The sequence below is a fragment of the Lactuca virosa genome, chromosome 7 (genome assembly GCF_052849685.1).
Source record: "Lactuca virosa cultivar CGN04683 chromosome 7, Lactuca_virosa_CGN04683_v6, whole genome shotgun sequence".
NCBI classification, from domain to species: Eukaryota; Viridiplantae; Streptophyta; class Magnoliopsida; order Asterales; family Asteraceae; genus Lactuca; species Lactuca virosa.
Genome location: NC_136432.1, coordinates 75,503,133 through 75,575,221, shown reverse-complemented (window position 1 = coordinate 75,575,221; position 72,089 = coordinate 75,503,133). Strand labels below are relative to the sequence as shown.

The 72,089-nt window shown below is 35.3% G+C and overlaps 1 protein-coding gene across 3 annotated transcripts; it reads left to right on the top strand.

Moving 5' to 3' along the window:
* The first annotated feature begins 43,542 nt into the window (after nucleotides 1-43,542).
* On the top strand, nucleotides 43,543-47,535 carry LOC145123362 (uncharacterized). Of its 3 annotated transcripts, none has more exons than XR_013715110.1 (7): nucleotides 43,543-43,971; nucleotides 44,728-45,243; nucleotides 45,330-45,440; nucleotides 45,567-45,689; nucleotides 45,755-45,802; nucleotides 46,215-46,641; nucleotides 46,750-47,535. XR_013715110.1 is itself a non-coding variant. In XM_079058572.1 (7 exons), the coding sequence occupies exons 1-7, from the start codon at nucleotides 43,722-43,724 to the stop codon at nucleotides 46,851-46,853; spliced, it is 1,317 nt and encodes a 438-aa protein (XP_078914698.1). In that variant the 5' UTR covers nucleotides 43,543-43,721; the 3' UTR covers nucleotides 46,854-47,535. The 3 variants fall into 3 exon arrangements, 2 of the variants coding, with proteins under 2 accessions (XP_078914698.1, XP_078914699.1); XM_079058572.1 differs by having other exon boundaries at nucleotides 46,215-46,379; XM_079058573.1 differs by lacking the exon at nucleotides 45,755-45,802 and having other exon boundaries at nucleotides 46,215-46,379.
* Nucleotides 47,536-72,089: the final 24,554 nt, after the last annotated feature.

Below are 72,089 nucleotides of genomic sequence, written 5' to 3'. Positions count from 1 at the left end.
ACACTTTTGCATCATAAATTTGTTGAAATGATAGTTTTAACCCAAAATTTATTTTGTTAACAGATTCAGCCCTTCCAGAATGGTATTTCTCGGTTAAAACCCTATTTTTCGCAAGTTTTACAGTTTTGGCCCAAAATCCAAAAACTTTACATTTTTGATCCTTTTTGGAAGTGAAAAACATTTTTGACCCTTGAAACAGTTTTATTACGCTTTTTATCCCCTGTTTTGAAGAAAGTTTCATTTCAGCCCCTTTAATTGTCATTTTTCGCAATTTTGGGCTTATTGGGCCAAAAAGCCCAAAATTAGCCCATTAATCTAAAAATTTACATTTCAAGTCCTTTGAAAATTTTAATATTCAGAAAAACAATTATGGAAACTGTTTTGACTCTTTTGGCCCTTAAGAAACCGTGACTTGGCAACTTTTAACCCTAGTTTTGTATATTTGACATTTTAAGCCCAAAAATGGGTTTTTATGTTGAAATATGTTTATCATAATCTTATAAGTTATTATTCTTGACTTGTTTAGTGTAAAATAACTTAGATTATGTTTGTTTCCTTTCTCATATCATAGATCTCGAGTATCACCCCTTTTTAGTTGCATGTTCATCACAAAAACACATAAAAACACACATACATGCATAAAATCACACATAGCATACACATACACATAGATCTACACATTTTCTTGTATTCTCCCCCATAAAACACATGAAAACCAAAAAGAGAGGGGTATGAAGCTCACCTTGAGTTGTGGTTTCGGTTTTGAAGAGAGAAATGAAGAAAGTTTCGATCCTAGCAAGTCTTCTTGGAAGATCTCGAATTTAGAGGCTTCTAAGATGCAAGATCACAAGTTTGAATAGATTTAGAATAGATTTTTGATGAAATGAAGTAGGTAGATCATGGATCCAAGTAATATCTTACCTTAGATGATGTATTTGTGGAATAATCTCCTTGAAAGCTTCCTAAATCTCGAAAATTTGGTGGAGAGTGGAGAGAGTTTCCTTGATAGAGTTTAAGTGAATTGTGTGTGTGTTTGTGTTGTGTTCGGCCGAGAGAAGAAAAGGGAGGAAGAGAGAGATCTTTGATGGGATAGTTGCATGGAAATATGAGATGAATGCATGGAAATCCAAGAGATAATGGTGAGTTGGCTATCCTAAAGTCAACTCCTTCCTTTCTTTTATGGTTTGGGCCGAGAATGGAGAGGGGAAGGAAAAATAATTGGGCCATGTATGCTTAAGCCCATATCATGCCTTAATTAGATGATTTTTGGTCCAACTTAAATCAAAGAATGATTTTTTATGACCTATTAGGGCTAAATTATATTGGTTGTGACCCAATAAGGCCCATTAAAGTTAACCTAGTTTATTTTAGGCTTATAAGGCCCAAAATATTAAGTTTCATGTATATGGGTCCAATTAGGGCCCATTTGAGAGTTCTATGTTCAAGATAGTTAAATTGGGAGCTTATTGGTCCATTAGGTCCAATAAGGAAATCCTAGTCCAAAATGGACTTAAACCGGGATTTCAAAGGTTTCCAATTCTTTGTTGACTATTTGTAGTGCTTGAATGAAGTATTTGATGAAGTTTTGTTGTTATTGAATAAGCATCATACATGCTTTCATATTGTTGATTCATAATTGATATAAGTGTTGTAGTTACAAGGCATCAAAATTCCTAGTTGTGACATCATCCCCCCGTTAGAGGGAATTTCGTCCCGAAATTCTTTTGAAAGCTAGATTTGAGAATGCGAGAATAGATGAGGGTACTTCTACTTCATTTGATCTTCGCGTTCCCATGTGAATCATAAGTATTTCCATAGGTTATGAATAAAGAAAAGTCATATTCTTTTAATAGTTTAAAGTCTTCCATAACTTGTCCTCAAGTTATGGAACTTGAAGAGTTTTTGGATTAAAACTACTTTAAACACATTAGTTATGGAAATTGAATAGTTTTGAATAGTTTCAAAACATGCCCTCAAGTTTTGGACTTTGAAAAGTTTTCTCTTATGAATACTTTAATTCCAAATTAAGCCCTTAGAATTTTAAAAGTTAAAATTCAACCCTTATACTTTATAATATTATAAGTTAATAATATATATATGTATAAGAGCAAGTCAGTCTTACCGTTAGTAGGCCTCATTCATGAAGCCGGTCTATAAGGGGGGTATAAGGTTACTGCCTATAAAATGGCAGTTTAATGGGTGTCCACTCTCACCCACCGCTTCCTTGACCGGTGGAGGGTCGTTAGCCGAACGGGTAGGACAAGGACTAGAATTCTCCCTTCATTAAAAGTATTAATGATAAATACTAAGTAACTAAACCTTTTATAAATACCCAATATTAGTTACTTAGGAAAATGTGAATAAGGTGCTAATCCATGAAATTACACTTTACACTTTGTTTAAGTCGGTTAGTGGAGCGTGTGTGGTTAACCGGCACACTAACTCGTATTTATCAAGGTAGGCAAAGGGTAACTTAATGTTTATCATAGTATCGATGGAGCGTGTGTGGTTAACCGGCACATCGATTGAGGGGTAAATATTAAGGGTACCAAGTATATTTGCATGGTTACTTCACACCTTGTTTTGTGATCCTTGGAATCCGAGTCACAAAACCTGAAGGGAACACTCGAGATTGAAACATGCCATTGAACAGTTCAATGAATCTCAAAAGAATCTAGGAGTTTCAAAAACCAATTAAAACCTAATAATACATTTCGTTTATCTTGGTGGAAATTGGTGAATCGCCATTCACCTACCTTCAAATATTTTATAGCTTGGATTACGGCATCCCTCTTCCGAGTTATAAAATAGTTTTAGGGTCCTAGCCTTAATATTTCATATTGGGTGTTATATTAAGGACTTTAGATCAACTATCTTGAATATCTCCCAAAAGATGGCTGGTTCAAACATCTATGATCTTCCCAAATCTCTTGGAACTTCACACTTCCTCCACCTCCTCCAATTATTATCCCTATCCCACAAGTTCAAGGTCACTCAAGCCCTGTTGGCAAGGCAAGGTCTAGGTGTGCTCACATCTTGGAGATGAAGTCACATACTGACAAGCTGGGAGAGTTGGGTGTCAAAGTCTTGAGAAAGGTGGATGTCCAATCACTTTCTAAGTTCCTTTGGGACTCCTATGAAACAGACTATGACATGACCCTTAATGATCTTATCTATTTGCTTGGTGCTGCTGAATCAGCAGCACTGGGAGAGCAAATTTGATTAGTAGATCAACTTCCCAAACTACCATGGACATTGATAATGGTAACATTGGATATCTAGAAAAACCTTCTCCTCCCAAGGAAAGGGATTGACCATAGTCAACTAGGTTGACCAAATGGTAAAGAGAAAAACTAAGTCTGTGATAGTCCCATGTACCATTACCAAAGGGTCCATATGTTAAATTGCCAAAGGAAGGGGCACTGATTGCGAAGCTGCCAAATTTTTACCTAAGGATGTTAAAGTCAATAAGTTTAACTCTACTTTAGGTAAAAACCACTATCTAACTCTGTTAAGTTTCTATTCTGAGATTCTTGATACATGATGTGACTGGGTCACATGTTGATGTTTTAAGAATCAAAGAAAAGTGAAGAAACTTAAAGAAAGAATATGTTGAATCTGATCGCGTAGATGGATTTCGATCGCATAGTTTGAAGATCGGATTATTGAGCTACTTCTTAGGAGTTATGATATATTGCTTAGGAATAGATAACAACAAAGTTTTCATGTGCTTTGCACTGTAAGGATAGTTTTTCCGCAAAGTTTTTAAAATAAAAGGAAAAAATTTTGATTTTATTTATTTTAAAATATCCTTACAGTGGCATTTGTGAAAAAAAAAAACTTTGTTGCTTATATGATTCCATTGATAGCAATATTGGAAATATGAATTTGATTCTTTCATTTGTGGTAGTGTCTAAATTTACCAAATAAGGAAAGATTCTCATCACCCAAGTTTCAGTTGGATAGAAACTTGGAATCATGCAAGTTGTATGATGAATGAGAATTTTCATCTTTGGAAAATTAAGACTAATTCCTTGTTCACATGTTTAAGTGAGTCAAGTAAAGGACTAAGGGATCGAGTACACATTCTTGTGCACTGGTCAAGTCCACCACAAAAAATCGATAAAGACTATTCGTCATAATTTACTAAAGCTCAGTAAATATGGTTATACTTACAAGCTTAAGTGTAATTCTGAGACATTGGAAAAGGTTTCAATGTATGGCAGAGCGAATAAGAAGAATCAAATTAGGCATAAGGATAAAATTTTCTCAAATCTGAAAAGATGGGAGAGTACTTTAGTATCATGATATATGATCATCTTAAAGATTAAGAGACCTTATCACAATTCATCCTCTAAGTGCATTCTGATAGCTAAGAAGAGGAGTTATGAATTGTTGAAGTGGTTAAATCAAGAAGATGATTCATACTTCATTCCAAAAACAATTCTTAGAGTTATACTCCAAGATTGTAACTTGAGTGATACATCTTAAAGTAGGTTTATTAACACTAGTCAAATGTAAGAGTAAAAGTTTTCTACTCTTGTACATTTGAAATTGGTAAGTTGTGATGTTTTGGACAAAACAAAGACCAACTAAGGCCAATTGTGTGAAGTGTTTGTCTTGATTAGAATCCACACTATCTCTTGGATGTTTGAAAAGGGAGTCTTATATGTCAAGAGGACAGTGGGAGTCTTAAAGGTCTTGAAAGTCTCAAGAACTAATCATGAATAAAACCTGAAGTTCTTCACTAGCACACGACTTGAGGTTTATAACCTATCGTGTTGACATATTCTAGTTAAAGTTGGCTTTGCATATGAGTTCTTAGAGTTCTCAATTCGTTGCATAACAACTTGGAAGCAATGGCAGGCCCTTGAGCTGCCAGGTGGCAAGAAAATAAGATTGAGTTCAGTCCATATAAGTTTAGATTTGTCATTATCCTTGTCTTGTGACTATGGTTTTGAAAATTCACATGGATAAGAACACATACACCATTAAATCTAAGTGTCATAAGGTTTCTCTCCGATTCATGAAAATTATGGTGAGGAAACACTTTCACTAAGTAGATTTTAACTAGATAGCAATTGTGATATTTGCATTCTCAAAGTCGTTAGTGGAGCGTGTGTGGTTAACCGGCACACTAACATGGACTTGTGAGAAGTGGCAAAGGTCTAAACAATTGAGAATATGATTACGACATCCCTTTTCATAGTTATTAAAATTGTTTAGACACACCTGTGAGCTATCTAAGATAAGGTGTATGATATTGATAAAGTTTTATCAAAGCAATCTAGTATCAGAAATCTGAACTTTGGTAAGAAAGTCAATAAAGTATGATAATTATGAGTACATGTCAAAGCTAGTGGGAGCATAAGTGTTATGCTAATAATCATCATGTTAGTGGGAGCAAATATTAATTATGATAAAGGTTGCAAGTTAGCAATGTTAATTATAGAAAACAAAATGTTTCAATTGGGAAAAAGTTGTTTTGCTATAATTAAGGGAGAGGAAATTATACTTCATCTCAAATCTATAAGCTTAGATCGTGAGATTTTAATCAAATTTAGTCAAGTATATATATGAATGATATGTTGGAATGGCTCAACATAAGAAAATTCTATATATGGGTCCATTATTTGCGTTCTAAAATTCGATTATGATTACGGCATCCCTTTTCATAATCTGAATTATGAGAACGTGGCAAATTGAAATGGAAATATTATAGCAAAAGACTGGTTTAGTCTTTATGTGAGACATCATGAATCGTGTCCGATATGCTTCGGATATAGGATCGATTACATGTGCTATATTCGTCCTTTCTAAAATTTTCCAAATGCATGGGGCATTAAGAAGGGAAAAGGTCTAGAACTGGATATGACTAAAAGGATTAAGCAATTGTCAAGGACAATCTAAGGTTTTACCGAGGATTGGTTGCTCAAGGACAGTTGGAAGTATAGTGTTAACTTTGGAAGGACCATATTGACCTAATTTGAAAAGAGGCAATTCTTGTTCAGAAGGGGTAGTCAAAATGGGAATATGGAGTTGTCTCCATAGGTGGAAGTTATCTATGTAAGATTAGGAAACTTAATGCAATAAGAATGTTCAAAGGCAATGAACTTTGAATATGAGACTTCGGTTCCATGGAGTTGATCTCCATTGGAATACTCTGTAATGTTGTTGACAAGTCTTTGTGACTTTGTGCGTAATCGTTACAAGAGGACCAATGCATATAAGTTTAGAATCGAACAGATTTCGGTAAAAGGCATGAGTTTGGAATTCTTGCATTGCCGCAAGGACTTGGGACTGTGAAATGAGAATCATTGGAGTTATATTCAATCGATCTATTTCACAAGGTAAAGATCATAGACGAACTTGGTATGCATACTTGGAGTATGGCATAACTAATGTTTAGACAAACATAGAGTGCATACTTGGTGTATGGCAAAGCTATTGTTTAGAAAAAAACATAGTGTACATGCTCGGAGCATGGGACAACTAGTGTTTTAATTCAAGAATAAAGTTGATAGCTGAAACAGTATGCAATGAATAATGTGTAATCATATGGTGATAAATAAAAGGTGTTTTATTTATATTCATAAGTTCTGAGACCATACTGGATTCAATTATTCTTGTGTTTCATTTTGCATGTTTTGACTTCCAGAATAACTAGGTCTTTCTTCCTGAATTACTAAGTTATTCAAACCATCCACAGTCGGTCATATGTTGGAAGTAGATATGAATCAAGACTGTCATGGGTTGGGCTTGTAGAGGTCTAAGATGTTGGACAAGGTGATGCTACAACACTCATGAGTGCTCATAAGTTCCGAGTATTGGATTCAACCCACGCTCATTGGAATCACTTCATGGATTTTATCACGAGTGATCATGAGATGATAATATCTTATATTCTTCAAACCTAGAGATATGAGTTGTTACTATGAATTGGTTGTACATTGATTGCACGAAAACGCATTGGTAACTCGATGTTATAAAACGTGCCTTTGTGTATGATTCAACAAGTAGTAGAACAAGCCATATGAGTCGAATTTTATCCATTCCTTTTACCTTCGGGATAAAAGCGATATCTGTGGGCCCCTCGATGATTTAATGATGATACATGTGAGTGTTTGGCCAAGCCAGGACTGATTTGATCTGTTCAATCAGTCAGTCATCATGAATCGGAAATCGGGAAACAACAGATGGACAGAGAGAATGATTTATAATCCATGTCTCAGTCCATATGATATCTAGAGTGGAGGAATATATGATCACTTATCTAATGGACAAGTCATTGACAAAGGTCAGAGATCATCGGCAAGGTCAGAGTTCGACAGAAGCTTTTGAGAGCTACGATTGCCAGTCGGTTCTTGAAGTCATACGCAATAATAGTTTTAGACTTATCTAAGTGGGAGACTGTTGGATTAATGTCTAAGTTCATAACTGTAATTGGTAAGACTTGACCCGACCCGACATGGTCCATTTGGGTTGCATGGCATCATGCATTTGGATAGACTATAATGAGAGAAATAACACTTAAGGTTGGTTAATATATTATAAGTTCTAATATATTAATAAGATTATTTAATTAGTTTTGATCAAGAATTAATCTAGTATTAATTAAGTGATCAAAAGAAGACTAATTACATATATGGGTTGATTGTGTAATCATCCATACTTATATAGTGGGCTAATGCTCCATGGATTGTCAAGTTGGGCTAAAACCCATAAGATGCTCCATGGATGCTCCATGGTGTATTTGTATCCATGGATCATGGAAATGAAAGGCCATGACAATTAGGGTTTACATGGTGTAACCCTAATTATATAATGATCTTATTCTTGGAGAAAATCGGCGACTATGTGTGAGAAAAAAAGGGCTACCCGATTTCATGAAGTGTGTATGTTCTCTCAAGTTATTCCAAGTGTATTTGGTGTTGTGTGAACCATTTGAGGTGTCACACTTGGGACACTAGGCACTCAAGCTTCATGAAGACATTCTACATCAACGAGGTATGTAATTCTAACTTGATATATTCATATGAATCAATGTTATTATGCTAGTTAGGATGAATACCTTGGAAAGTTCATATTTGCATGTGTATTAGAGAAAACATAGATCCAAGGTATTTAGGGTTGCATGTACACTTAGGAGTGTTAGAATGCTCAAAACCCAACAGTCTGTTCTAGCCCTTTTGGGGTTCCGAACTCCCGTTCCGTTCCCGGAATCCTTTCCATGGCCTAAACCCAGGCCTCACATCGACCATTACCTTCCCTGAAACCATGGTCTGTTCCCTGCCCCACTTGTCTATGACTTGCTCCAATCATGCCACACTCTCGGCTAACAACACCGATAAATCTAAATAGCTAAGCAACCCTGGATACTTGCTGTTTTACCGGAGAATTTTCCAATTCTCCTAACTTTCGCTGACAAACCGACATAATTCGATCGACCTTACTTGATAAAGTTTCCCCCTCTTCTCCAGGAAATAAATCCTTCCGGAGTGAGCAACCTCCACGGTCACTCTCCCGACATCGCACATCCTGAACTCCAAGGAAGTTCGAATCTTAACTGAACACTTCTCGCATCGCAGTTGCTATTCCAAGCAACGAGATCATATACCTAATCTTTTGACCAAGAATCCTCCTGGACGCTAACCAACTACAACTCCTAACTACTAAGATCCTCAATCATACTACGAATCATGCGAAAAAGGCGAACAGATTTACAATACCACATAATCGGCAAATAACAAAATATCAAAATGGAAACATACCCTCAGCTGCATCCGGCTCTGACCTGACCTCCTCTGCTGTAAGCTGGAAAGCGCGTCCCTGAGCCCTCGTAGGCTCCGCTCCACCCTGACCTCCACCCGTAATCCTCAAAGGGGCCGGTGTTGGAGCCTGCACCGGTCTAGCAACAAGTTGTGGACATTTGGCCCTCAAGTGTCCAACCTGATGACAATGGTAACAGATCCTCATATCCTGAGCCGGGACCGGCTGACGGTAATCCCTCGCATAATGCCCCTCTTTCCCACACTTGCGACATGCACCACCGGACCTACAAACTCCGGCATGACCCTTCCCACACTTCTTACAGGTGCGGCTGCTCTGACCTCCAACCCTAGAGTCAACGGTTTTGGACAGTTTCAGCGCCGGCTGCGAATGCACTGGGGCCTGCCTCTGCTCTCGCAACTGCAACTCCATCTCTAACTCCCGCCGCCTGGCGGCCTCCTGCAGCTCTAACAAGGTATCACACCTCTGCGTGGACACAAACTGCCTGATGTCCCTCTTGAGCATACTCAGATATCGGGACATCTGAGCCTGCTCCGAAGCAAACTCCGGGCAAAACATCGTCCTCTCGGTGAACATCCTGGTGATCTCCGTCACCGACTCTGAATCCTGCTTCAGCTCCAGGAACTCTTGAGCCAACCTCTCTCTCTCAACCCGTGGAACATAACGAGCGCTGAACATCTCCCAGAACTGATCCCAAGTAACCGCAGCCCATTGCGCATCCGAATAAGATCCCGTAGTCAACCTCCACCAATCCTTTGCCCCGAGCCTCAAAAGGTTCAGAGCACACCTCACCCTCTGATCAGCAGGGCATGAACACGTGAAGAAACAACCTTCCACGTCTGACAGCCATCTCATAGCAACGATCGGATCCTGAACTCCATCGAAAGTAGGGGGCTTCGTATTATCGAAGTCCCGATACTGAAAACCTCGACCGGTTCCTCCCCCTGCCGTTGTAGCTGCCGCGGCAGCCGCCTCCGCAAGAGCTGCATAGAGCTCATCAAAGTACTCAATCATGACGGTCTTGATCGACCCAAACATCTCTGGCAACTCAGCCCGGAACATAGCAGCAACCTCATCATGCAGGATCTGACGAATCCTGGCATCCAACTCATCCGTACTCATATGACCAATGACCTCGGGTGGTACTGATCCATCCTGACCACCCTCTCCTGATCCTGATCCCGAACTGGATCCTTCCCCGAGATGTCTCGTAATCGCCATACTGAAAATACGCCACAAGATATTAGGCATTCCTCATAATAACCCCGAGAACTAGCTCCCAACAAAACCCTAAGGGTCGTGACTTCCTGGATACGCGTATGGGTCTTGTGCTTTCAGTAGTACGGGCCCATACTACCTTCCACACCTACCCATATTTGTATCAAGTATCACCACAACACCCCTAACAATAGCATATACATACCGAACACTCGATCCCCACTCCTAAGGGAGCACCACTATCCCATAACCGACCTACCGGTCTCACGCAACCCTCCCATCCATGAAACTTCCACCAACCCTGCAGCACTAGTGTATGCTAGTCATACATAACGCTGGACCCTATAGACTTTCGAGTATCCAATCCTACCCTAAGCTCCCAATCATACAAGAACAGAACATAAGGCCAAATCGAACATTCTCAGGCTATAAGATCTTAATTATGTATAACCATGATGCATACACTAAATAACTACAGTAATGATGTCAATTTCATACAAAAGAAACCCTAGGCTAGCAGGCATCATATAATCAGGCAATCTTATCATGCAATTCCTGAAGATCCCTAGCCTAGTACTAGCATGTTGTTCTAACATATCACATAATCAAATAACTTGTATGGAATTTTGGGGTCTACTTACTGGCTTTGGCTGATCGTACCCTCTGCATCCTCCTTTACTTATTTCGAAAAAACCTTTTGAAAACCATTTTGAAAATCCCTCCTTCATTTGAGACTGGATTCACACGAATGTTCCTCCAATTCACTCAAACCAAGGCTCTGATACCAACTTATAACACCCATAAAATTTGAGCCAAATTAAAACATTTTATCTCATTCAAAAACCATTAGGTTCATACATCTTGTTTTCAAAATAGTTTAAACATCAGAGTATCCCCCAGAACCATATCACATAAATCATAAAACATGAGGAGCAGTACGATCACGCCTTCGCCTTGCCACGATCTCCAGAAGTACCTGAAACAATACACTGAACTATAAGCTCGAAAGTTTAGTGAGTTACCCCCAAAATACCAACCGCACATAAACATACTCATAACATATCACAAATAGAACAACCATGCACATCGGGTCTACTGTGTGACTGGTCCGCCCGCACCGGGCCTTCAGTCCCCCTGGTCCACCCTCCGAGTCTAGCCATGTACATCGAGTCTACAGTGTGATTGGTCTGCCCACACCGGGCCTTCAATCCACCTGGTCCAATCTCCGAGCCTCGGCACGTCTGGTCCGCCCTCTTGGGGCCTTCAGCCTATCCGGACCGCTCGCTGGGCCTTCGGAATATCCGGTCCGCCCTGGGTATGTTGGCCTACAGCACAAAGCAGGACCCGCCTCAACCTAACCCCCCCCCCCCCCGTCAAACAACCATGTGCACATACAACAATTAATCACATAACAAATCCTTAACCAGACAACAGTCTAACAGATCACATAGCATATCAACATCCTAACCAGGATTCCGACCTAACCGGTCACTAGCAAAACATTACCCTATATACCGGGTATCGACCTTAACCAGGTCACTAACATAGCATTACCCTAAATATCGGGTACCGACCTTAACCAGGTAAGGATACCCGGATTTCCATCCGATAAAGGGTCGGCCTTGGTGCCGTAGACCCTGTCGATATAGTAAGGATAACTCACCTGCAATTGCCGACTGAAGATATGAGACCAAGCTGCTCCGACCACCGACACGAACTCCACCACAGAACACTACCAAAGAACCAATTCCATAAATACCAAAATTACCAAAATACCCTTAGAAATCAAACTGGTCAACTCTTGGTCAAAGTCAAAGTCCTCAGTCAAAGTCAACCTTCCTGGTTGAATCTACTCGCCGAGTCAGCCCGTCGACTCGTCGAGTTCCTATACTCAGGAAACTTCCACAACATGACTCAACTCGCCGAGTCGCCCCAAGACTCGTCGAGTTCAACGATCTCGGAATTCCATCATGTCCAACTCACTGAGTCGCCAACCGACTCACTAAACCAAAGCTTTAACCAAAAGAGGTTGGGTTCTGCGACCAGACTCGCCGAGTCCAAGAACAGACTCGCCGAGTCCAAGGCAATCTTCAACAGACTTGCCGAGTTGTTCTTCCAACTCGCCGAGTCCATGCACATGTTCATACAACTCGTCGAGTACACCCATGTGACTCGCCAAGTCTCTTCAGTTCTCAGTCCATACAGAGGCTTTTCGAGCCATGCAGGGGCTCCAATCCATAGATCCACTCTTCTACAGCCTAACCCTCACATAAAGTTGCAAACTTTACGTGAAACCAAGGAGATATAGGCCCAAAACACACAAGGGCTTGGGTTTTAGACAAAGGGGCTTCACCAACAACTCAATGACTGAAACTTTATGACATTATGGACCATCACAAGCCTAGATCTGAAGTAGCAACCTCAGATCTAAGCCTCTAACTCGAAATAGCTCTTAATCATACCAAAAATGCCCCAAATCTCACATGATAATAGATCTAGATGCAAAAGAGTCCAAGCAACAGATTATTACCTCCAATATAAGCTCCAACTGAAGTAGATCCCGGATCTACACCCCTCCTTTGCAGCAAACCTCTTGATCTTCAAGCCTCTTTCCACCAAAATCACTTATCAAGGCTCCAAATTGCTTCCAAGGGTTCTCACTCACGATTTAGGGTTTCTGGATCTCAAAAGGGTAGCAAAGAGGCTGAGGGTGGGTTATAATGCGCTTTATATAGGGCACAACCCCCGGGATTAGGGTTTTCTCTCTTCAGCACCAACTCGTCGAGTCCAAGCCGCCGACTCGGCGAGTTGGCCACTTAAACCGCGACAAAATCCCGCTCCGACTCGGCGAGTAAGCGGACCTACTCGTCGAGTCCCTTTCCTAAATTTACACTTTTGGCCTTTCATTGAACATTAGAAATTTGGGGTGTTACATATGACTCAGTGTAGAGCTATCAATCCAACTCAAAATCTCAGAGACATTTAGGAACAGAGGAAAAGGAAGATCAAGCCACTTTACCACTTTGTTCCAAATTTCTTTTGCTACGTCACAAATAAGAAAAACATGACTACAATCTTCAATCTGAGAAGAACACATAGGGCATATCACAAAAGTCAAATCAATGCCCCTGTTAACCAAATTAACTCTGGTAGGGAGTCTATCAAGAATGGTTCTCCAAAGATGAATATTAAGTTTAATAGGAACAAGCTTACAACAGCGCGTCTCAGTCACACCTTCTAGCAAAATAATGTTATCAATATGGTTTCTAATGTTATTAATAGTAAAACCATCATCAGAATTAATTGCCCACTCCCAAGTATCTGGTCGATCAGTACACGAGACATGAGAAATAAGCTTAATCAAACACGAGATTTGGGAAGTCGTGACACCACCGTCCCTAATTTGACGATTCCAACTCCAACCCCAACCATTGTCCCTCCATCTATCAGCAACACAACAATCCTTCACCTCTTCCAAAGAATACAGTCTCGGAAACTGTAAAGAAAGGCTCTCTTCGCCAATCTAAATGTCATTCCAAAATCTAGTATTATTTCCATCACCAACTCGTCTAATAAAAAAAGAATGGGGAGCAATGTGAAGAGCATCAAGCTTATCATATAACTTCATAAGATTGGCCCACACCCCCCTCCCTTCGGCTTTGGAGAATTTTTCTCCAACCCACCATGAACACCATGAATATTGTGAATCACCTTCACCCAAAGCGCCTCTCCCTCATGATAAAAACGCCACCTCCATTTAACAAGCAACACCATATTAAAAGCTTTTAAACTTCCAATACCTAATCCACCTCTATCCTTGGAATTTAACACCAAGTTCCATTTTACCCATGAAATCTTTCTATTTGAATCGTTACCTCCCCAAAAGAACCAAGAGCGCATAGATGCTAAGACATTATTCACATACCTTGGAATTTTAAACATGGACATATAGTAAATACCAAGGCTATTAAGAACAGATTTAATTAACGTTAATCTACCTCCCACGGATAACAAATTTACTTTCCAAGTAGCCAATCGTTTTTCAAATTTTTGTATCACCGTTTGCCAGTTAACCTTATGATTCATATTTTAGGCTTGATCCATACTATCTATTCACCTTCCTCCATACCATGCTTGATCACTTGTGATCATCAGTTTGTTAAATAGTAAGCTAGACATATTTTAGGCTCTGTTTGATATGCTTCTTACCAGTCCAGTAAAAAGCTAAGGGCGTGTTTCATTTAATGTTGACCATAAGATGTTTTTGTCTCGGTTTGTTAAATAGTAAGCTAGACATATTTAGGTCCTGTTTGATATGCCTTTTAATGGTCCAGTAAAAAGTTGCTTGTTCGATTTGATGCTAACCATAAGATGTTTTTGTCTCGGTTTGTTAAATAATAAGCTAGACATATTTAAGCATTGTTTGATATGCCTCTTACCGGTTTAGTAAAAAACTAAGGGCCTGTTTGATTTGAGGCTGACCATAAGATGTTTTTGTCTCAGTTTGTTAAGTAGTAAGCTAGACATATTTGCGCCTTGTTTTTTGTTTGATATGCCTCTTACTGGTTCATTAAAAAGCTAAGGGCATGTTTGATTAGAATCTCTTACTAGGTCAGCAATAATAGCTTATTTGGTTCACCAAAAAATATAGTGGGAACAAATCCTTTGTGTGCCCTTATCCTAAAATACACATGCTCCATAACGCTTCTTCTTCCTTGTCGATAAATTCATGAACGAACGCAAGACTACAGCTCCATCGCTTCCTCCTCAACCGTCGGCCTCCTCCTCCACCGTCACCTTCCTCCATATATGTCGCAATTTCCATCGTTGTCGTCGGTCTCTTCCTCCTGCATCGCCCCTTCAGTTTCTTATCTCATATCCTCTCTATCTCTAGAAAACGATTTCTGATTAACGATCGATTTCCAAATTTATTGTTCAGAGGCTTGTCTTTGTTTATGGATGGTATCGATTTTTGTTTGGATTTCTGGTATGTTCAAAATACCATCATTATACAGATGTGGAGATAATCATGTCACTAATCTCATTGATTCGATTGTTTTTTGTGTTGGGTTATTGACCTTTTTCTTAATTACTTGCTTGTGTTTGAAGAAATGCTAACATTACACTAATACATGTCATAATCTCCTCAGATTACTTATTATTTTGTTTGATTATTGAGTTTTTGCATAAATTTTTAGTGGGTATGTGGAGAAATACCAACTCTCAGGGATACTTTGTATTGTTCCTGTAAAGAACTTCATTTTGTTCTATTGAATTTTAATAGTTTACAAGCACGTGGTAGATTGAAGGTTATGTAAACAAGGAAAGAAATTTCACTTATTTGTGTGTGCTGTGTGGTTCATGTTGCAAACTATTCACAACCTAAATTGATGATTTACGTTTTTATCTCATAAACATTTTATGTTGTCATACTCTTCTCATTGATTACGATTTAACTATTCACAACCTAAATTGATTATTTATATCTAACTATTCACAACCTAAATTGATGATTTATGTGTAATGTTTATTCAGGACATGGGTTTTCTTGCAGAGGATTTGTAGATGCCTGAAGGTGCTTGCATTTGATCTCGTGTCAACATATTAGTTGCTGATACGATGATTATTTGAGTATGTATATTAACGAATGTTGTAGTTAAACATGGATATATTATGATGGGATGACGAATGAGGATAAAAAGATTGTATTCTTTACAAGTTTCTTGATGTTTGAGTTCATTGATGTGTTAGTATATAAAAATTTAATCTATATGTGCGGAAGCTTTCAAGGCCAGACCCTCAAACTTGGATCTGAAGAACAAGCTTGGCTTTCTAGTTGATCTCAAGACAACTCTAAGAACCCTTTGCAATCAAAAATGAATTTGTGAAGTAATTTCGTGTATCTTGATTTTCTCCTCATCACATATATTTATAGATGGAGATAAACCCTACTGTGAGAGATGGAAGGGATCTTGAGGATCTTGAGTCAAACCAGGAACTCAAGCCACAAATGGTAAGTGAATATCGGTCCATCAACAATCTTATACACTTGCCATAAGATCTTGGATTTAAATGATAACAATATATATGTTCATTTATAGAATGGTCCCATGATTTTCTAACAATCTCCCACTGGACCATGAATATATAAATGCACATATAACCATATTAGCGCTTTAATGTATGTTATCATGATATTGGTACCCTTAAATAGTCTTGTCCATTAATCATAACTGTATAGGATCAATGCGGTCTTTGTTACAATTTACGTAACTAAACCATCAATGGTCACATATATAAGTATAACTAACGACATAGATTAAACATGATGTGTGGTCACAAAATCAAAATTGATTTCCGACGAGTTCCTCTTTAACTTGAAGTGAGATCAAACTTCAAATAAGTGCAACTAATAATTCAATTAACCGAATTCTTAAGTCTGTACAGAAAAAAAATCATAATTGTTCTTAAACCAAAATAAAGCACCCAAAAATAAATTGTAAAACTCCCACAAAAACAAAATATCATCAACATTTATCACACCCATCTGTGTAGTATGCTCATGAAAGACCTTGGGAGGTAATCCCTTCGTGAACGGATCCTCTCTCATGGAGTTTGTCCCGATGTGCTCTATTGCGATTTTTCCATTTTGCACTCTTTCTTTAACAATCAGAAACTTAATGTCAATATGCCTTGACTTTGTAGAACTTCTGTTGTTGTTGGAATACAACACTGCTGACTTATTGTCACAATACAACTTTAGTGGTCTTTCAACACCAATAATACGCAGCCATGTGACTAAGTTCCGCAACCATATTGCATGAACAAATGCCTCGAAACATGCTACAAATTATGTCGCCATGGTGGAAGAAGTTACTAAAGTTTGTTTAGCACTCTTCCATGAAATAGCTCCTCCTGCTAATAAGTAAATGTAGCCTGATGTGGATCAAAAACTGTCTTGGCATCTAACAAAATCAGAATCAGAATACCCAATGATCTCCAAAACATTTGATTTCCTATATGTAAGCATGTAGTCTTTTGTTCTCTGTAGATATCTCAAAACCCGTTTGGCTACTTTCCAATGGTCCATACCTGGGTTGCTTAGATATCTTCCCAACATCCCTACAATGAAAGATATGTTGGGACGTGTACACACTCGATCATACATAAGACTCCCAACAACCGATGCATAAGGAATCTTCTGCATCTCTTTAAATTCAAGGTCATTTTTAGGGCATTGATTGAGACTGAATTTGTCTCCTTTCGAAACAGGGGTGTCTCCTGGTTTGCAGTTTTGCATGCCAAATCTTTCAAGGATCTTTTCAATATAGCTCTTTTGTGATAATCCTAGAATTCCACGAGATCTGTCTCGTTGAATTTGGATTCCTAATACAAATGAGGCGTCCCCCAGATCTTTCATCTCAAAATGCTTTGAAAGAAATTTCTTGGTCTCATATAAGACCCCTAAATCATTGGTGGCAAGTAATATATCATCGACATACAATACCAGAAAGATGTATTTACTCCCACTGAACTTGTGATATACACAATCATTTACTATATTTGCCTCAAAACCAAATGAGACAACGATTTGATGAAACTTGTGGTACCACTGACGGGAGGCTTGCTTGAGTCCATAGATAGATTTATTTAGTTTGCAAACCATTTCCTTTGAGTCTTTCGATACGAAGTTTTCTGGTTTCACCATATATATAGTTTCATCAATGTCACCATTGAAAAATGTTGTCTTAACATCCATATGATGTAACTCAAGATTGTAATGTGCGACTAGTGCCATGATCAACCTAAAAGAATCTTTTGATGAAACCGGAGAGAATGTCTCTTTAAAATCAATTCCTTCCTTTTGAGTATAGCCCTTAGCTACAAGACGTGCCTTATGTCTTTCCACATTACCTTTTGAATCCCTTTTGGTCTTAAAAATCCATTTGCAACCAATAGGCTTTGAACCTTCAGGTAATGGAACAAGTTCCCAAACTTTATTGTCTTGCATGGACTTATACCCCTCGTTCATGGCATCAATCCACTTTTGAGAATTCAAACTTTACATGGCCTGAGAGAAGTTGATTGGATCATTTTCAATCATTCCATCTGGTTTTCCATTTTCTTGGAGATATACATGGAAATCCGAAGGGATTGCACTTCTCCTTTCTTTAGTGGATCTCCTAAGTTGAGGTTGTTGAGGTTGTTCATTATGAACAGGAGAGTGAATAACATTGTCTTGTTGAGGTTCCTGAATTACTTCTTCTCCGACAGGCACATTAATTTGTGTATCGTCAAAAGTAACAGTAGGAATCGAGATTGATTCCTCCTCAAAGACAATGTCTCTAACCTTATTTCTCCCTCCAAACTCAACATCCTCAAAAAAAGTTGCAGTTCCTGTTTCAAAAATTGATTTTGTTGCAGGATCATAAAACTTATAACCCCTGGATCGTTCAGAATAGCCAATGAAGTAGCTGCTAACGGTTTTGGAGTCCAATTTCTTTTTATTCAGCCTATAAGGCCTTACCTCAGCTGGACATCCCCAAATACGAAGATGAGTTAAAAAAGGCTTTTTCCATGTCCAAAGCTCATAAGGTGTTTTAACAGCTGCTTTAGTTGGTACTCTATTAAGAATATAAGCTGCAGTCTTAAGTGCTTCACCCCAGAGTGACTCTGGTAAAGTAGAATGACTTATCATACTCCTTACCATATCCTTAAGAGTTCTGTTGCGTCTTTCAAATACACCATTCATGCTAGGCGAACTTGGAATTGTGTATTGTGGGACGATTCCACATTCCTATAGGAATTTAGCAAAAGGTCCTGGTCGTTGTTCACCCGATCCGTCATATCTACCATAATACTCACCACCACGGTAAGATCTAACACATTTAATCTTTTTATTAAGTTGGTTCTCAACTTCAAGTTTAAAAGATTTAAACACTTCCAGTGACTGAGATTTTTCATGAATAAGATATAGATACCCATAACGTGAGTAATCGTCTATGAATGATATAAAATATTGTTCACCATTCCAAGAAGCCGAAGGGAATGGTCCACAAATATCTGCATGTGTCAATTCTAAGACATCTGAAGACCTGGTGGCATCTAATCTTTTGGTTTTTGTCTGTTTTTCCTTGATGCATTCAACACAAATTTTCAAATCTGTGAAGTTGAGGTTACTTAACACTCCATCTGACACAAGCCTATAAATTCTCATTTTTGAGATATGGCCTAGGCGTTTGTGCCATAGTTTTGCTGAATTTTCATTATTTATTTTTCGCTTAGTACCACGTGAATCCACGTGCAAGGTTTCATTATATGAAGTAACAATATCAAGCATATATAACTTATCACAATATGTTAGAGAACCAGTACCGATAACATTTTAATTTAAAGACAAACTAAATTCACCATTTCCAAAAGAACAATAATAACCAAATTTTATCCAATTTAGAAACAGAAACCAAATTGCATCTAAAAGACGGTACAATGCAAGTGTCTTGAAAATCCAAATAAAAACCAGTATCTAGTAATAAACGAAATGTGCCAACTGCTTTGTCTTCTACCTGCTTGCCATCACCCACATAGATATATCTTTCAACATCATTTGGTTTTCGGTAGTTCAGGCAACCCTGCATAGAAACACTTACGTGAGTAGTAGCACCAGAATCTATCCACCAAGTATTTCTAGGTACAAAAACTAAATTAACCTCAGAACAGACCAAAGCACGGATTATACCTTTCTTAACTCGCCAAGCGTGGTATTTTGGACAATCCGGCTTCAAGTGACCAGGTTCTTGACAAAAGAAGCATTTAGGAGGTCCTGATTCCTTTTTCTTTTGATCATTGCCTAAATGATGTTTCTTTTGCACTGGTCCCTTAGTAGCAGCTTCTTTTCTATTTCTTTTACCCTTACCTTTAGAAGTACTAACAAAATGAGAATTCTCGGTTGTTTCCTGCTTCATCCTTTCTTCTTCTTGCACACAAAAGGAAATGAACTCATTAAGAGTCCATTTGTCCCTTTGGCAGTTGTAACTGACCTTGAACTGGTTAAATTGTGAAGGAAGAGAAAGCAATACCAAATGAACTAGAAAATTATCAGAAATTTCTAGTTTCAATGCCTTAAGTTTTGAAGCAAGATGAGACGTCTCCATGATGTGCTCCCTTATGTTTCCTTTGCCTTTATACTTCATTGAAATCATCTTTTACAAAAAAGTACTTGTTTCAGCCTTATCATTTTTTGCGAAACGTTGTTCAATTTCAGCAAGAAAATCTTTAGCATTAATGGACTGCTCATTCGCACCTCTAAAGGCTTCTGGAACGCCGCGCTTAATGATCATTAGACTCATGCGATTTGAGCGGTCCTATTTTTCAGCATCCCTTTTATTCTCCACAGAACTTGTGCCAGTAAGGATGGGTTGCTCAATCCGAAGTGCAAGGTCAAGATCCATGCAGCCGAGAACTAACATAATGCTCTCTTTCCATTCCTTGAAGTTAGTCCCATTGAGAACTGGAATGTGATTCAAGTTAGAAGATATTATGCCACAATTAGCATTTGTTGTATTTCAGAACAAAATATTAATTAGTTTTTATGCTCATTAAACCATAATTATAATCAATAAAATTCAAATTATGACATCACAAGGTATCAACACAACATTAATATCAAGTCTTTGGACAACAATATTAACTTTTAAGAGATATCTTGTATAAGTAGTAAAAATATTGACAACATGTTAATCAATAAGCCCCTCTTTGGATTGACTGATTAATCACATGAAACCCAAAAATTATCAAGTATTTACCACTATATATGTGTTTATCCGACCAAATATTAACTTACCTTTGGGTCGATTAATATCCGCATTGACAAACACATAAACCATAAAAATTTAATAATAATATTTGACAATAAATCATCCCGTTTAACAAATCCCTCTTCGGAATGACTTATTAACGACATGTAACCAAAAATAATTGTCGCATATTCATTATCATATGAGTGTTTATTCGGCAAAATATAAACCTACCTTTGGCTCGATTGGTATCCACAATAATAAACACATAAACCGTAATATTTAGATTCTTAGAAAATTAATTTTCACAAAAAAAAATACTATGTGTCAATAAATTTGCCAAGAAAATAAATAATGTCATAACTTAATTTATTGGTAAACCAAAATAATTTCATATATTATTAACAATGCATATTAGAATTCAAATTATACCGTTCTAAAATTAAACTGCATACACATGAATAACAAGTGAAGAAACACTATATGAATTAACTATTTAAACATTAATAAACTAACCCTACAAAAATAAATAAATGGCAGCTTCAAATATGTACGTATAATTTAACAGAAACTACTTTGTAAAGCAAATAAGTGCATCACAAAAATTCAATGGGCTGAAATTAAATATAATTTAATTGTCAAACAATGCCTCTGTAGCAATACGAAAAGCAAAACCAAAAACAAAATAAACAAATAGAATTTCCTTCATCAATTTAAAGTATTATCCTCAAATTAAATATTATAATCGAGAGTGCATACTTTCAAAAACAAATAAATAAATAAAATTTCAAAAGCAAGTATAGGTAAGTGAGCTATAGCCATTAAGTAATTCGTATACATATTGGCAGAAAAATAAAATAAACAAATCATGGGTAGACTTTTATGATTGAGACAGGAGGGTGAACTTTAAGTAATATATATGGGAGCGTTCAATCGAGAACATTTTCTCCACGAGAACATTTGAGAACAAATTTGGATCACACAATTTTTTAACTAAAATTATAAAATAATATTTATATAAATCAAAAAATAGGTACAAACAAATAAAAAACGCACTAACTAACACCACTCACCACCCAACCAACATCACCCACTACCACCACCCGCCACCACCAACCACCACCCATCACTATCCACCACCATCACCACCACCACCACCACCCGCCACCACCATCACCACCCACCACTATCACCACCTAACCACCACCACCTGCCACCACCACCCACCTCCACCTCCACCACCCATCACCACCGCATGCCACCACCACCCACAACCACTACCTACCACCCATTACCATCACCCACCACCACCACCACCACCACCCACCATCACTACCCACCACCACCAACCATTACCCACCACCACCACATATCACTAACCACCACCACAACATATCACTAACCACCACCACCAACCACCACTCACCACCCACCACCCATCACTACCCACCACCCACCACCACCAACAAACACCACCCGCCACCACCACCACCACCCACCACCCAACCATCACCACCCGTCGCCATCACCCACCTCCACCACCCATCACCACCGCCTGCCACCACCACCAACAACCACTACCTACCACCCATAACTACCCTCCAACACCAACCACTACCTACCACCCATCACTACCTACCACCCACCCACCATAACCACCACCCACCACCACCACTCATCACTACCCACCACCACCCATACTAACCACCACCAACCACCACCACCACCACCCACTACCCATCACTACCCACCACTATCACCACTACCACCACCACCAGCCACCACCATCACCACCCACGACTATCACCACCCAACCACCACCACCTGCCACCACCACCCACCTCCACCACCCATCACCACCGCCTGCCACCACCATACACAACCACTACCTACCACCCATTACCATCACCCACCACCACCACCCATCACTACCCACCACCACTAACCATTACCCACCACCACCACCTATCACTAACCACCACCACCAACCACCACCCACTACCCACAACCCGCCACCACCAACAACAACAACCACCACCCGCCACCACCACCACCACCCACCACCCGCCGCCACTACCCACCTCCACTACCCATCACCACCGCCCGCCACCACCACTAATAACCAGTACCTACCACCCATAACTACCCATCACCACCAACCAGTACCCACAACCCTTCACTACCCACCACCCACCCACCATAACCACCACCCACCACCACTCATCACTACCCACCACCAACAACCACCACCCATACTACCCACCACCAACCACCACCATAACTACCCACCACCACCAACCACTAACCACCACCCATCACTACCCACCACCACCCACCACCCTCCACCACCAAGCACCACCCGCCACCACCACTCATCACTACCCACCACCACCAACCACCACCCACCACCAACCACCACCAACCACCACCTGCCACCACCACCCATCACTATCACCACCACTTTCCACCACCCACCCACCCACCACCACCCATCACCACACACCACCACCACCCATCACCACCACCCCGCCGCCACCACCCCCACCCATACCTACAAAGATTTGTTATTGTGTTTTTGATTCATTAGTTTTTCTCGTGTATATAATCAAATGTGATTATATGTATCGAGTCACATGTGATTATATGTATCGAATCATATATGATTTATATGTTATTAAATACATATAATCACATGTGATTAAATACACGTGAAAAAACTAGTGAATCGAGAATGCAAAAATGAATATATCCACGTAAATCATATGTGATTAGATACATATAATTACACATTATTATATATATTTAATAAAATATTATTTACGTGGGCTGTATTTATTTTCATGTTTTTTATTTTATAATTGGCATCGTGTATTAAATCACATGTGATTATATGTATTTAATCACATATTATTTACATGGACAATATTTGTTTTCACGTGTTGATTCTATAGTTTTTCTTGTGTATTTAATCACATGTGATTATTTTTATTTAATCACATATGATTCGTATGGAAAATATTTATTCTTGCGTCGATTCAATAATTTTTCTAATATATTTAATCACATGTGATTATATGTATTTAATCACATATGATTTATGTGGACAAGATTCATTATTTCTTTCTCAATTCAATAGTTGTACTCATGTACTTAATCACATATGATTATATGTATCAAATCGCATATGATTTATATTGATAATATTTATGATTCAATATTTTTTCTTATGTATTTAATCATATTTGATTTTATGTATTAATCACATATGATTAATGTGGAAAAAGAAAAACTATTTAATAAAAAACGTGAAAATGAATCTTGTGTACAGAAATCATACGTGACTAAATGTACAAGAACAACTATTGAACAAGAATGTGAAAATGAATATTGTCCATATAAATCATAGCTAATTAGATACATATAATCTCATGTAATTAAGCACACAAGAACAATAACTGAATCGAGAATGCGAAAATAAATATTTTCCACATAAATTCTATGTGATTAGCTACATATAATCACATGTATAATAACAACTATTGAATCGAGAACACAAAGATAAATATTGACCACATATATAATCACATGTGAAATTATATAGACATCATAGCTAATTAGATACATATAATCTCATGTAATTAAGCACACAAGAACAATAACTGAATCGAGAACGCGAAAATAAATATTTTCCACATAAATTCTATGTGATTAGCTACATATAATCACATGTGATTATATGCATTTAATCAAATATGATATATGTGGTCAATATTTATCTTTGTGTTCTCGATTCAATAGTTGTTCTTGTGTATATAATCATATGTGATTATAGGTATCTAATCACATACGAAATTATATAGACATCATTATGATTATATGTATTTAATCAAATATGATTACAGTGGACAAAGAACAATTATTGAATCGAGAATGTGACAATGTATCTCATCCACATAAATCATATATGATTGGATACATATAATCACATGTGATTATATGTATTTAATCAAATATGATTTATGTAGACAATATTTATTTTTGTGATTTCGACTGAATAATTGCTTTTGTGTAATTAATCACATGTGATTATATGTATATAACCACATATGATTTGAGGTGGACAAGATTTATTTTTTCCTTCTCGATTCAATAGTTATGCTCATGTACTTAATCACATACGATTATACATATAATCACATGTGATAAAATACATAAGAACAATTATTGAATAGACAATATTTTTTTCCCAAATAAAATCATATATGATTAGAAACATATAAATCACATCTGATTAAATGTATTTAATTACATATGATTAAAGTGTAAAAAAACGATTATTGAATCGAGAACGCGAAAGGAATCTTAGCCACATAAATCATATGTGATTAGATACACACCACCAACCCACCCGTCACCCACAAAAACCAACACCCGCCACCACCACATATGATTTATATGGATACGATTCGTTTTTGTCTAAATAAATCATATGTGATTCGATACCTGTAATCACATATGATTAAATACACGAGAATAACAGAAAAATGTATATTATCCACATAAATCACATGTGATTAGACATACTTAATCACATTTGATTATATGTTTTAATCACATATGATTTATGTGAACAACATGCATTTTCGCGTTGTTGATTCGTTAGTTGTTCTCAGTATATGTATGATGTATCTAATCACATATGATTTATATTGACAAGATTCATTTTCACATTTTCTCTTCAACAAATTTTTTATGTTTTTAATCACATGTGATTTATGTGGGCAATATTTATTTTTGCGTCGATTCAATAATTTTATCATGTATTTAATCATACATGATTAATGTGGAGTATATGTATTTAATCACATATGATTAATGTGGAAAAACAAAAATTGTTGAATCGAAAACACGAAAATGAATCTTGTGTACATAAATTATATGTGACTAAATGTACAAAAACAACTGTTGAACGAGAATGTGAAAACGAATATTCTCCATATAAATCATATATGATTAGATACATATAATCTATGTAATTAAATACACAAGAACTACTGAATCGAGAACGCAAAAATGAATATTTTCCACATAAATTCTATGTGATTAGATACATATAATCACATGTGATTATATGCATTTAATCACATATGATATATGTGGAAAATATTTATCTGTGTGTTCTCGATTCAATAGTTGTTCTCATATATATAATCGTATGTGATTATATGTATCTAATCACATATGATTTATATAAACATTATTATTTTTTGTCCGTATAAATCATATGTGATTAGATACATATAATCACATGTGATTATATGTATTTAATCAGATATGATTTATGTAGACAATATTTATTTTTGCGATTTCGATTGAATAATTGCTTTGGTGTATTTAATCACATGTGATAGTTGTGCTCATGTACTTAATCACATGCGATTAAACATATAATCACATGTGATAAAATACAAGAGAACAACTATTGAATCGACAAAACGAAAATGAATTGTGTGATTAGATTCATATAATCACATGTGATTAGATGTATTTAATCGCATATGATTAATTTGGATAATGATTTGTTTTTTTTGTTCTTGGTTCAATATTTGTTATCATGTATATAATCACATGTGATTGTATGTATCTAATCACATATGATTTATATAGACAATATTCATTTTTCCAAATAAAATCATATGTGATTAGAATCATATAATCACATCTGATTAAATGTATTTAATCATGTATGATTAAAGTGGAAAAAAACAATTATTGAATCGAGAACGCAAAAATAAATTTTAGCCACATAAATCATATGTTATTAGATACACATAACCACATGTTATTATATGTATCTAATCACATATGATTTATGTGGACAATAATCATTTTCATGTTCTCGATTCAATAGTTAGTATCGTGTATTTAATCACATGTGATTACACATATCTAATGTAACTCACCTCCTTAATAGGAGAGTTAATGTAACTCACCTCCTTGAACTTGAATATCAGCTAGCATGAACAAGATGGATCATTTTCTTTCCGAGAACCTACACAACATTTATAACATTATTTATATGGTTAGATTCATATGTGATTAGATTCGTATAATCACATGTGATTAGATGTATTTAATCGCATATGATTAATTTGGATAAAGATTTGTTTTCGCGTTCTTGGTTCAATATTTGTTATCATATATATTATCACATGTGATTGTATGCATCTAATCACATGATTTATATAGATAATATTTATTTTTTACAAATAAAATTATATGTGATTATAAACATATAATCACATCTGATTAGATGGATATAATCACATATGATTACAGTGGGAAAAGACAATTATTGAATTGGGAAAAAACAATTATTGAATCGAGAACGTGAAAATCAATCTTAGCCACATAAATCATATGTGATTAGATACACATAATCATATGTTATTATATGTATCTAATCACATATGATTTATGTGGAAAATATTGATTTTTGTGTTCCCGATTCAATATTTGTTCTCGTGTATTTAATCACATGTGATTATGCATATTTAATCACATATGGTTTATGTGAATAAGATTCAGATTCGCGTTCTCAATTCAATAGTTATTATCATGTATTTAATCATATGCCATTTTATATATTTGATCACATATGATTAATATGGACAAAGAACAACTATTGAATCGAAAACACAAACATGAATCTTGTGCATATAAGTCATGTGATTAGATCATATAATCACATGTGATTAATACACGAGGACAATAACATAAAACAAGTAATGCCTACATAATAGGAGAGTTAGTGTAACTCACCTCCTTGAACTTGAAAATCAGCTAGTGTGAGCAATATGAATCCTTTCCTTTCTGAGAACCTACACAACAATTCTAACATTATTTAGCTTCTGCTTTGTTGTATTAATCTTAAAAAAACTTATGTATATATTTTCTTATTTTCTATTTGATTGTAGTGCTCTTTTGGGATCTATTTTCTTACCTTTCAACCCATTATTAAATTTTGATAAAATAATATTGGTAAAGTTCCCCATTTTATCTTTTCAGAAATATAAAGATCTCGTTCTAATGATTTTTGGTTGATTTTATATTAAATTTACAAGTTAGTAACTTTAAGTTGTCACTTTCTGGACCACTCAACACTCTTGGAATAAACTATACCAATCTACTACGAATTACATTAGTCCCTTTATATGTGGGAAACTATACATACATATCTAACTATAGGATTTGGAATTTTGGCATTTGGAGTTCTAATGAATTTTTTATGATTTTTTGAAGACAATGCATGAAATCTGTGACAGCATGGACCAGCCTGAGAAGATTGCCAATTTTACCCCTCAAGGAGTTGGAATTTCAAAATGTGATTCAAATTTCGAAGAAAGTAGACACACTAAGATTTCCAGAAAACTAAGTCTCATAATTTTTAGGTGTTCTCATTGAATTTCACAATTTTTAGAATTTGGAGGACAGATTTAGGAAAATTGATCATAATAGCTTTTAAATCACTTTTGGTGTTCTATTAAGGACTTAATGGTTAAGCCTTAAGTTTATCACTTTTAACATGATTGTTGGTTACTTATTAGTCTATTGAGATGTGAAATTTAATTTAACATAAGGGCCTTAATGCTTGGCTTGATAAGGGTTCAAAGTTAAGGATTTTCACATAAAAGGCTACTTTTACACTTATTAGGTTCTTTCAGACAATATGACAAACACCTTGTGTGCATGAAATTCTACAATGATAATCAACTCTCTAATAGACTCCAATCCATCCCATAGAACTTACTATTTTCAATAAAAACAATAGAACTTACTGTTTTCAAATAAAAACAATCTAATTGTACACATAATTCCTCACAAAAGCAAGCAAATGAACAAGCAAGTTCATAATCCATCAACAACAGGAAAAGATACCGTAATTTTTCAAATAAAACGTCTTCTTATGTGAAGTCAAGTATTAGACATTCAATTAGTCGTTCATTATAAGCTTAATTTCATGAATTTCATGATAAATCGAGTCAATTTAGGTTGAAAAACACAGATGTAAAGACTTGAAAAAATACTACCTGGGAGCTCTCATAGAACGTGTTTGTAGACATTAACTTCACAGTAGATTGAGACTTGCAGAAGAGATAGTTAAAGATGAGCTTCATTGATAAGAGGTAGAAGGAGGTGTTTTTCTACCTGAGGAGATAAGAGGTAGAAGGAGCTGGTTCAGGAAGAGGATAAAAAACGAAGGTAGTTTGGGGCGCCAGTTTTGGAAGATGAGAGGAGTTGATTTCCGGCAAGCTAACGAGTGGCAGATTAAAAAGGATGTGAAAGCAGATCTACAGAGGTGGTTCAGGAGGAGGAGATGGATAAAGGTCGTTGATGGTGATGGTGGTTCTGATTACCCAGATACATATGTAGAAAGAGAAAGAGGAGAGAGATATGTAGAGAGAATGTGCAAAAATTGTTCTCACTACAAACAGGCGTGTTTTTTTAACTCAGCTAAAAAATGTTCTCAAATGTTCTCACGGAAAAAATGTTCTCAATGGAACATATATATATATATATATATATATATATATATATATATATATATATATATATATATATATATATATATATATTCAGCAGAAAAGAAAATATTTGTGTCAGCGAAAAGATATTACTTTTGACTGTTTTCAGAGAACTTAATTTAAGGAACGTAAATTAAAAGAAAATAAAACCTATCTCACTTTCATAAAACACGAAGATACATGTTAACAAGGGTTGTTCATTCGGCTTCAGGTATGCTATAGTTTATAACAAACAAAAAATATATATATTCTAATATCAGATTCAAGAAGTCTTTGATACCAATTGTTAGTATATAAAAACTTAATCTATATGTGCGGAAGCTTTCAAGGCTATACCTTCAAACTTGAATCTGGATAAAAGAAGATAGGAGAAGGAGAATGTTTACCTACTTCCATTGAAGCTTTTGGATCTGAAGAACAAGCTTGGTTTTCCAATTGATCTCAAGACAGCTATAAAAACCCTTTGCAATAAAAAATGAATTTGTGAAGTAATTTCGTGTATCTTGATTTGCTCATCATCACATATATTTATAGATGGAGATAAACCCTAATGTGAGAGATGGAAGGGATCTTGAGGATCTTGAGTCAAACTGGGAACTCAAGCCACAAATAGTAAGTGAATATCGGTCCATCAACAATCTTATACACTTGCCATAATATCTTGGATTTAAATGATAACAATATATATGTTCATTTATAGAATGGTCCCATGATTTTCTAACATGATGTGGCTAGGAATTGGAAATAGCCTTCAATGAAAGTGACGTTAATCTCTTTTATCTAAATAGATGGGCAATTGCGTAATTTTGTTGGGTTGGTTGGGGGAGGCGATTTATCGACAAATTGGTAATCATAGTTTCATGTTATAAATTAAATGGTAAACCATAAATGAGTTATTATAAAAAAACTGTCTGAGAGTATAATATAGTCATTTTACACGTCCAGTTAGATGCAAAGTCAAATAACAAGTTTCAGTAAGAAGTTAACTTAGTCAGAACTTCTAACCCAATCAACTCTAATTCAGTTAGTAACTATCAAACGACCCCTAAGTCTAAAAAGCTAACTCAGTCAGAACTTCTAACTCAGTCAACTCTAACCCACTTAATAACTATCAAACGACCCCTAAGTCTCACTCGATCTGAGTTATCCCGTTTGATAATCACTAAAATTACCCTAACTGGAAATATGTACGTTCATCTGCCTCATTTGCCCAAGATGACGACAGCGTTCCTCCACATCCGACATCTCTTCCATCGTTGTCGGTTCCTCCCACCTCCGATCTACTCCTTTGCCGCCTCCTAGCGTCGCCTCACACCTCCTTCCAGCGTCGCTTCACACCTCTGGCCTCCTTTGCAGTAAGAAAACCCATTCGTATTCCTCCATTTTTCTATTAAAAAAACCATCTATTTGAAACGGGAATTTATATTGTACAAAGTGAATTTTAGCAAATAAACTGATTTTCAACCCGTGTAAACCTCAATTCAAATTTCCTTTAATTTGGTTTCAGTTTAAAATTTTGTGACATCTCCACATTCACGGTCATTTTAAAAATTTAACCTATGCTTATTTAAAAATCAGAGTATTCTTTTTAAAGAATAATATTGCGGAATTTGTTCCTAGAAAACATGATAAATAATAGACAAAACTGCGCAAATGGTCCCTGTGGTATGTCGAAAATTGCCACTTTGGTCCAAAAAGGTTTGGACTAGCACCAGTGGTCCAAAACTTTCATTTTGTTGCGTTGTTAGTCCAATATGTTCTGATTTTTTCAAAATGACGGATCTGCCCCTGTTAATATATTTTATCTTTTTTCTTATTTGTTTTCCTGATTTTCAGATTTAAAAAAAAAACAATAAAATAAAGATAAAAATACATATCTCTATCTCTCTCTAAAAAACAAGAAAATAAAAATAAATCTCTCTCTCTCTCTCTCTCTCTCTCTCTCTCTCTCCTCTTCCCCAATATTTCTCCTTCCCTCTTCGTTTGTTCTTCATGGCTCTCAAGAACAGTTCATAAAGCCTAGAAACCGGTGTCATCACCAGAAATCGGTGTCACTGACGGAAACCACCGTCATCCAAAATCATTGTCAACGCCACCACCGTCTTCGTCTTTGGCACCACCGCCTTCAACCCCACCTACAGCCTCCATCATCTCTGTCACCAGCAACCTCCAACAAATCTGAAAGTCGCCATCATCTACAACAAATCCTAATCAATTCCCACCACCAGAGACCCTTTTTTCACTTTCTTGGTTCGTCTTCTCCACCGGAAACCATATCCATAACCCCGATTTTTGACAAAAACCATCACCAACTTCTGCAACCCTAGCACCGCCACCTTATCTCATATGGATTAGGGTTTTCAGTAAAGAAGAAGGACGTCGGCGATCTAAAACCCTAACTTGTCGGATCTTAAAACCCTAAATGGTCGTCGGATTGAGAGAGACGAGACTTGTTGGAGAATGAGCGAGAGACGGAGGCGACGTTTGTAATTTCCAGACGAAGCTATCATCGATTTGTGTAGACAACGACATTTACAGATCTGGAACGTCGTCAATATTGGGGGTTTCTAGATAATGCCACCTCCGAGAATCTGAAATGCATCCTTACAAAACCTGAATCGACAAATCTGGTGCCGAGGATTCAGATCCTCCTCCGTCCAGATCTGGAAGCCGGTTTGTGAAATACCACCGTCAAAAGCAAACATATTGTCTCTCGCCGCCTTTCATCTTCTCATTCGACTTGATTGTTCCTCAGCAAAACCTAGCTCGAAGTAAACCTTCATTTGCAGATCTATTTCCATCGCCGAAGAAGAAACAAAGAGCATGCTGGTGAGGGTTGAGATCGGAGGTATTCCAACGAGAGAGAGAGAGAGAGAGAGAGAGAGAGAGAGAGAGGAGATGGTGATCGGTGGTGGTGGTGTTGTTTAGAGGAGGGTGGACTGGAAATAGATTTCTTTTTTTTTCTTTTTTGTTTAATTTAAATCAGAAATATAACAAAATTAAAAAATAGAAAATAAAATTAAAAAAAAGGCAAATGTATCATTTTAAAAAAAATTCAAAGTAAATTGGACCAAACTCGCAACAAAATCAAACTTTTGGACCACTGGTGCTAGTCCAAACCTATTTGGACCAAAGTGACAATTTTCGACAAACCACAAGGACCATTTGTGCAGTTTAGTCTAAATAATATTATCAACGCATTTCAGAAAAAATATATTTTCTTTATACTAAAACTGTGGGATGTCATTGTCAATACAGAAACATTCGCATAAACAGCCCTTACATTCATTTACTCTAGTGATTTACATCTCCTTTAATCTCTCAGTGTAATGTGTCTTCGTATCGATACCTGTGATACAAATAAACTGACTGGGTCATGTTGGGAAACCTGGTGAGTAGATAGGAATTTCAATCCCACAATGTTATATATATATATATATATATATATATATATATATATATATATATATATATATATATATATATATATATATATATATATATATATATATATGTGTGTTTTAAAACTCACAATATATACAATTTCACCACATATAAGCAATTTTACCCTACCCCCGTCGATCCTCACAACGACACGATCTATACTCTCGGATCTACAATTAAAATCTTTACCTAATCCATACTCCTGGATCAGCTATGTCTAATCCATGCTCTCGGATCAATAACTATGCCCATTTCATACTCTCGGACAAGGGACAATTGACTATGTCTAATCCATGCTCCCGAATTAATGACAAATAACTATGTCCTCTCCATACTCTCGGACTAAGGACAAATTACTATGTCTAATCCATGCTCTCGGATCAATGACAAATCTTAAAGTTCGACCTTCCACGTATATCTCACCCACACTCACAGAGAGATACTACCCGATATCCATCTCAATTAATTTAGGTTTGTTCTGTATCCTAAATCATCATATATTATTAGATATGCTCTTAACACGTATTTGAAGAAATGAAAAATATTTCACACAAAAACATATATTTAATACTTTAATCAATACTTGTATTAAAATCATGTTCATGAAAAAGATTATGCACTCACTTGTTAAAGTGATGACTCCAAACTCGAGCAACGTTTCGCTTCTTTTATTTTCCTTAGAAGAAACCTAGTATCATTATCACTAGATTTTAGTCTAATATTTATTGCCACTAATTATTAGTCTACATTTACGAGCGATATTGTTTTATAAGTTTTAAACAATACTTTTCAACCACTATGTATAGATAGGGGCCAGACATGAAACACCGGAGGGCAATACCATTTTGGCATTTAAGTTGTTCTGAAATCCAACAACCCTATGTGGTCCTTCAAACCAGATTCCCCGTACTGCAAGCAATTAAAATTTATTATAATAAAACTTTGTATATTTTATAATACTTACATATATTGTTTATAGGTTCATAATAACGATAATAAATTTAAACATAAGCTATACTGAAAATAGGGTAAGCATAACTTACTTACAAGGGGGTTTGGCTAGGAACCGGGCTCTACGGGGGCAGAACTTCCGAGCCGAAAGCTCTTCCTCTCGGAGCCTTATGGCGCTCCGGGACTCGCCTCTAGCACTCGGGAAGTGCTAGGGAATAGGAGGGGCTAAGAAGGGTGTTTGAGAGAGAAAGAATGGGAAATGTGTGAGTTTTGGGGGTGATTAGTGCCTCTATTTATAGGCTATGTCCGTTTCATACGTGGAGCGTTCCCTTGCTGAATGTTGCGCATTCGTGGCTAGATGTCATCATTAGGTGCCAAGCCGTGGTGAGGAAGTAGTGGCTCAGATCGCGCCACGTGTCGCTCGCTGGTTACTCCAAAAACTAATTATATTCTAAAATTCGTAACTTTTGTATACGAGCTTCGTTTTTGACGTTAACTATATCCACGTGTAGGTATCAATGGGATCTACAACTTTCGTGTAGACTCCGTAGACTAATTTTGACTTTATTTTTAAAGTTATATTTTAACAGACTTAGACAGTTAAAATTCGTTAAAAATTCATAACTTTTTCATCCGACGTCCGTTTTCGACTGTCTGTATATTGTTGAGCTCCTATTAATGATATCTTTAACTCTCATTTAGCTTGTGTTGGCTAAAAATCGATCGATCTAAAATTCGATTTCCGGGTTGTGCACTGTTATGCTAAATCTTAGAAAAATCATAACTTCCTCAAACGAAGTCATATTTGGACGTTCTTTTTTTGTACGCTCTCGGTTTAACATATACTACGACTTTCGTTTAGATCACTAAGGCTAAAAAGTAATTTATCAAAAATTAACTTTTTACGTTACAAGGAGTTGTGCTGGTTTTGTCGCAAAACTTCGATAGGTCATAACTTCTTCGTTATAAGTCGGATTTCAGCGTTCTTTATATGTACGGAATCCTTGTGACATATACTATAATTTGGCTTAGATTATTTATTCTAAATACGCTTATATCAAAAATCCATTTTTAACGCTTATTATCTCTAAATTGACTAGCTCGAATCTGCGGGCGTTACAATTATCTCCCCCTTAGGATTATTACGTCCCAGAGTCATCAACAAAACAGGGTTCGTACAATGACTCCATAAGTTATCTTATCATCCTATGTAATAATCGTAACTCTTATCCTATATTGCACCCACTGTTTATCCTATATTGGACTTTAAATTGTAATCTTGGAGTTATAAACTTGATCCTTGTTGGAGACTCCTACTTAACTTAAGATAGGTTCGTTACTTCGATTATCGTAACAGACCGATAGGTCATGTTCTAATGACCTCTCATCATATGATGCAATGCTTAGACATAGGTCTTTTAGAGTCGAATTCTAGAATGGAATATACCTTCCTTCATGTTCTAATGTGATATAATCACATTTTAGCATGTAGCACTTCTATCTACAAGCTTCTTACTTTACCAACGATCACGATACTTCTACTGATCGCTTCGATTATTTTTTCCTTCAATCTTCTAGCTTAAGTTGGATACTACATCGAAGTTGGTTCTCTGAACCACATAACACACTCATCTTATTCGGACTTGATTTGATATGACCACTAGGGTCGGAATAATCATCTTCTTAGTCATTATCGAAACAATGGTAACGACAGACATGAACAAAACAGAATCAATTACTAGTGCCTTGGTAACCTTGTGACTTTCCCTGATGTAAGTGTGAGTCTTGTGCTTCCGGTAGTATAGGCCTCTACTATGATTCACACCTACTCACACTCATCCCAAGTATTTTCTCGCAGTTCTCCAAGTCACCATACAAGCATTTCACATAGTTATTTAACACATCGGATAACATAACCAAGCTATATATTATTTCTTGAAACGATTACATAGATGTTCATGTTCCACCTATACTATGCCTCTAATAGGCTACACCGCATGATACTATCCGCATGGCTACTTTATATCTTGATCTTCGGATATAAAGTCCTTTACTCTTGATGCCTTGTATTGTCACCTGCTTCATCAATGATCATATGGAATGCTCTTGCCTTTAGCTTTGGTGGTACGTTTGGCTTTGTCGCTCCTTCCCTATTTGGGCAATCTTGCAGGAAGTGTCCTTCTTCACCATACTTAAAGCAGACTTCTCTCTTGGTTGTGCATTCGCTGGCATAGTGACCAGTCTTCCCATATTTGAAGTAGGTCACCTCTTTAGAGCATCTCCCAATATGCTTCCTTCTGAACTTGTCACACCACTTTTCTTCATTACTATCCCCATACATTTGGGGGGGGGGGGGGGTCAGACTTCAGGAACCTATTTTTCTTGTCGGATCTTGAAGACCCCTCAAACTTCCTCGTCTCGCCAACTTCGGATCTCTCCAGACCCTTTTCCCTTATCTGGGTCTCAACATTCTTAAATGCTCTAATGGTTGTCTTCAAAGTAGTTGCCATTTTGACCGTTGGGCCAAAGTCCTCTGGCAATCCGTTAGCAAACCTATCTATCTTGGAGATTTCAATAGGCGCTAAGTAAGGGAATAGCTTCATCCTCTCAGTGAATGCGGTGACATAATTATCAACACTCATCTTCCCTTTCTTTAGGTTCTGAAACTCATTGTTTAGATCTATCAAATCTATCTCTGAGCAGTATTGCATTTTCAAATGCTCCATGAATGTTTCCCAAGACATTCACATGGCTTCTCCCTTCAACATTGTATCTGCCAACAACTTCCACCAACTTAAAACTCCCGTCTTTAGCTGTCTGACTGCAAAGACAGTCTTTTGCTTATCACTGCAGTTGCAGCTTTCAAATACCATTTCCATCTCGGAGATCCAATCCATAATTTCCACTGGCTTTGGGCTTCCAGAAAGACTTGGTGGTTTGGCACCCAAGAAGTTCTTATACATACGCCCATCCCTATCAATCCCTCTATCTAGGTCGTTCCTCTTGACCACTCGGGGTCCAACTTGACTCACAGTACGACTGTAGTTTCCATCCTCTGATAGTTCTTCATTCAATTCGGGATGCACAACAGGCACAGTAGGTTCATCCCTATTATTAAGTAGCATTTGTCTCATCTCCTTCCTTTGCTCGACCATCATAACCCGAATCATTTCCTGGACTCCTACCATCATGATTGGTTTGGGTGCAGCTGCTACCTCTGGTGCACGTTCAATCACAGACCGCTAATTAGCATTAGTGTTTCCAAATCTGCTTCGAGTTCTTACCATGTCGATCTATACACCAAATCATACGTTCGGTGTTCAGTGACGAGAGTTAAGATATGGAAATCTTTATTTACGATAGACGTATAAATCTCCTTATCACTCTGAAAAGTTACATGTCAGTTCTAATACCGTATTTAAACGTTTAGAAATATGAACACCTAAAATTTTTAGATTTGTTCGGCAATAGTCCATAGACCCGATCAAATGATGGCATTATAAAGCATCACAAATCATTTAGCATATAAAAGCATTTTAGGCATCTTCCCTAAATAAGATAGTGCTTGTGTCTATTCAGGTGTACTACCTAAAATGTATTAGACACACTCTTCACGATCATCGCTTAGCAATATAAGTTTAAGTCTAGAAATAAATCCTTACCCCTAGTTCGCCTAAACTAATTCTTTGATACCAACTGTGACATCCCTAAATTCAGGGTCATTTTAAAAATTTTATTTATGCTTATTTAAAAATCAGAGTATCCTTTTTAAAGGATAATATTGCGGAATTTGTTCCCAGAAAACATGATAAATAATATTATCATAGCATTTCCGAAGAAATGTATCTTGTTTATATTAAAGCTTTGGGATGTCATTGTCAATACAGAAACATAAGCATAAACAAACCTTAAAATCATTTACACTAGTGATTTACATGTCTTAGTATCGATAATTATGATACAAATAAACTGAGTGGGTCAGGTTGGGAATCCTGGTGAGTACATAGGGATTTCAATCCTACAATGTTATATATATATATATATATATATATGTATGTATATATATATATATATATATATATATATATATATATATATATATATATATATATATATATATATATATATATGTATATGTTTTAAAACTCACAATATATACTATTTCACCTCATATAAGCAATTTTACTCGACCCTGTCGATCCTCACAACGACACGATCTATACTCTTGGATCAAAAATTAACCTCTTTACCTAATCCATACTTCCAGATCAGGTATGTCTAATACATGCTCTCGGATCAATAACTATGCCCATTCCATACTCTCGGACTATGGATAACTGACCATGTCTAATCCACGCTCCCGGATTAATGACAAATAACTATGTCATCTCCATACTCTCGGACTAAGGACAAAAAACTATGTCTAATCGATGCTCTCGGATCAATGAAAAATCTTAAATTTCCACCCTCCGTGTATATCTCACCCACACTCATTAGAATATACTACCCGATATCCATCTCAATTAATTTAGGTTTGTTCTGTATCCTAAATCATTATATATTATCAAATATGCTCTGAACACATATTTCAGGAAATGACAAATATTTCACACACAAACATATATTTAATACTTTAATCAATACTTGTATTAAAATCATGTTCATGAAAGGGACTATGCACTCACTTGTTAATGTGGTGACTCCAAACTCGGGCAGCGCTTCGCTTCTAACAATTTCATTTTCCTTCGACGAAACCTAGTATCATTATTACTAGATTTTAGTCTAATATTTATTGTGACTAATTATTAGTCTATAATTACGAGCGATATTTTTTTCTAAATGTTAAACAATACTTTTCAACCACTATGTACAGACATGGGCCAGACATGAAACACCGGAGGGCAATACCATTTTGGCATTTAAGTTGTTCTGAAATCCAACAATCCTATGCGGTCCTTCAAACCAGATTCCCCGTACCGCGAGCAGTTAAAATGTATTAGAATAACACTTTGTATATTTTATAATACTTATATATATTGTTTATAGGTTCATAATAGCGATAATAAACTTAAACATAAGCTATACTTAAAGTAGGGGAAGCATAACTTACTTATAAGGGGGTTTGGCTAGGAACCGGGCTCTGCAGGGGCAGAACTTCCGATCCAAAATCTCTTCTTCTCGGAGCCTTCTGGCGCTCCGGGACTCGCCTCTAGAACTCGGGAAGTGCTAGGGAATAGGAGGGGCTAAGAGGGGTGTTTGAGAGAGAAAAAATGGGAAAGGTGTGGGTTTTTTGGGGTGATTTGCACCTCTATTTATAGGTTGAGCCTGGTTCGAATGCGGGGCATTCCCTTACAAAACGTTGGACGTTCGTGGCCAGGTGTCATCATCTAGTGCCAAGCCGTGGTGATGAAGCAGTGGCTCAGAACGCGCCACGTGTCGCTCACTGGTTACTCCAAAAACTAATTATCTTCTAAAATCCGTAAATTTTGCATACGAGCTCCATTTTTGATGTTATTTATATCTATGCGTAGGTATCGACGGGATCTACAACATTCGTTTAGACTTCATCGGCTAATTTTGAATATGTTTTTAAAGTTATATTTTAACAGACTTAAACAGTTAAAATACGTTAAAAATTCATAACTTTTTCATTCGATGTCTGTTTTTGACTATTTTTATATCATTGAGCTCTTATTAATGAGATCTTCATTTCTCATTTAGGTTGTGTCGGCTAAAAATTGATCGATCTAAAATTCGATTTACGGGTTGTACACTGTTATGCTAAATCTTAGAAAAATCATAACTCCGTCAAACGAAGTTAGATTTGGATGTTTTTTTTGTACGCTCTCGGTTTTACATATACTATGACTTTCATTTAGATCACTAAGGCTAAAAAGTAATTTATCAAAAATTCATTTTTATGTTACGCGGAGCCGTGCTGGTTTTGTCGCAAAACTTCGACGGGTCATAACTTCTTCGTTATAAGTCAGATTTCAGCGATCTTTATATGTACGGAATCCTTGTGACATATACTATAATTTGGTTAAGATTATTTATTCTAAATAATCTTCTATCAAAAAGTTATTTTTAACGTTTATTATCTCTAAATTGACTAGCCTGAATCTGCGGGCGTTACAAATTTCTTGACCATTGCAGTTTTTGTTCAGAAATCACGATCCTTTATATTATTTTTCATCATAAGACAGAGGCCTTGTGATCCATTATTGATGTTGTTAGTTCTAGGTATTCATGTTGTTTTTGTGACATTTGATTCCATTATTTGTTGGTTTCCCCCTTTTGTGTCAGAAACTATTTGCTTGTGTTTAAACTGAAACTAAAGCAAAAGCTTCAGGGGTAAATTTGGAATATACAGTCACTTTCATGTAGAAACCATCACCCTTGTTAACTAAATTGATGCAATTTTATTTTTTAACTCAGAAATGTATTTATTTCTTTGATTATTCAAAAACAATATATGATGTAAAAACGGTTGAAGAGGAAGTGACGGAAACTTATCGAAATATAGTATTGTACTTCCCCTTTGTTTAATTAGACATCCCATTTGGTGCTTTATCCATCTTCAAATCCATAGACGATAACACTAAAACAAACGTTTTACATTTGCAGTGTTTGAGCAACAACACCCCTCCTGCCCATCACGAATCATGGAAATTTTTACTAGTTAAAATGAATTAAGAAAATAGTAAGCGTGATTTACAAAGATGCAAACATAAATAAGTATTGGGTCGATGGTACAACACTTCTCAGGTAGGTATTTTTCTAGAACGATCTTTTTTAGGATAAGTCTCGTCGAGTGTCTGGGTCTTTGCATGCGCTTTTTTCGGTTTGGTTCCAGTTTTTTTTTTTTCAAACCTTTTTCTTAACAAACATGTAATTAACACTAAAAAAATGTACTAGGATTATTAAAAATAATAACTAAAATTTAATAAAAGAAAAAATAGAAGTTGGTAATATGTAATTAAAAAATATGTAACTAACACAAAAATTATATAATTATAAACTTTTGCTTCCGCTCTTTTTTGAAACCAATCTTGTGTAGGTTTCGAAACTGTCTGATATTTTTTGGAACGGGTCTCGAAACAGTCTGTTTTTTAGGACCGGTTTTGGACAAGAAAAAATTATGGTCCGGTCTTTTTTAGAAAATTGAGAATTGAAAAAGGTGTTATTCGTATACAACATTTTTTTTTCTTCATACACAACAATTTATGTTTTACAATATTGTATTGTACATATTTTATAAAACAAAACTATTGTGTATGGAGAAATATTGTTGTGTACGACTCACTTCCCAATTGAGAAGCGATGTCGTGGTCGTTTGGATTAAGTCAAAGTCGGGATTCTAGGCTTGTAGTCTTGTAGGTACTGTTTCATTCTTGTTCATTCTTGAACACGAGACTCAGAAATCCAAGGCATCATGAGGCAATTCTTGTGGTTCCAACCAACATTATCTCTAATCAATGTATCTTTCTTGTGATGTATAACCTATGATTGAAGGGTAAGGCTTCCATGTCTCACCTTATTCGAACTATGAACCCAATTGTGAGCACCATGGACCAAATCGATGGTTTCGAAATTATATCCAAGAAACATCACCGAGAAAATGGAATGAGATCGAAGATGCAAGGAAGTGGAAACCCCACCGGGGCTTGATGAGGGTTCCCCTGTTGGTGCCGCTTTATGTATTTTTGAACCCTCAAACCCAAACCAAATACAACTCTGATCAAATAGGTGATTTTCACAAGGTTATAATCGAGGTTCATCAAATTACAAAAGCTATCGGAGGATTAAAGCTGATCAAGATAGGTATAGCTTCATTGTGGTGTTTTTGATCTCCTGGTGCAATTTCAGAGGTGGCTTAGAACTGATTAGGTCTGCATTCTGAAAAACAAACATTCTTCGGGTAAAAATGTATGCCCGCCTACGAAAGAGCTTCCAAGAAAAAAGCACACACCATCTTGCTGTGTCATTATCTTCCTTGTTACCCAGATTGATTTATATAATTAGATTAGTTGAATGATTAAGAACAGATGAAGATAACATCTTATCTAACATTCAGTAAGCCTAATATTTTAGGTGGGGGTTAGGTGGGAATCACATGTTTGTCAACACATATTTAAACATTAGTTTAAGACCAATATATAAAACAAACATTGAATTAAGATAATCATAATTAAGTTGTATTATTTAAGATCAACCTAAACGTAATATTATAAGCTTGGATTAGGTGGGGAGCATGAAATCTTAACATATGTTGTTTTTTTCAGCAAAAAAGTCCAACTCTTTTATATTCAAACTATGTAAGCAGATGTATGGAAGGAGGATTGACAGATAGACAGAGAAAAGATACAAAGATGGCAAGCTAAAGCTCTAATCAATACCATACCCGAAGTTGAGAAGAAAACCCATATACCCATACCCATCAAATCTCTCTGCAGCAAGCAGCTCTACTAGCTAATTTAATTTTAAGTTGAAAAAGAACTTTTAGTATTTTGAATTTGAAAAGATACCTTAAGAATTGGTAATTTTGAGTCAATTATTTGAAAATGGATCCATTTTTTTTTTCAGAAGGTTCAAATTAATAGGTAAAACATGATTTTATAATGAGTTGAGGAGTAAGGTTTGTAGATGGTGGAGCATTACGATTATTCATGATTCTTTGGATGTGGCGCGCGAGTTCGGGAGAAAAATCTAATTTGAAGGCTACTTAAAGGGAATGGGTTGATGTAGCAACTTTATTCACTTTTTGGGTTATTTGGAGTTTCCCAACAACATGATTTTCAATGAGAAGATAATATTCTATAGTAGCAATTTCATTTTATTGGATTTGGAGTAGATGTAAAATGACTTAAATCAGTGGTGTGATTGGATAAAGAATGCAAATTTGATTCTATGTACAAAGTAACTTAATTTTCTAGCTTTTGCCAAACTCGTTTTAAAATTTGGTTGGTTGTTCAAAAAAAATTAATAACCAGTAAAACTTCAAAAACTTAGCTGAAAAAAACATGTCCAGACGGTCAAAATCCGTAAAAAAAATGTATTCAATTACCTATAATTTCAGCATTAACTCTATTAATAAATACTATTAGCATTAATAGTGTGGTTTTATAATCTTACCTAATGCATTCGTCATTTAGTAAAAACGATAAAAACTGAACAATAAAGTTTTCATGCATGGCCAGCGGTAAAATTTTACCGGCTTTAACTCATTGCCCATCCCATCTAATCCATGAACATTGGACATATCTGCAATTTAATATAATTACAATTTTCATTGCAATCCACTTTACAAAGAGTAATGGTACTAGTGGATTAAAATACTACCACTTAGTGACAAAGTTCATGATTTTTCAATAAATGGTTACATCAATGAATAGAGAATTTTGATTGATTATATGAATTATGAAATAATTGAACATCGAAGATTCATTAATTATAGGTAAATATATAAAAAATTTGGGATCAAATGTACAACTTGTTCGCAGAAAAATTTATGCGAAAAGGTAACTCTCTAACACTAACACGTGTATGTACGTATGTGATTAGCTGTATTATTTAATTAGCATATACTATTATAAGATGATGTCATCTTCCATGCCTCATGGATCTTACCTCGTTTTATAATTAATTTTTAAACAAGCAATTAGCCTGACGTGGCTTTTGTCAGCATGCAGAACAAGTCAACTCCATCTTTGTTTCTTAAATAGGTAAGGAGAAGGAATTAATGAGGATTAACAGAGCAGATAAAGAAGAGATATACAAAGATGGAGGGTTCAAGCTCCAATCAATATGGCAGAGTGACAGAATACCCATACCCATCAAATCTTTCTGCATCAAGCTTTATTAGTGTGAAGCTGAGTGGCAGGGACAAGTATCATATGTGGAAGCACAGATTCGATGTCTGTTAGAGAGTCATGATATGCTTGGTTTCATCAGTGGAGAATTCTTTCACTACACTGCAAAACAAGAAGGTGGTGACAGTTACAGACTGTGGAGAAGATCTGATGCAGTTGTGAAAGGTTGGATCCTTGGTTCTCTTTCAGAAGAAGCACTCTGCTACGTTTTGTACTGTCTCAAAGAAAACATCCATCGAACCGTTGATGCAGATTTTGATGCAAAATCTCTATGGGATGAACTGGGGTCTATCTATAATCCTCAACGACTTGTAGGTACAATTAATCTCTTTATTGTTTGCTAATTAATCTATTTTTTATTTGAGTTAATTAGTAGCTAGGATTTATATTAGTTTTTTATATGGTAAAATAGCTAGATATATGTGTAGCCTCTTTACAATATGTACACCGGCTTAAAAGATGTTCCTTACTCTACAAAAAAGTTTTTATCACGATTCCCTTAATTTGTATTTTTATTTGAATGTATTTTATATCCCAAGAGAGGTAATGCATCTCCTTGTTCTATTGTTCTTCTGTCGTCTTCTGAGTCCCTAATGATACGGAAAGCAACAAGAGAGAGAGAGAGAGAGAGAGAGAGAGAGAGAGAAGACTTCCCTCTCTCTGTCTCTTCTTCTCCACGCATAAACATGACCAACCCAGTGTTTTGGCGGAATGGTGTTGTGATGAGGAGGCCAACCTCTTTGGAAGCTTCACCTTGAGACCATATACCCACAAGACCTCATGCTTAATTAAGTTTAGGGACCTTTATTGTACCATTTAGATAAAACGTACAGGGTGTAGTTTAAGCTGTGTTTTTTTCTTCATTTTTTATGTACACTATCGTACGTCTTTGCATCTTTCTCTCCTGTATGCATATCAAGAAGCAAGAACAAATTAAAAGCCATAATTAATTTGGCTGAAGTTTGATCTCTTTCCTGATAATGTATAAGTGCAACAATGATTAGATTATATTAGAGCACATATTTTTCTATCTTGTATATATGGTTTTTTTATGTTGAGACCCAATTGCAGATTTACCTGACCCAAAAGAGACAAGAATAGAAGAGGCTCACAAAAATTTGCACCGGGCTACTCTAGATGGAGATTGGGATAAAGTTGATAGCATTTTGAAGACCGGATATGTTACACTGTTTAGCGAAATCACCAATAATGGCAACACAGCACTCCATGTAGCAGCGAGTAACACCAAAAAGCCGAAATTGTTACAAAAAATGTTGGAAACTATACAGGACACACCAACACAACTACATTATCAGATAAATTCAGAAGGAAGCACGCCACTTCATGTTGCTGCTATTGTTGGCAACACTGAAGCTGCTAAAATCCTGGTGACAAGAAACACGGATTTGCTGTTCACCAGCGACTACAGGAATCAGACACCACTAGCCATAGCTCTTTGCAATATGGATACCAAGATGTCTGAGATTCTGTTGCATTTCAGTAAAACTGACAACATGAATGATACTCAGTTTTCTGACAGAAGTGGTGATGAGCTTCTAGCTATTCTTATTTCATCTAAAGATTTCCGTAAGTCTCTATTGAATTCAAATTTTCCTTACTAAAGAAACTAGCCATTTTATTGATCGATACAACTAACTTTCCAATATATCTAGGCTTGGCACTTAATTTGGTGGAGCGTTACCAAACATTCAAAGATGATGCTGTGCTTATGGCTATAGCTCAAAATTTCCCAAAAGAACTCAATATATTAGAAAAATATATAGGTTAATTAGTCTCTTTATTTTTATCTTGATTCTATATGTTTCTTAATTTAAATTCTCAATTTATTATTAGGAAGGCCTCCCTAACGAACTTTCTGCATGTATACCAAATTTCTATATATGTTCAAGGGACTAGCATAATGGGTAACAGAGTAAAAGAAGCTCTGAACAGTGTTCAGGATGGTATGGTTGAGAGATGTGTTCCATTTTGCGGATCATGGGTGGAAACATTATTCTGGCTATTCTTTGTTGGTAGGTCATGATCAGTTGATATCTTTTTCGATGTACTTTTGATTTAATTATGTCGTGTCATGCAGGAATTTACGGGATTATTATGTTTTTCCCGCTAATCCTTAAGATGTTAGGTAAGATGTGTTAGGATCGAGACACTAACACGAAACTCTCTCTCTCAGCTCACAAATTATAGAAAAACAAGAACACAATGATTTATAGTGGTTCGGTCGAATTTCTGACCTACGTCCACTCTTGGTAACTAGGAATATATTCTATTGATCTTGGTACACCGTTTACAAATACATATGATTACTATATATAGAGATTGAAATTGCAAGTTGTCAAAAGTAGCTGCTAATCATGATCCGTGAAACATGGTGCCATGATTTCTTGCATGTTTTCTGCCTTTACTTTTGTCTGCCACTAAACAAGTGGCTTCACCACTCAACAAGATGAATATATAACAGTTATCATCACTGTATACATCTCATAAACAAAGTCAATTTCTTTATTTAATTTACTCAATTTCCATCTATGTCTCAGTGTGGCCATTGATTAGAAAGAGAGTTCGAGTTTATGGTGAAGCTATGCAACTATTGTCCAAGGTATGTCAATTGATAAAGGATACGCATTGGTACTCCTCTCGTGACTATTACGAGCATCCGATTATTGAAGCAACAGGACAGAATGCATATCAGGTTGTAGAAGGTATCGTAAGGTTTTTCCCATCTGCAATTTGGACTACCAACCAAGATGGACATATATTATTCAATATGCTGTGATAAATCGTTCTGAAAAGGTTTACAATCTAATTTATCAAATGAGCGAACATAAAAATGGTTATCGAACAATCAAAGACCCTTATCAGAATAACCTCTTGCACTTGGCTGGAAGATTGGCGCCTTCCAGCAAACTGGATCTTATATCGGGGGCTTTTTTACAAATACAACGTGAATTACAATGGTTTAATGTACGATCCTCAAATGTTTCAAATTTTGAATTTTACACTGCAGAACAAAAATTATTTATCAAGCATGGTTATTGGTTAACAACGAATTAACATATTGTAATCTTGTAGGAGGTCCAAGGATATGTATCTCCTTTAATCGTCAAACAAAAGAACTTTTTCAACGAAACACCTCAAATGGTATTTACAAGAGAACACAAGGACCTTGTGATTGAGGGAGAAAAATGGTTGAAGGCCACTGCGGAGTCGTACACGATTGCAGCTGCATTGATCACCACCATTGTGTTTGCAGCGGCCATTACAGTGCCAGGAGGAAACAATCAGGACACAGGGATCCCAGTTTTTACGAACAACATTGCCTTCACAGTATTTGCAATATCAGATGCCATATCATTATTTGCAGCTGTTACTTCGTTGTTAATGTTTCTGTCGATTCTCACGGCGCGTTATGCTGAGCAGGACTTTCTCTTGATGTTGCCTACAAAGTTGATAATTGGTTTGGCCACCTTGTTCATCTCAACAACAGCTATGCTCGTAGCTTCTGGTGCAACATTGTACCTTGTATTTGGCCAAAGCAATTCAAAGATTCTTATTACAATAGTTGTGTTCACATGCCTGCCAATTGTTGCTTTTGTGACCCTGCAGTCCCGTCTTCTCATAGACTTGATGAGTGCCACATATGGTCGTAGTATGTTTGGTAAGAAAAGAGATCGCCCCTTCTATTAAAATATTTTTTTAAAATTCTAGAACAGTGGACTGAATACAGGTGAAGTGAAAGAAAATACTCGAGTCATTTTGAACTGAATATGTGTTGATCTCAACTTTGTAATATGCCACGATTATTGCATGTACCATCCACACTTGTGAAACAAATATATTCTCTCCATCCCAAATTAATTGTCTACTTTTGACTTTTGATGTCTTTTTCTTCAACTTTGACCATAAATATTTTTATTTGTGTTATCACTACAAGAAATCTTGGCATTACCGGCGACCTCTTTAGCGGCGACAAGGGGCAATAGCGGCGACATGTAATTGACACGTTACATGTCGCCGCTATTGCCCCTTGTCGCCACTAAAGAGGTCGCCGGTAATACTCGCAAACGGCGATCCGCGTCAAATTACCCCCATCCGTCCGATTTGTTTTCGATCCAACGGTTGTAGAGGAAAGCGAAAACGCGCTGACTTTTCCCTCCAATGTGTCACCGCTATTGCCCTATTGTCGCCGCTAATACACTAGCGTCGCCGCTATTGCTTGTCACCGCTAATACGCGTGCAGATAACCCCTTCCCAGTTCCCTTTTCCGCGACATTTCATGTTGTTTCTTTCCTTCTCTCGCTCTCGTTTCTTGTTACTGCTTCTCAACAAATCTTGGACCAGTCGACTAAGTGGAGGAAGAAGATTTAAGGAGGTGCTAGCCCTCCTGCCACCACAAGACCGCCACACCTTCCCCCGTTACCGGCTACCATTGAGCTCAATTCCGAAATTACCCCCATTCAAGGTCAAATTCCTCCTATTTGCTATTATTTTTCTGTTTTGGATGATAAATTGGTTTGGTTATGTCGGAAATTGCCTCTTCAATTGTTGTTATATTACTAATAAACACAAGACCCATTCGTATTTTTTTTCTTGCTTATTATCTGTTCATGAATATATAAATTGATGCTATATGTGGGAAATTGTCTCTTGAATTGTTATTAGATCACCTATAAACACAAGACCATTAGTATTTTTTTTCTTGCTTCTCTGCTTGCTTCTCTGCGCCATGAAGGATCGATGAGGAAGAAGCAGGAGGTATCAAACCTCCTGATTTAACCAAACTCCATTACAAAATATATATGATCAGCCCCTCAACTTCTGATTTGTACGGTTTTAGTCCCTTGCTCTAAAAAATAATTAAAAGTCTAGTCTTAAACAAAGAAACTTCAATTAAAATCTTCAAAGTTTACCCTATTGAAATTGGCATGAAATTTGGCATGAAATTGGCTTAAAAATGAAATTTGGCATGTTTTTGTAATTTTTGTTTATACCACATTGGCTTAAAAATGAAATTTGTGTATGTTTTTGTAATTTTTGTTTATACCACATTGGCTTAAAAATGAAATTTGGCATGAAATTGAAATTGGATATTAAAATTGGAGGTATATATACATTTGTTTGATTTTGTTTAATTAGAAAATCAAATTAATTTATCTTTAGAATCAAATTAAGTTACCTTTATAAAATCAAATTAAATCAATTATAAAACCAACTTAATAGTAACATACTTTTAGTGAGTTAATGTTGGTCATTACAACTTTAGCTTAATTAGGTTATTAATAGCAACATACTTCTAGTAATTTTAATTTAATTATAAAATAAAATAAAATTAATTTTAAAAAAATCAATAAAAAATAATAAATTAATTGTAAAATCAAATTAAAGTAGTTTTAAAATCAAGTTAATGTTAATATTAAAATAAAATAAAATTAGTTTAAAAAATTAAACTAAATTAATATATATATAGATATATATATATATATATATATATATATATATATATATATATATATATATATATACTTTTTTAATACTTTATCCATTTCTGATTATTTGTTCATGTGTTCCCATGTTGGGATACTATTTGAATCATCAACTTTATCAATAATCTACTTGATTTTCGTTTCCCGTAGAGTAAACCTTAAACACTAAATTATGTTTCAGTTGCATCATGTCTATTGATAAAAGCTGGACTACTAATCCACATCATCAATCTCCCGAGTTCCAGCTAGGACTCGACTCTTTTGTCGAGAGATCCATGTTACACCTAGATTGTAAAGGTGAAACCAGATGTCCGTGTGAGAAATGTGATAATCGTTACTTCATGGATCTGAAAGCAATGAGACGTCATGTTCGTATATATGGTTTCAGTCAATCATACGACATGTGGATATATCACGATGAACCTTTAATCCCTCTAGTTGTAGATGTCGTATCGCCAAGCAACGAGATGGCTGATGGTATTGACGATATTATGTGGGAGTCGAGAGAAAATGATACAAACCTCGATGAAGGAACCTCGAATACAGGGGGTAGTGGTGTCGATGATGATTTTGAAGAGTTGTTAGAGGCAGTCGAAACCAAGTTATATCATGGTTGTACGTTTTCTTTCCTTGATTTTTTTAGCAAAGCTGATGTATATGAAGGTCAATAACAAATGGACTGATAGTTCATTTGATCAACTCCTTGAGTTGTTGCATTCGACATTTCCACCAGACAACAAGGTTCCCCGTTCATATTAATTAGCAAAAAAGAAACTGAAGAAGTTAGGTTTGGGGTACGAGTCAATTCATGTGTGCAAAAACGATTGTTTTCTCTTCTAGAAGGAACACAAGTCATTGCAAGTTTGTCCCGTTTGTAAAGAGAGTCGGTGGATTGATAAAAACACCAAGGGTAAGAAAGTGGCTCATAAGGTGTTACGGTACTTTCCAGTGACCCCTAGACTACGCCGTATGTATTGTTCACGGTACACTTCTAAAAATATGATATGGCATAGTACTGGGAGATCAGAAGATGGTGTGATGCGTCATCCCGTTGATGGAGAGTCTTGGCAAAAATTTGATGTAGATTACCCTGACTTCCCGAGCGAACCTCGCAACGTACGTCTAGGGCTGGCAGCCGATGGCTTTAATCCATTTGGTAACATGTGTAATCCACATAGTACGTGGCCGGTTGTACTCACCACATACAATTTGCCACCATGGCTTTGTATGAAAGAGTCATCATTCATGTTGGCCTTGTTGATTCCCGGCCCTAAAGCGCCTGGAAAGGACATAGATGTTTTCCTTAGGCCGTTAGTGGAAGAGCTTAAGTTTTTATGGCAATCAGGCGTACGTATTAAAGACGCAGACAAACACATTCTTCACGATGAAAGCTATGTTGTTATGGACAATAAACGACTTTCCAGCTCGTAGTAGTTTATCGGGATGGAGCGGACAAGGGTATAGAGCATGCCCGACTTGCAATGAAGACACTCCTTCGTACCGTGCAGTAAATAAAGTCGTTTATATCGGTCATCGTCGGTTCTTAGATGCTGATGATCCATTAAGGATGAGTTTGAAATTTAACGGGCAAACCCGAGACAAGACCCGCTCCGAGACACTTTACTAATGAAGACATACAAGAGCAACTAGGTCGTCTAATACTTCGTAAACCGGGTAAACATCCTAACACTCTCAAGGCAAACATGGATCGACAAGGATTCGAGTTGAACTGGTCGAAACGTAGCATATTTTTCGATCTCGAGTATTGGTCTTCTCTGCAGCTGAAGCACAACATAGATTTGATGCATGTCGAGAAAAATGTGGGTGAGAGTCTTTTGGGTACTTCTATGATTAAATGATAAGAGTAAAGACGCATCAAATGCACGTGAGGACTTGAGAAATTTGAATATCCGACGTAATCAATGGTTGCAAAAAAAGGGTAACAAGTTCACTAGACCACATGCAAAGTACTCATTCAAGAAACCCGACCGCAAAATCTTTTGTCAATTTATAAGAGATGTTAAATTCCCTGATGGGTTTGGATCTAATATCAGTAAGAAAGTGGTAGATAATGATACTAACATTATTGGGTTGAAATCTCATGACTATCACATTCTTATGCAACGTTTGATACCGATTGGAGTTAGAGCATTATTGGACAAAGAAACTTCTACACCAATTGTAGATCTTTGTACGTTTTTCAAGCAAATTTGCTCCAGAACACTAAAGGTGGAGGATATGAGGAAAGCAAAATAAGACATTATTAGAATCTTGTGCAAGTTAGAGTTGATTTATCCTCCATCGTTTTTTGACATTATGATTCATTTAGTTTTGCATTTACCTGATGAAGCGATTGCCGGAGGCCCGATATGTATGAGATGGATGTATCCGTTCGAAAGGTATATGAAAAAACTAAAAAACTATGTCAGAAATAAGGCGAGGCCAGAAGGTTGTATAGCTGAAGGTTATGTTGTTGAAGAAGCTTTGTCATTTTGTTCGATGTACCTTCGAGATGTCACTCGCCTTGAAAGAAACGTAGATGTTGTCATTGAAAAAACAAAGTTTTGGATGTTTGAGTCCAAGTGTCGACCGACAAGCTCAACGCAAATCAAACATCTTGATATAAGGGAGAAACATAATATAGAATGGTTTATATTGAATAGTTGTCAAGAAGTCAAACAATACATCGAGTAAGTGTTCTTACTTTTAATTATCTTTTATTATTTATTGTCACTTTTTTCCATTCATCAATTATATATATATATATATATATATATATATATATATATATATATATATATATATATATATATATATATATATAATTGTTATATATATATATATATATATATAATTTTTTTCCATTCATCAATTATATATATATATATATATATATATATATATATATATATATATATATGTGGGAAATTGTCTCTTGAATTGTTATTAGATCACCTATAAACACAAGACCATTAGTATTTTTTTTCTTGCTTCTCTGCTTGCTTCTCTGCGCCATGAAGGATCGATGAGGAAGAAGCAGGAGGTATCAAACCTCCTGATTTAACCAAACTCCATTACAAAATATATATGATCAGCCCCTCAACTTCTGATTTGTACGGTTTTAGTCCCTTGCTCTAAAAAATAATTAAAAGTCTAGTCTTAAACAAAGAAACTTCAATTAAAATCTTCAAAGTTTACCCTATTGAAATTGGCATGAAATTTGGCATGAAATTGGCTTAAAAATGAAATTTGGCATGTTTTTGTAATTTTTGTTTATACCACATTGGCTTAAAAATGAAATTTGTGTATGTTTTTGTAATTTTTGTTTATACCACATTGGCTTAAAAATGAAATTTGGCATGAAATTGAAATTGGATATTAAAATTGGAGGTATATATACATTTGTTTGATTTTGTTTAATTAGAAAATCAAATTAATTTATCTTTAGAATCAAATTAAGTTACCTTTATAAAATCAAATTAAATCAATTATAAAACCAACTTAATAGTAACATACTTTTAGTGAGTTAATGTTGGTCATTACAACTTTAGCTTAATTAGGTTATTAATAGCAACATACTTCTAGTAATTTTAATTTAATTATAAAATAAAATAAAATTAATTTTAAAAAAATCAATAAAAAATAATAAATTAATTGTAAAATCAAATTAAAGTAGTTTTAAAATCAAGTTAATGTTAATATTAAAATAAAATAAAATTAGTTTAAAAAATTAAACTAAATTAATATATATATAGATATATATATATATATATATATATATATATATATATATATATATATATATATACTTTTTTAATACTTTATCCATTTCTGATTATTTGTTCATGTGTTCCCATGTTGGGATACTATTTGAATCATCAACTTTATCAATAATCTACTTGATTTTCGTTTCCCGTAGAGTAAACCTTAAACACTAAATTATGTTTCAGTTGCATCATGTCTATTGATAAAAGCTGGACTACTAATCCACATCATCAATCTCCCGAGTTCCAGCTAGGACTCGACTCTTTTGTCGAGAGATCCATGTTACACCTAGATTGTAAAGGTGAAACCAGATGTCCGTGTGAGAAATGTGATAATCGTTACTTCATGGATCTGAAAGCAATGAGACGTCATGTTCGTATATATGGTTTCAGTCAATCATACGACATGTGGATATATCACGATGAACCTTTAATCCCTCTAGTTGTAGATGTCGTATCGCCAAGCAACGAGATGGCTGATGGTATTGACGATATTATGTGGGAGTCGAGAGAAAATGATACAAACCTCGATGAAGGAACCTCGAATACAGGGGGTAGTGGTGTCGATGATGATTTTGAAGAGTTGTTAGAGGCAGTCGAAACCAAGTTATATCATGGTTGTACGTTTTCTTTCCTTGATTTTTTTAGCAAAGCTGATGTATATGAAGGTCAATAACAAATGGACTGATAGTTCATTTGATCAACTCCTTGAGTTGTTGCATTCGACATTTCCACCAGACAACAAGGTTCCCCGTTCATATTAATTAGCAAAAAAGAAACTGAAGAAGTTAGGTTTGGGGTACGAGTCAATTCATGTGTGCAAAAACGATTGTTTTCTCTTCTAGAAGGAACACAAGTCATTGCAAGTTTGTCCCGTTTGTAAAGAGAGTCGGTGGATTGATAAAAACACCAAGGGTAAGAAAGTGGCTCATAAGGTGTTACGGTACTTTCCAGTGACCCCTAGACTACGCCGTATGTATTGTTCACGGTACACTTCTAAAAATATGATATGGCATAGTACTGGGAGATCAGAAGATGGTGTGATGCGTCATCCCGTTGATGGAGAGTCTTGGCAAAAATTTGATGTAGATTACCCTGACTTCCCGAGCGAACCTCGCAACGTACGTCTAGGGCTGGCAGCCGATGGCTTTAATCCATTTGGTAACATGTGTAATCCACATAGTACGTGGCCGGTTGTACTCACCACATACAATTTGCCACCATGGCTTTGTATGAAAGAGTCATCATTCATGTTGGCCTTGTTGATTCCCGGCCCTAAAGCGCCTGGAAAGGACATAGATGTTTTCCTTAGGCCGTTAGTGGAAGAGCTTAAGTTTTTATGGCAATCAGGCGTACGTATTAAAGACGCAGCGACAAACACATTCTTCACGATGAAAGCTATGTTGTTATGGACAATAAACGACTTTCCAGCTCGTAGTAGTTTATCGGGATGGAGCGGACAAGGGTATAGAGCATGCCCGACTTGCAATGAAGACACTCCTTCGTACCGTGCAGTAAATAAAGTCGTTTATATCGGTCATCGTCGGTTCTTAGATGCTGATGATCCATTAAGGATGAGTTTGAAATTTAACGGGCAACCCGAGACAAGACCCGCTCCGAGACACTTTACTAATGAAGACATACAAGAGCAACTAGGTCGTCTAATACTTCGTAAACCGGGTAAACATCCTAACACTCTCAAGGCAAACATGGATCGACAAGGATTCGAGTTGAACTGGTCGAAACGTAGCATATTTTTCGATCTCGAGTATTGGTCTTCTCTGCAGCTGAAGCACAACATAGATTTGATGCATGTCGAGAAAAATGTGGGTGAGAGTCTTTTGGGTACTTCTATGATTAAATGATAAGAGTAAAGACGCATCAAATGCACGTGAGGACTTGAGAAATTTGAATATCCGACGTAATCAATGGTTGCAAAAAAAGGGTAACAAGTTCACTAGACCACATGCAAGGTACTCATTCAAGAAACCCGACCGCAAAATCTTTTGTCAATTTATAAGAGATGTTAAATTCCCTGATGGGTTTGGATCTAATATCAGTAAGAAAGTGGTAGATAATGATACTAACATTATTGGGTTGAAATCTCATGACTATCACATTCTTATGCAACGTTTGATACCGATTGGAGTTAGAGCATTATTGGACAAAGAAACTTCTACACCAATTGTAGATCTTTGTACGTTTTTCAAGCAAATTTGCTCCAGAACACTAAAGGTGGAGGATATGAGGAAAGCAAAATAAGACATTATTAGAATCTTGTGCAAGTTAGAGTTGATTTATCCTCCATCGTTTTTTGACATTATGATTCATTTAGTTTTGCATTTACCTGATGAAGCGATTGCCGGAGGCCCGATATGTATGAGATGGATGTATCCGTTCGAAAGGTATATGAAAAAACTAAAAAACTATGTCAGAAATAAGGCGAGGCCAGAAGGTTGTATAGCTGAAGGTTATGTTGTTGAAGAAGCTTTGTCATTTTGTTCGATGTACCTTCGAGATGTCACTCGCCTTGAAAGAAACGTAGATGTTGTCATTGAAAAAACAAAGTTTTGGATGTTTGAGTCCAAGTGTCGACCGACAAGCTCAACGCAAATCAAACATCTTGATATAAGGGAGAAACATAATATAGAATGGTTTATATTGAATAGTTGTCAAGAAGTCAAACAATACATCGAGTAAGTGTTCTTACTTTTAATTATCTTTTATTATTTATTGTCACTTTTTTCCATTCATCAATTATATATATATATATATATATATATATATATATATATATATATATATATATATATATATATATATATATATATATATATATATATATATATAATTTTTTTTCATCAATATAGAAAATTCAAATCTGAACATCCTGAAAGTGACGAAAAGACCGAATTTCCCAACTGGTTTCTTGAAAAGGTAATAATAATTAACAAACAAATATCTTTGATAAATATAAGAATCAAGAATACATAACACATCAACATATGTTTAATAGGTTTATCAGATGGAAAAAGAAAACTCTCCAGAATTCCACAAAGAGTTGTCAGCCCTTTCAATGGGTTCACAAATGGATGTTTATACTTACATCGCGTGCATAGTCAACGGTGTTAGGTTTATGGTACTTAGTGGTGATGCACAACGCACAACGCAAAACGCAAAACTCTGGGGTTCTAGCGGTTGGTGAGAATAGAGAGAAATATTATGGCCAGTTAGAAGAGATTATGGAGGTGCAATATCCATATGATTATTCGACTGTAATATTTTGGTGCAAGTGGTTCGATACGGGAGATATTCGTGATGATAATTTCATAAGTATCGACACTGAAAAAGAAGCGTACCAAGATGATCAACTCATATATGCTTCGCAAGCCAAACAAGTGTTCTACATCCGCGAGCCTGTTAATCATCGAAGAAACCAAAACAACAACCCTCGTTGTGTCGTCGAGCATGTTAATCATCGAAATATTTGGGATCTACCATCCGACAATGCTCGTGTCCAAAATGCTTACAGTGACTCTGTCCAAGATGTCGACAATCTGGAGGCCGAAAATGTTGACATAGTTCAAAACAACTCTTCATCTGGAGCTAGACTTTTCATCGACTTCTCACAATACTTTCAGAACAATGTTGATGTAGCTCAAAACAATGTTGATTATGACGATGAAGACGAGACTGAAGTACCTCCGCCAACGGGTAGAATCGATAATGTTTCCGATGAAGAGACTGATTATGATGATGGTGATTCTGATTATGATACCGATGAAGAAGACATTGAAGTATATGATGAAGATTCTGATTAAAAAAATCAAATTTTTTTTTGTAATAGAATCTTTATTTGAAATGTACCTTTAATTCATATTGTTTGTCTAACTTTTATTTATGTTGTTTGTCTATATTGTATATCTTACAATTTCGCAGGGTAACTAACTTTTATTCATATTGTATTTCTATATTGTACATCTTGTAATTTACAGGCTGCAGATGAGGTTTACTTGGGCGATACTCTTGGCCATGATGGTTGATGTTATGGGGCTTGGACATGGAGGTGATGGAGTCAGGGATCCACCACCTCCAGTAGGCTTTGGTCGTGGTCAACACGAACAAGATGGTGAGTTCTATTATGATATATTTATTAACTATTTTTATTATTTTATAATAAGTTATCGTGACTAATATTTTTAATTGTATTTTTTCAGCCGAGCTTCCAAAAAAAGAAGGGGCATGTCAAAAAATATCGAGCTGGGAAAGTTGATACGGGCAAACAAGGGAAAGCCCGTGGATTTGGATTTCGACAGGGAGATCACATATTCCCCTGTCGGGAAGCGTGGTAATTGGTTCACACATGAAATTGGGAGGTATTTGTGGAACAATGTCCCTTTCAACGTATCTGGTTGGGACAATGTTTCCCCCGCCTTAAGGAACGCAGCAGTTGTACATCTAAAGGTAACTTGGATACAATTTTAAGTTTAGTTGTGATTGTTATTTAATTAACTAAATTTTTTGTGTTTTGCAGAATAAATTTGATTTGGATAAGGTTAACATGGATCCAGAGCGTGCTCAATTGTTGCGGAGCATTGATTCGAGTCTTGCAAAAGTTTACAGAGGCCGAAAAAGTAAAGCTCATTCTTATTTTAAGGAAATCGGGGGCCTGCAGATATCCCAGCCGCATTAAACAACCCCCCTAATGGTATGTCACATGAAAATTGGGCGAAGGCAGTCGAACATTTTCAAACGCCAGAATTTTTAAGGCGTTCGACGTCAAACAAAGAATGTCGTGCAAAACAAGTAGTTGTAAACAGAGGGGGGTCGAGCTCATACAGCAATGCATGTTTCAAAGAAGTAAGTTATGATATATTTAAATATTTATTTAAAGTATAAGTAATCTAATTTTTAATGTTAAATAGGATATCAGTCGAATCGAAGTCTTTCGTAAGGCTAATTCCAATCGCCAAGGGGTATTTTATAGTCCTGCAGTCGAGCAACAATACGTAAGTGGTTAATTTGTATTTTTCATATAAGTGTTTATATCGTCAAGGGTATTTAGTAATCTAATTTTTATGATTTTTATTATTTTTTAAAAATACATAATGCTTTACTCGAGGAGATCAACCAACGAACCCAAGCTACTTCTGAAGCAAGCGGTCTAGCACTAACTGATATAAAAAATTGTTTTGAAAGAATATTGGGTGTTCGACGCAGACATATCAGAGGCATTGGGCATAAACCCCCTACCGTTGTGTCCATGTACGATCAGGAACAACCAATGACACAAGAACAACCACAATCACAGGTAATTGTTAGTAAATGCTATAATGGAAAGTAGAATGCTATAATGATATGTTGGTTATGATTTGATATGTTGATATTTTGTAGTTTGGTAATTTTTGGAAAGTAATGTTATAATGGAAAGTAGAATGGTATAATGATATGTTGGTTATGGTTTGATATGTTGATATTTTGTAGTTTGGTAATTTTTGGAAAGTACAATGCTATAATGGAAATTAGAATGGTATAATGATATGTTGGTTATGGTTTGATATGTTGATATTTTGTAGTTTGGTAATATTTTGGAAAGTAAATGCTATAATGGAAAGTAGATGTATGTTTAAGTGTATTTGATATGTTGATATGTTGATATTTTGTAGAATGATATAATTAATTATAATGCTATTATGATATGTTGTTAATATATTTTGTTTTCTTTATAGTTGGAAATGCTGCAAACAATACTAAAGGACCCGGCCTGTTCTGCAGCATTGGAAGAGTGGTTTCGCTCATTGTCGTCACCTAATAATGAAGGAAATGATGAGGACGAGTACTTACTTTAGGATTTTATGAAATGTTTTGTAATTTGGAAGAATACTTTAGAATGTGGTATGGATTAATATTTTGGATTGATTGTATATGGATTAATATTTCTATAAAAAGTTATCAGATTTTATAAATGCTATATGGATTAATATTTGGATTGATTATAAATTTAATGCTAAATAAATAAATTAAAAAAAAAAAAATCAAAACAGTTTTTGCGGCGACATCTTTTGTGGCGACATATATTTATTAGCGGCGACAAAGTATTAGCGGCGACAGGTCAATAGCGGCGACGTGCATTATTAGAGGCGACAAAAAGCGTATTAGCGACGAAGCATTACCGACGATGCATTTGCAGCGACAAGTCGCCGCTAAAGGTATTAGCAGCGACATCCCTAACCTTTAGCGGCGACAGACGTCGCCGCTGTTGCCCAATCTTCTTGTAGTGTATATATTACTTGATAAAACTTATAAAAATGAAATGAAATTAAAAATACAATCCATTCATATATTTTGCATCAAGTATTATCAATCAAAAACAAAAATATTTAAGGTCAAAGTTGAAAAATAAAGACTTCAAAAGTCAAATGTGGACAATTAATTTGGGACGGAGATAGTATATGTCATATATTGAAAGATGAGCAAGGTACTAAATAACGTGAGGAGTGGGCTTGGCGGCAAAGTCAAAATTAAGTCATTGCAAGCCTTGGCGAGCCATGACGTTTTTCAAGGCGTGACTATTGTATATAAATTAAAAAAGATAAATCATATAATTATTGAATTTTATAAAATATATCAAGTTTTTAGAAATGTTATATTAATATTTAATATAAAAAAAGTTAACAAAAACTCAATTATTTTAGGACCGATCAGAAAAAAAAAACACGCGCCTTGAAAAAAAACTCGCGCCATAACGCGATAAGGCGCGCCTTGACACGTTATTTGGGTGTCATGCTTAACAAACCCACCTTGGACGTTTTTGTAACGGCTAGGTCACCCCTCGCGCCATGGCACGCCTTCAGGCGCGCCATGACGCGCTTTTTAGAACCATGAAGATGTGTATTGCATGGATATGTAATTCAAATAAAAGTAATATCAACAAAAAAGGTAGAGCTAATGGGTAGGGGTGGGGAAAACCGGATACCCGAAAATTCGGATATCCGAAAATTTTTACATAAGATTTTAGTATCCGAATCCGTATCCGAATTTCGGATATCCGAAATCCGGATACAGATTCGGATACCAAAATCATATATCCGAAATTTTTGTCTAATCTATTAAACAGTCAAAAAACTCAGTAAAGTAAAGATTAATCAAAAACTAATAAGCCATGCAACTTTAATATTACAAACCACAACAAATATTAGTTTTTAACTAGTTCTTACCAATAATTCAAAAGTTCAAACCGGATCAAAAATTACAAACCACATAACTTAAATATTAAAAGTTCAAAACAATCATATTCTTAACAGAAAACCAATAAATAACAAAAAAGCAGCATCCAAAAGTCCATTCTTTTATTCCTGATTAACCAGTAGCATCACTTCATCAATCATCATTCAAATACTTGTAGGCTGCATTTCGAAAGGATAATTATTAATAACAACTTTATAACAATCAAACACACCAAGAGCTTTGAAATATAGCACATATGAAATAAAAACAACAACATAAATATATACATATCTATATAAATGTCATAAAAAAGAAACATACCCATAAGCCTTAATCAGCTTTAATACTTTACTTACTCCTCTGTTATATCACTTTCATTCACATTTTCATCAATGATAATGATTGGTTGCTCCAAAGTTAATTCCTTCAAATCTATTAGACACAAAAATTACGACATTAAAACTATATACAATTAGAATTTAAATAATAATATTCATAAGTTACAACTAACCATTTTCTTCCAGCTTCTCTATCTCAAGCAAGATATAATCGATCACAATCGGCTTACGCGAAGAACGTAACCAATCTTGTGCACAAACGAGGGCTTCCACCATTCTTGGAGTTAAGGAAGTACGGAAAGAATCAAGCACCCCGCCCCCGGTGCTAAATGCCGACTCTGAGGCAACCGTAGAAACCGGGATAGCAAGAATATCTCGGGCCATCTTAGAAAGAATCGGGTATCTACATTGTTGAATTTTCCACCACAACAATATGTCGAAATTGGTGTCCATTGGTTCACGTTCTTCCCCCAAATATTTATCTAATTCTGTTTTCTTTGATGTAGTATCCGAACTTCCCATTGCCATTTCAAATTTTTTTGTCATGATAACCTCAATATCCATTACCATATCACCCCCCCCCCCCCCCACGCTCTATTAGGATCAGAAGGAGAGTATGTATATGACACCTCAACATCCTTTTCTTTTTGAGGCATAGAAGAGTGATAAAAATCAAACAAAGCGCGCATTTTGTAATCTAAGTTGAAAATGAAACGATTGGCATTATCTTTCTCGAAGTTTTCTTTAACAACCCACTGGATATATTGCCATTTACGCCTTGGGTCGAGAACCACACCAATAAACATAAATTGATTAAGCTTTGTAACGTCCCCCCAATACTTCTTGTATTTCAATTTCATTTTTTTTGCCATTTCCATGATGGACTTGTCGGGATGCATCGTGAAACCATCAATCACATTACCAATACCAAATATTTCATGTACATAAGCATTTGATGTTACATACTTTGAACCGGAGAACCTTGATGTAGCATCAAAAAATATCTTCAAAAAAGGCAACAAACTTTGCACATTCATCCAATCCATGTCGCCAATCAACCCACCATCAATCTTTCTTAGTTCCTTGACACAACTTGAATCTTTCAAAAGCAAGTTTGAGAACGCTTTCCTAAATTTAATTGCGCTCTCAAGCATCAGGTAAGTCGAATTCCACCGTGTTTCAACATCCATGGAAACCAAACTCTTGCTTTCTATTTTTTCCTCTTGAATGCACTTTTTAAATCTTTGCAGCCTTGCAGGAGAAGACCTCACATATTTCACAAGTGCACGGATTTTCTTTATAGATGAACTAATATCACTTAAACCGTCCCTAACAACTAAATTTAATACATGAGCAGCACATCTCATATGTAGAAAAGATCCTTTCAACACATCGCTTTCCCAATGGTTAAACACCTTTTTCAAATGGTTAATTGCTACATCATTTGAGCTAGCATTATCAATCGTTACAGTCAAGATATTTTTCAAACCCCATTTAATCAAGCATTGCTCAACAGATCTGCCAATTAGTACCCCTGTATGACCAATGATTGGACAAAATTTGATAATTCTTTTATGTAAACGCCAATCGTTATCAATGAAATGTGCGGTCAAACACATATAACATAAGTTTTGCCCTGAAGTCCAAGTATCTGTGGTTAGGCAAACTCTGGAAGACAAATTTTTAAAAATATCTGTTAACTTTCTCCTTTCATCAATAAAACAAGTGTAGCAATCATTGGTAGAGGTCGAACGTGAAGGAACAAGAAAATGGGGATTAACTACCTTCATAAATTCACGAAAACCATCGCGTTCCACAAAAGAAAATGGCAACTCATCAACGATTAGCATTTTAGCTAAGGCTTTCCTAATTATGTCTTGGTTGAACTCCCACAGCTTAGGTATTGTTACTGTTTCAACAGAACCATCATCACTTGCATGTGTTTTGGACTCGAGATCGATAAGCTTTTGTTTCTTATCAATATTTGGTTGGTATTTTTTGCAACTCAAGACATGATTTTCAGAGGGGAAGTACCATATACAGTTGCACAACCGATCCTACGTTGACAATGTATACACTCTGCAATATCCGGAATGCCTGTATCTTGAAAGTGACCCCACCAAATAGATTTTCTTTTCCTGACATGTATAGAAGGGGATTCACTTGCAGAAGGAGCACGAGGTGGTTTTTTTAACCTTTTTCAGGTTTGAGGTCTTTTTCTTTTGTTTCTTTTTCCCTTTGTCATTAGTCGTCACCTCGTTTTCAGATACAAATTCGCATTCTGAGCTAACTTCATCAACAATTTCCATTGCGAAAAACCTGAAATAATACATGTTATTGAAGTTGAAAACATAAACACTAAATATGGTCTAAAATGGCAACTTTTGAAAAATGAAAACTGTTATGACTTTTTGGAATCTATTGTTTAATAGTTGAAAGTAATACATGTGAAATTGTTAATATGTTGTGATAGCCTGATAGGTTATTAGAAAGTATCTATAAATAATATATTATGGGAATTGAAAGTGGAGAATCACAAATTTAAGTGTAATATTATCTAGAATCACAAATTGAAAGTGGTAATTGAAATTTGAAAGTAATACATATGATAAAAAGATTCGCATTCCATCCCACTCAAGTATAATATTATATAGCGTTTCTTTCCAATACACATTCTATATTTCCCGACAAGGCACAAATCCAAGAACCTAAGTGAAATCACAACATTTGATGATGTAATCGAGACCAATAGACAATAACATACTTACTAATTAGTGATTAGTAATTACCTTTAGGTTTACCAGTCGGCACTCAGAATCAATGGTAATCAGGAACGAGGACGTGAAATCTTGAGCGAGTGAATGGTGACCTTAACGGTGGCTGTTAGACTTGGGTGGACTTCGGTGAATGTTGTCAGCCGGTGCTCGAGCCTTGAATCGATTGAGCAACTTCAGAGTTAAGAAGTGCAAGAACTTGATATTAGAAGAGTGGAGGCTGGAGAGTGGAGACTAAACCCTAAAACGTTGATAACTTTCTTTCATAACCAGATTACCCCATCGACCATTGTACCCCTTTTTAATTTTTGAGTTTTATTATTACTTTTTATGATAATATTTATTATTATTTACCCTATTTAAAACAATAAAAATATCAAATTTGTATTTATACTTCGGATTTCGGATTATCCGAAAACCCGAAAATCCTCAATATCAATATCCGAATCCGTATCCGGATATTCGAATTTCGGATATCCAGTTTTCCGGATATTTTCGGATCGGGTTTTCGGTTTTCGGATCGATTTTTCCGGATTCGGATATTTTTGAGCGCCCCTACTAATGGGAGGGAACATTGTATATTTTATCACATTGTGCATTGTACTTCTCCTTAAGAGCTGAGAGAGTTATGCATCTCCTTTTACTTTTCCTCAAGAGAGTTTTGTATCTCCTTGGCACATTGAAATATATGTTCTTTATATTGTCAAAAATTCTAAAAAGGTGTTAAAAAAAAGTCGTAGAAAAATAAATTTGTAAATTAAACTAAATTTGGAACGAATTCTTAATAAAACTTAATATTCGGATCAAATTCGTAATAAAATTTAAAATATAGGCCAAAAATGTAAAACTTGAAAGAGGGTTGCATGTGGAAACTATATATATATATATATATATATATATATATATATATATATATATATATATATATATATATATATATATATATATATATATATATATATATATATATATACTAGTGGTGGACCCGCGCAAAGCTGCGGGGACGCATAATTTCTTTCGGCGATATGTTTCGTTTACAAAAATATTATGTCCAAAAGAAAGTACATGTCGAAGACAATAGAATCCAACTTTGATGTTAGTAGTTGTAGGGAAAGTGTTTCATTAGTGTATAATTCCTTAATATACATGTCTACAAATGAGCTTTTATACCAAAAAATCTAATAAGAATCGAAACCGAAACCTTTTATTTGGTGTGGTTCTCAGTTCTCCCAAATCTATTATTTTTTATTTTCGATTAGTAATTAGAACCGGGTAGGGGTATACTGATTCTCCAAATCCATCACTTTCGGTTAGTAAATAGAACCGAGGGAGAACCACTAAGAAAAATATGAGTAACCTATTGTATATAATTAACATTTTCAAATAAAAAAGCAAATGACCACGATTCTGACTCCATATTTTTATATATCTAACAAACTAACCAAAAAAAAAATTCCAACTTTAGACATAGATACAACAAATAACAAATCATATTTTGCTGCCAAAGAAGGAGCAAACAAACTCCATTCTAGATGATTTCTTTGTAGTAATTTGTAAGAAACATAAATGGCAAGGAACTTTGCTAGAATAAGAAACAAAACCCAATAACATTTGAGGCATCACACCACAAAATTAATCAGAAGAGGCGGTATGCAACTCCAACCAAGATGATTTATCTCTAGCATGGTGGATATCCCGAAACAGTAACGAACTTTGTTCAACCACAGTAAGAACCATAATAGGAAGCAATCCTATGTGATTTATAGCCTTCACCAGAATCTAGATATATCTGCAAATCAACATTAACATTTCAACTTGTATAAAAATCATATTTTCAAGAAAAATAAATCAAAAATCTATAGCAAACTCACTGGAACAGCAAGAAAGAAATGCAATGGCTAAAAAAACAAACAAGAACTTAAACCTGTGAGAGCTTGAAACCACCTCTTTGGAATAAAACTCGTTAGAACTCTAACATATGAGATCACAAAGGAGTAAAATCCTGCCAAATAATTATCAAAAAGGGCCATTATTTTTTAAATACATATCACAAAGTATACACTGAAAAAAATTCTATAACGATGTTGTTCTTATCAAAGTATTAATCCTTTGCAACTTGTTGAAACAATGATCGTTTATTTGTTTTCCTGTGTAATATTATGTCAAATAATTCTCAAATTTAGCAACCATTGTTTTAAACATGTAAATAGATCAAAATTTTATTTAAAAAAATAATTATTAATAACCAACATAATTATGCATAAAAAACCATCATATTGATGCCTTGAAAGAGCACCATTATCGATAGTGAGTTGGTGACAATACTTTGCAATTTATGCATCATTCACAATTAAAGACGGGGCTAACCTAGAGGCCTCAAATATGTTATGAAGAAGTAACCGATATTCCAATCCATAAGAGTATGATACTATAATAAACAAATAAAATGAAGTATGTTGCTAACTCATGCAATTCATAATTTCAAAAGCTCATTTCATATGATTTTAAAAATTCATTTCATATAATTTTAAAAACTCATGCATATAAGTATTGATCTTAATCGGTTTAAATAAAAAATGGAAAGATTATCGCTGTATTTTACAATAGTAATATAGTGAAAATGCAAGAAAAATGTGAAACTTTTGATCTAACGACCAAAAATTGACAAATGTTGTCATCAAAGAAACATGTACTTACAATAAATGCATCCTAAATGCCTTTTATTTCAAGGTCAACTACACCAAGGTCAACTTTTAACAGACCCACAAAAGTATGTCAGATCGATTAATAAGATAAAATATCTCAGATCCGTATCCCGCATCTACAATAAAAAAATAGCAATATAATTAAAAAAATAAAGAAAAACTATTTCTTGCATTTAACTGAAAAAAAAAATGAGCTTAAATGAATTTAAAAAAAAATATTTGCAACACACTTTACTTTCTTTACGAAAAGGCTTAAAAAAGGGCAAAGTGCAAGAAAATTTTATTCTTTAGTGGATTCATCACAACCAGGTGCTTTACATGTTATCTTAGAGCATTTTATCTCTTCTTTCTACAATTAAAAAAAAACAAATTTATACCATATTCATAAAATCTACTAAGTTATAACATACTTTTTTATTTGTATCTACTACTGTCATGACAAATTTTTTACCAGATTATACAAAAAGGATAAAGTATCATCAACCAATGACAAAAGAGTAGAGAGCCAAATAGTCCTGAGGGGGTTCCATATAAGCACATCACATTTTTATTTGCATAAGAAATGAAAATTAATAGAATGGAAGGAATATCATTCCTTCAAGAACGGTCAATTTCATTCCATCAAGAGAAATAAATATTTCTTCATTCAATAGAATATAAAAAGAGTATATTTTAACAACCGTTTGATGCAGGGGGTATATTAGTAATTTCACATGCTTGAATTGATTACCTTATTTTCTGCATTATATTAGCGAATTCAAGAAGCGGGGGCCTTAGAGGATAAGGCTCTTTATTTTAGGTCGCTCAAAGTTGTTATTTTTTCATTTTGCTCCAAATGGTTAGCCTCAGGATCATCCTAAACCAATATAATGTTAGGTATAGAAGATGAAATGAAATAAATCAATATCTGTTAGTAGATTCATGTAAATAAGAGTAAACTCTCTTAATGGATTGAAGGGGACATCAGGTCATACAATAAATTCTACATCAACAACAAAATCCAACTAAATCACAAGATTATGTCAAGCACAAAAAAAATTAATTGAAAAAAAGAAGATGAAAGAAAGCCTTACCTGATAGAAATCATCATAAGAGATGGTGTGGTACTGTTCCTTAATAGGCTCAAGTAATCTGACAACCATGTCGATGTTATAGTTGGCAGCATGGCTTAACTCAAGCTTGATCTTCATAGTGACCCAGATGGTGTCTCCATTTTGTATTAATGTCATTGTTGAGTCCCTATCTGAATCATCATCATATCCCCAAATCAATAACACCAAGTGTCATAGCCCTGCATACAAAGTAAAATAAATAAAACTAAACATATTTCTCCTAAAAAATGTAATTATATTAAATTTGACTGTAAGCAACCAAAATTTTGACCGTAAGCAATCAGATTCACTTAGCTTAAGCGCTTAACCTTTAATATGTAACCCTATCAAATATCAATCCAAGTTTCTGCATAGCCTGCAAGAATTTCATTTAAAATGTAAGTGCAGAAAAACTGTGCATAAAGTAAAGCATTAATAAATGGTATAACCTGCAAGAAATTCCTTCTAATCACTTATCTAACACTGATGATAGGTAGCTTTCCCTAATATTCAATACACACAGAAATGTGGATTATGTTCCAACATTACAAATCTACAAAAATAAATCATTTAGGGTCTGGATTTTATTTTTAAAACGACAAATAAAAAGAAAATATGATAGCAAAAATTCAATAACACTACCAAGTAATAACAAAAACACATTTGATTCAAAAGATTTAAAGAAAAGAAAAGCAAACTTGATACCAGGTTGAGAGGTGAGAGGAGTGAACTTGTGTTAGAGATTCTTTGAGACATTCCAACAAGCATATACGATGCCTATTAATAAATCAAAATAAAATAACATACCAATTCAATATCTAAATGGCAGAATTTGAAACCCATTCATATAATCGGTATTGAAGGGCTTCAAACCGTCACCATTTCTTGAAATGCATCCGGATCATGTTGAACCCAACTTATTGTGTTGATGGCGCAGTGTGAGCGGTGGTTGTAAAGAAAATCAGAGGCGAAGACGTTGATGGCAGAGAGGAATAGAAGCGATGGATACGGTGGTGGTGACGATAGGAATTCCGAAATGGCGAAGGGTAGGAGAAGGCTTTTTGCAGGTGATTGAAGGCGACCATAAGAGGGAAAGAGACCATGATGGTGCTGTCGATGCGGTGTTGTAAAGATAGTGGTGAATGATCGGCGAATGTCTAGGTTAGAGAGAGGTGGTAGGGGAGTGATGGTGCCGACGATAAATTGTGGCTTAGGGTTTGAGATACAGAGCATCGTGGTGAACGACATTGTGGTTTGCAGTCACATAATGATATGCCAAAAATAGCCACTCGCCCTGCCTTCAGTAAAGCATTAAAAGAGGAGGATAGAACCAGAGATGCAATTGCTGGAAGCAGAGGCGATGTGAAGTTATTTAACATAAATCCATGGGCCAAGAATGAGGAGAGTGCTGGTGGTGGTTGCATTAACCGATGAGGGTGACAGGGTCGGCAGCTTTCGTTTTTGAGAGAATAAAATGAGAGAGTTTGTGAAGGAGATGGGAGCTGAAATATTTGGGATTCAAGATGGGCCAGAAGTGATTGAATTTAGCCGATATATCTGGATTCTAAAAGGATTAGGTACGACTTGATCAGGGATTAATGGGGCTAGATCGAGTGAAATAAGAAACCTATGCGTATTGAGTGATTGTATTTTTTGCTTAAACATTTGGACGACTTAAACTATAATATTATAATATTATAGGTTTGTTGTATTTTAAGCTTAAACACTTATACGTCTTAAAAAATAATATTATTATATTCAATCTATTTATGAAAATAGTCATATTTCTTTTATAAGATAGTAAATATATATATATATATTCAAATAAAAGCATTTCTTATATTGAAAACAATTAAGAACAATTTTTAGACGATTTTTCGGTACACATCTTTCTTATATTTTTCTCTCTACATACCTCTCTCCTCTTTCTCTCTATACATATCTCTATCATCTTTCTCTCTATGTATCTCTCGAGGTAATCTGAAACACTGTCACCATCAACGGACCTCCATCGGAACCACCATAATGACTTCGGAATCACTGTAATGACACCGGAACCACCCTACTTTCGTCGAAATCATCGAGTTTCTTCTTCACTCTCTCTGGATCTGTTTGGTTTCCCGATATCATTTCCCGATCTCCAGCTCTGCTTATTGTCGTATCCTTCCTTCAGAAACCACCTCTTCACTTACCTTCATCTCCCTCGCCTCCCACCATCGGAAATCAAACCGGCGGCGCTTAACTCTCTTCAGATCTGTTTGTTCATCATCTATTGTTAGCCGGAGCATTGCTTGAGAACCTTATCCCTAACTTCATCTTCGAGAACGAAATAACAGCCTGTGATTTGAGTCTACAGATTCGTCGGAGAAGAAAGACTCGTCGGAGGAGGGAGACACCAGAGAGGGCATGGGAAGACTTAGATGTTGACCTTCAGATAAAAGACCTTCAAATAAAAGCACATCGGCGGCGGCGTTTGTTTAAATTTCTACAATCAGGTCCCTTCCTAAACTTTTTTTTGTGGTTAAATCATAATTTAAGTTCAGACAATTAGGTCACACTTATAACTGAGAAGCGAGAATATGGGTTTAGTTCTGGTGGGCTGCTTTTGATGAAATAAATATTTAAATGGTGTATCAAATATATTATGGGCTAACAAAATACATCTTTGTATATCACTATTCTTATACAATTTACAAAAAAAAAAAAAAAAAAAAAAGAAATCAAAAACAAAAACACAATAAAAAAAAAAAGACAAACCAATTAAATAAAATATAATATTACTCAAATTTTAATATTCTACTAGATCGTAGATAGAATTTATAATTTAAATATATGGGTCATTAATTTAAAAAATTAGTAATGCACCATTTTGATTGATTAAGAAAAAAAAAAAATTGTATAAAAGAAGTAAAACGAATAAATAAACATACAAAAGACTAATCCCATACATTCCAAATACATAAAACTATTAAATCATATGCATCATATATTAACTAAAATGTGATTAATTTGTTATTAAAATGTATTTGAGGATTGCATCTGCGAAAACTTGCTAGCTAGTCACAACAACTACGTTTAATTATTTCTCGTAGACTTCTAGTGTACTGTCATTTTCTCTTTCTAATGTGTTGTCAACAACATGTTGAGTGTTAACTATTATCTCTTTTTTTTTATTAGAGTTACAATAAAAACCTGTATCATTGATATGTAACATTTTATTTAACCGTAACCTAATCTTTGTTTTCATATTTATATTAGTATAATTGTTTATTTTTTGTGTTATGATATGAATTTATATAAAAGTAGATATGTAGAAGTTTACTCTTTAAATATTAATCATGAGAGAAACTATTTAATGACATACATATTTTTATAGTGAATTATTAATAAATTCAATTGTTAAACTTGTTTAAATTTTGGAAAATAAATAAGAAAAATAAAATTATATACACTAAAGAGAATATTAGTTCATAATATTTTTTTTATAAATGGAAAATAACGTTTCTACAACATTTTGTATCTATAAAAGAGATAGTATATTAATATAATTTTTTTAAATACATATAATCATATGTGATTAATACATATAATCACATGTGATTAAATACCTGAGAACACGTATTGAATCGAAAATGCAAAGACGAATCAATATTTTTTCTCGTCTATTTAATCACATATGATTAGATTATATGTATCTAATCACCTATGATTTATATGAACAATATTCGTTTTGCGTTTTCGATTCAATATTTGTTCTTTTGTATTTAATCATATGTGATTATATGTATCAGATTACATATGATTTATGTGTGCAAAATTTGTTTTTGCGTTCTTGATTCAAAATTTGTTCTTTGTCCATATTAATCATATGTGATTAAATATATATAATCACACGTGATTAAATACATGAGAAAATTATTGAATCGAAAAATAGAAAACGAATATTATCTATATAAATAATATGTGATTATATGTATTTAAATACACGAGAACAACTATTAAATCACATATAATTTATGTGGACAAGATTCTTTATCGCGTTCTCGATTCAGGAGTTGTTCTTCGTTAACATTAATCATATGTGATTAAATACATATAATCACATGTGATTATATGTATCTAATCACATATGATTTATATGGACAAAAAAAATCTTGTCTATATAAATCATATGTGATTAGATACATATAATCATATGTGATTATATAGAAGAGAACAACCATTGAATCAAAAATGCAAAAACAAATCTTGGTTCACATTAATCATACCTTATTAAATACATATAATCAGATATGATTAAATACATGAGAAAAATTATTGAATGAAAAACATGAAAACGAATATAGTTTATATAAATCATATGTGATTAGATACATATAATTACATATGATTATATTTATTTAATCACATGTAATTTATGTGATTAAATACATATACTCACATACAGTTTATGACATTATATACATTTAATCACATATGGTGTTGGTGGTTGTAGTAGTAGGTGATGGTCGTGTGGTGGAGATGAGTAGTGATGTGTGGCGGGTTGTGGTGGTGGTGGAACTGGGGGTGGGGGTGGTGCGTAGTAGTAACGGGTGGTGGTGGTGGGTGGTGAGTGATGGAAGTCACGGGTGATAATTGGTTTTTGGTGGTGGGTGGTAGTTGTGGTGGTGATAGGTGGTGGTGAAGGGTGGTGTGTGGGGGTGGGAGTGGTGGTTATGATGGGTTGCTGGTGGTGGTGTTGATGAGTGGGTGATGGCGGGTGGTGATGTGTGGTGTGTAAAATGCACTAGTTTTAATCGTACTACTTCAAACACAAATAAACACACGAAAGGCAGTGTACCTATCGTTTAGTAATATATATAGTTCAAGCAAGCAGGGTATCGAACACAGGGAACGGTAACAATTAAACTAACCTACTAGAATTTATCTAAATAAAAACAAGTAATAAAAAGAAGGGTTTTCTCTAGTTTTGCAAGACTAGAAACTTAAGCTATTAACAAACACTCAAACTAAGACAATTAACGACTAAA

Coding starts and splice junctions, on each gene's coding strand:
- LOC145123362 (XM_079058572.1), top strand. CDS start 43,722: ATGCTTGGTTTCATCAGTGGAGAATTCTTTCACTACACTGCAAAACAA. Junction 43,972..44,727: donor TAATCCTCAACGACTTGTAG/GTACAATTAATC, acceptor ACCCAATTGCAG/ATTTACCTGACCCAAAAGAG. Junction 45,803..46,214: donor GCTAATCCTTAAGATGTTAG/GTAAGATGTGTT, acceptor TCTATGTCTCAG/TGTGGCCATTGATTAGAAAG.